The sequence below is a fragment of the Gracilinanus agilis genome, chromosome 3 (genome assembly GCF_016433145.1).
Source record: "Gracilinanus agilis isolate LMUSP501 chromosome 3, AgileGrace, whole genome shotgun sequence".
Taxonomy (NCBI): domain Eukaryota; kingdom Metazoa; phylum Chordata; class Mammalia; order Didelphimorphia; family Didelphidae; genus Gracilinanus; species Gracilinanus agilis.
This window is the reverse complement of record NC_058132.1, coordinates 74456956-74528289: the sequence shown is the minus strand read 5'-3', so window position 1 is coordinate 74528289 and position 71334 is coordinate 74456956. Positions and strand designations below refer to the sequence as shown.

Below are 71334 nucleotides of genomic sequence, written 5' to 3'. Positions count from 1 at the left end.
ATTTTTAAAGCTACACTGGGAAAAAAGAGAAAGACCCATGAAAGGTTAGGTCCACTGCTCTGGATGTTCAAGACAAAGTAGTCTGTTCCCTGGGTGTGTACTTAACCTGCCTCCATCCTTTCAATGTACTCCTTCCTCCTCTTCTTAGCCTTCCAGAAGCTCTAGTTTCTTCAAGGTTAGTTCAATCCTAGCTCCTATATGGGAGCCTTTCCTGACCCCATCCTTTCCCCCCCCCCAAATATCATGTGAATACATACCCCTTTACATATTTTATTCCCCTTCAGCCCCCACTCCTACCAGAATGAAGGCAGGGGTTCTCTCTCATGTGGTTTTCGTCTTGCCATGGCCCATCATAGCCTTGCAGACAGAATGTGCTTAGAATAAATGTTTGTTGGATTGAACTGGAGCAGAGAGGACAGGGAAGAACTAGTAGAATAGCTCTGCCTTTACTGTGCCAAGCAGAATGATCTTTGCTTTTAAAACGGCAGAACTAAAATGACTACTAAGGAATGGATACCCAAGATAAGCTGGGAGATAGTAAGAGAACACCTAATTGCTGTTGATGAGTTCAAGTCATTAGACCTGGATGAACTACATCCTTGGGTAAGGATCTGCAGATGTGATTGCTGAGCCAGTCAGTGATCTACTTTGAAAATCAAGGAGAACAACGGGAGAGAGACTGCAGGAGTGGAGAAACACAAATGTCCTGATTTTTCAAAAAAGGTAAGAGGATAGAATTCACTATTTATAAGCCAGAAAGTCTGACTTCAATTCCTGGCAAGATTCTAAGATGTATTATTAAAGGTTCAGTAAACATCTAGAAAGGGAAACAATGAACCAAAAGATCCAGGTCATGCAAGATTATCTTCATTTCCTTTTCTGATAGAGTTTCTGGACTGTTGAAGCATATGCTGTAGCTAAGCATTTAACAATTCCTGTTATCAAGATGAAGAGAAATAGGCTATAGAGATAATAGTTCAATTAGGTGATTCTGGGAAAAGTCCATAATGGCCAGACTCAAAGAATACTAGTTGTCAGAGCAGTTGATGTTGCCTTGTGAAGGAATCTCTGGCCTTGGTCCTGTGCTATTTTACAATGTTACAGATGCCTTTAAGGAAGAGCTGGCATGCTTATCGAGCTCACAGATGATACAATGCTAGGAGAGGCAACTAAACAATGAATGATTGGAGTCAGGATTCAAAAAAGTCTGAAAAGGCTGTAAAAAATGGGGAGAATTGAAAAAAGTTAAAATTTAAGAAATATTATAACTTAAACTTGTATTACAAATTATCTTCGCAAGTATAAGATGGGCTAAAGTTCATTTGAAAAAGATCTCATGGCATAGTTATGTAGCTGGAAAGGACTTTAAAAGGCATCCAATATATCATCAAGTGAGATAGTATTTGTAAAAGTGCTTAACAGAGGGCCTGGCACTTAGTAGATATTCTACATAAATGCTTATTCCCTTCCCCTTCATCAATTCCAATCCCCTGATTTTACCACTGAGGAAACTAAGGCTCAGTGGATGAAAATGATTTACTGAGGCCACACAGGTAATAAGTGGAAGAGAAAGGATCAGAACCCAGGATTTCCAACTTCAAATCCAGTACTCTTTCTACTGTGTCAAGGTTTGGGGTTTTTATTGACTGCCAAGTTCAAATGAGTCAACCCTGGGAAATGGCAGCTAGAATAGGCAAATACCATCTCATGCTGCATTGAGAGGCAGATAGGGGTGGCTCAGTGGATAGAGAGCCAAACCAGGAGATGGGATGTCCTGGGGTTAAATGTGGCCTCAGACACTTTCTAGCAGTGTAACCTTGGACAAGTCACTTAACCCCCATTGCCTAGCCCTTACCACTCTCCTGCCTTGGAATTGATACTCAGTATCAATTCTAAGAGAAAGAAAGGGTTAAAAAAAAAAAAAGGAGGGAGAGACAAAGATAGAGACAGAGAATAGCTTCTAGGATTAAGGAAGTAGTAGCCTTGTTACAGTCAGACCACATCTTGAGTATAATAAAATTCAGTGCCAGGGGCCACATTTGTTGATAAGCTAGAGGTTATCTGGGATATCGAAGGGTCTCTCGAGATCATTTTTCAAAGACATCATTTGAAGTGACTGGGAAGATTTGCTAGAAGGTAGGACTGGGATGAGTCGGGTTGGCTGACTGGAAGAGATTGGACTTGCTGTTTTTGGCCACTGGAGGGCAGATGTGGGGCCAGTGGCTAGACAGTGGCAAATTCAGCCTTGAAGGAAAAATTTGTAATAATTAAATCTAATACTCTAATATTCAATTCTAATAATTAGGTCTAATATTCAAAAGTAGGGTGTTCTGTTATGGGAGGAGATGGGTTTATCCATCTTCACTGGGGCCTGAATGACCACTGAGGAGCCTCCCAGCTTTGATATTTTCTGATTTCATTCCTCCATTCCAGATTTATTTCTTATTCTCCTTTATGTACTCTATTTTAGCCAAACATCAATCTTATTCTGTGCCTTTCCTCTGTGAATCCATATCCCCTCCCCTCCTTCTCCTGCCCGGCTCAGTCCTTACCTAAGATTATTCAGATGCCATCTCCTTGAAGTCTTCTCTTGTAACTCTCCCTTCCTTAAATTCCAGAGCACTGTTTGAAATTGTCCTTGGTCTCTATCATCATACCTTGTATTCTACTCTTTTGGGTATGTGAAGAGAGAATTAAACTCTCTTTGTTTATTTGTAATGTGCAATCAGCAACCTTTAATTTAACCAATCAAGAATTTAAAATACCCCTACTTAATGCTCAGTAAGTTACTCAGTAAGAGATTTCACAAGTCACACACAAAAAAAGTTCTCACCCCCAAAGACCACAAGAACTCCCCTGCCTGTCCCACCCCAGGAGTGCTAGGCAAATTGGGAGGCTGGGATTGGTTCCCTTCATGAAGTGGGAGGGGAGAGAGGGAGGGAGGGAGGAAGAGGGAGAGAGAGACAGAGACAGAGACAAGAGACACACAGGAAGTGATGTTGAAAGACCATAAAAGGCAAGATGGGGGAGAAGATTCATGGATTCCTTCCTAGGCTCTTCTGTGAGGACTATCTTTTGTGGTTGGCACTTCATTATCTTCTGATTTTGGCTTCCTGATTAGGACGTTGGATTCTTTGCTTTCAGGGTCTGGAGGCACTAGGATTAGGACTTAGGGTATTTGTAGCTAGGTGATTTCTTCTACCTCTTTTCTATATTTTCCACTTTAATATCTCTACCATGCTGTAAATAAAAGCTGCCAACAGTCATTTTTGCCTTAGAAGTTAATTATTTTTTTTTATAAATGGCGATCACAATAATTTTTAAAAAATTCTTATATTTGTCAAACCCATTTTTAATTATTACATTTGGCCACCCAATTTTAATTATTACAGGTACATGCAGAATCCTCTATCTTGTTCCCTCTCTCACCTTTACCTGCTGATTGAGAATCAACACTAAGCATCAGTTCCAAGGCAGAAGAGAAATAAAGGCAATGAATTGGGGTTAAGTGAGTTGCTCAAGGCCACATAACTAGGAAATATCTGAGGCTACATCTGAACCCAGATCCTCCTGACTCCAGGCCTGGCTCTCTATCCACTGTGCTAACCTAGATGCCTCAAAATGAGAAATCCTAAGAGCCCTAAGTTAGGAGGGAGTGCATCACAGGTAGGCAGGAGGCAGAGAAAATGTTTAGTTGTAATACTATGTGTAAGGAACAGTAAAGAAGGTCAATCTGGTCAAACCATAGAGTGAGGAAAGGTGAGGAATCAAGCTAGAAAGAAAGGTTGGGTACAAGTTCTAACAAACATTAAAGAATACCTCAAAAGACCAAGCTATGTTGATTGACAGTACATTTTTAAAAAAACCTTTACCTTCTGCTGTCTTAGAATCAATACTAAGTATCAGTTCCAAAGTAGAAGAGCAGTAAAGGTTAGGCAATTGGGATTAAGTGACATGCCCAGGGTCACATAGCAAGGAAGTATCTGAGGCCAGAATCTCCAACCACCTGGCTGCCTCGATAGTACATTTTTAAAATTCTTAAAGCAAACAGAGATAAGATGAAAATTTGTTTTTCCAAGTTAAATTATAAAGAAATTTGCTTTGCATGAGTAAGTGATCAAATAGTGTGAACAAAGGTGGGTAAGCACTGGCCACATCAGAGTAACTGAGCAGTAGTGGGAGAGAAAACTGCAAAGCTAGCCTGGGGCCAGAATCTAGAGGACTATGAAATCCTATTATGTGGTGTGGGCTTCATCTAGTAGGCAATGGTGAGTTACCAAGAAAGTAGTGTTTTATGAAAAGAACCTGGCCACAGTCTTTTTCTCTAAGTACCTGTAGTCCTGGGTAGAGTAGACCACTCAACAAAGGGTATTCCACCTGTTTTACAACTTCAGCTCCAGCTTTCTTTGCATCATGTTGGGTGACCATTGAGGAGAGTCTATAAACATCCAGAGTGTACTCTCTAAGAAAGAATAGAGAAGACATGATGATCAATGAAGATATAAGGTCCCAGCCTTGACCTCCCCCTTCAACCCACCACATATTGGCTTTAACTAGGTCTAGGAAACCCTACTAACGAATAATCTTTTTCTGAATCTTAGAATATGGTGATCATCACAATAGTCTAGGACCTTTAGGAGGAGTATAGACTCAAGGCCTGCCATATCATGAGCTGCTATGAGATCTACTACTCATTAAATCAGCTTTACAACATATGCCTTAACTATAGCCTGAAAAAATAAGACCAAATCTATAAAAACCAAGGTTCAGGCATAAAAGAGCTGTAAAAAACTTAAATACACAACTATAGTCATACTGGAACTATTGGGTGGGTGAATAAAGGGCTGATATCTCTTTCAACCCTATACTTAAAGAACACCTAGGCTCCACAGGCCCATAATTAGAGAAAGACATCATGGCAATGAAGAGGCAAGGTGGAGAAAAAGGGATAGGTGGGGTGAGATTTAAGGGTTGAGAAGGCACCAACACTCACTTGCTAAGTTGGTAATCAGTCCCTTTGACAAACTTTAGTTTCTCCAGGGAAACCCCAATGCTCTCCAACATGGACTTAATCACATTCTCATAGTAGGAGGTCCGTAGTTCCAGGAGCTCCCATGGAGCCTTCATATTGTCCAGGTATGCATGAAGATCAGCAAAGAGGATTGTTACCTGGAGAGAAGGAAACAAGAAGGAAGCATGGCCAAGATGTTCCCTCATACCAAATGTTCTTTAAGTTTACTGTCTATCACAACAATAGGGTTGCTGTCTCATCTCTGGGCCATTCCCTAAGCCCAAAGCCTTTATCAGGAGTGACTGCTCACCTCACATCCTGCTTTCAGGAAGTCAGCAATTTTTGACATTGGTACAAAGTAGGCTACATGTGGCTTGCCTGTGGTTGCAGTCCCCCAGTAAATTTTCAACTCCCGCTCCTTCAGAATCTCCTTCAATTTTTCTTCTCCAAGGACTTCCTGTTGTAGAACAAGACATTGGTGAGGATCAGTTCCTCACCATCATCAGTTCCTTCAAGAGGGATGAGGATGCCATTAAGTACTGCCAGTTTAGTCTGGATGTATGTATGTATGTGTGCATATGCAGGGAGGGAAGTAAGAGAATGCTGTTTGCTCAGTGTATGAGATGAGGAACAGGGCTAAAAGCTCAGTATGGAGGGGGTGATTAGGAAGGGTGGGTGACAGGAAGGTTGTGGAGTGGGGTACAAAAGAAATCTACTGAAGGTGAAAGGAGGACATCACAATGAGGAGGGACCTTTTAGGTAGGAAAACAGGCGGCTGATAGAGGTGAGTTTGCATCCAGCCTTTACTACCACCTGTGTGACTTTAGGCAAGTTCCTTTAACCTTTCTAGACCCTCGCTGTCCTCTTCTGTAAAATGAGATTAGACTTGGTGTCTTGCAGTTAGAAAGGATCCCTTCCCACCCTCCCTGGGGAGATGATTTAGGTCCGAGATGGGAAGCGACCCCACCTCCGTAGGGGAGGAAACCAGTAAAGTATCCAAAGAAGGAAGGGAAGGACAGACTATTATGGCAAAAGATGGGTAGTTTTCAGTGAGGAGGGGGTCAAACAGCGTCTCCTACGGGAGAGAAAAGAGGATTGTATATTGCCTTACAATATAACAGGCATTGTATAAAGGCCCTGCAGGGTCTTCAATAGGGGAGGAGATCAGGGAGGGAACAAGGAGGGTCTCCAATGGGGAGGGGGCCGGGCTAGGTCTCCGGTGGGGGTGGGCCTGCGTGTCCGGAAGTCGTGGGGGGCGCACGCTACCTGCAGATTACGGGTGATGAGATGTAGTTTCTCCTCCGGCGTCGGCACGTCCCCCATGGTGAAGTCCGCCTGGATCTGGGAGCACTAAAGAGAACCCCGTTAGCACGCCTTGCCTCTGGCTTTCTGTGCGTGCTTGCTTGCGCCCCTTCCCCAAACGAAGCCGGCGCCTCTACCGCGAACTCTCGTAACAGTCACGTGGAGTCCTCACCGGGTTGCATCATCTGGCCTCCCGGATCATCTCGCGGTGCTTCGGACCAATCTTCCAGCTTTGACCTGAGACAGGCCGGAGTAGTAGAAAACGGAGCGCGTCGATAATCCTTTTCGCGTCTTTCGTCACCCCCACGATTGAGAGGAGGTAGGGCAGGGGAGGAGCAGAAGAGTAGCGGTGCTGGGCGGGGGAGAAAGAGAGGTGGAGGGGAAGCAGCCCCTGCGCCTGCGCGCAGTCCGGGCACTCTGTCTGGGAGGCGGGGCGGTTTCCTGCCAATCATCTGGCGTTGGCCCCTCCCCCTGGCCGCTGCTTGTCTTCCCCGCCCTCAGCCCCTACATCCCCACCCCCACGCCGGCGTTGGCCCAGGGGTATCCTCGCGGGTGGGCGAGGTCGGGGCTGGGCGAGCAGTAAGATGGCGCCTTGGTCGGTGTGAACCCAGCTTGCCCGCCCCGGCTTCGTGAGGTGAAGAGCGGCGAGGGGGTACTCACCCCCGGGGCCGGGGGGAGGAAGCTACACTCCACGGTCCGGGGGCGTCCGTGGAGCTTGGCGGGGGTGGGAGCGGGAGGCCCAAACCACTGGGAGGAGGGGGATGGGGAGCCGTCGGCGACCGACCTGAGCTCCCCTCCGTGGGAGAGGGGACTGATGCTCCCGCCCATCCCCGCCCCCAGAACTGGGAGAGGGGCAGTTTGTGCCCCGGCCCTCCCGAGAGAGATGGCTGATGTCGTGGGCTTTTCTTCCTCACAGATATGGGGAGGAGGGCGCTGATGCTACTGCCCAGCCCCCAAAGGTGGGGGACTGATGTCCCTGCTTGCCCCCAGATTGGAGGACTGATGCCCCTTCTCTCCACCTTCAGAAGCGGGGGACTAATGCTCTTGTCCACCTTTGCTTCTATGTATGGGGATTTGATAACCCAAGTTCTTCCCTGCCTCCCAGAGGCGGAGGACTAATACTCCCTCGGACCCCCCCCCCCCCAGTTGGGGGTCGGATGGTTCTTCCCTCTCCCTTTCCCCATGGGGGGGACTTGATGTCCCAGACCCCAACCTGTCCTTAGATATGGAGGCTTGATGCCCCTTCCTGCCTTGGCTCTTAGAGCTGTGGGCTGATGTCTCCTGCCTCTGTCTATCCCTAGAGTTGAAGGGATTGATGTTCCCACTGCCCCCAGAATTGAGTGAGGGTTTTCTGTCTCAAGAAAGAGGAGCTGATTCTCTTTGCTCTAGCACAACTCTCAAAATGGAGAGATGGATTTTTGATGCCTTAACCCCATATTTCCCCTTTCTCTTCCAGCAACCATATGGGGAGGCTTTATAGATTAGTAAGGTACTGTGTGGAAAGACCATTGGCTCTGCAGTTTAGAGGATCTGAGTTCAAATTTTGTTTTAATATTTAGTTTCTGTGTGGCCTTGGACAAGTCAATTAACCTATGTGAGGGGTTGCAGGCATTAATTTCCTTATCTATAAAATGATGGGGATGGACTAAATGGCTTCTAAGGACCTTTCTAGATCCGACTTTATGATTATGCCACCTAGGAAGTTGTGTTAGAGCCCATCTTTGGGCTGTGCTGCTTTGGTCGAGTAATTCAAGGCCTCTGGCCATCCTTGATTAGATTAGTCTTGGTTTAGGGAGGGCCACCTTTAAGTGAATCTCCTCTCACCTCTTTAAGTTTATAACTCCAAGGTTAAGACTAGTTGTGTGCCCTTGAGTAAATCATTGTTTTTCTGGTATATTATCTATAAAATGGAGTACTGATACTTAGTAATGGTAGGATTTTAGGGCCAGAAGGGGCTTAGTCCAATCCTTTCATTTTACAGGTGTGGAAAGAGACCCAGCTATTTTAAATGAATTGCCCAATATCACACAGGTAGTAATTGTAAAACCTACCCTACAAGAAGTGTAAGCATTAAATAAGTTAATGTTTGTAAAGTGCTTTGTGATATAAAGCATTAATTAAAATCTTTATTTTTATTGATTGATTTTGTTTTGATATTGTACAGCTTCTTTATATCTTCTCCTACTCTCCATTGTTAAGCAAAACACCTCTGTGGTGATTGTGATTGATGGGATATAGATTATTTTTTACTTTTGTAGTTTATTGATGATATCGGAAAGGAGTGATTTGTGTCCTTTAATCTTAATAATTTGGTACCATTATTGTCTATCAAATTTACTCTGAATTTTGTTGCTTTTTAGCAATTACCTTACATTGTTATAGTTATTGTGCATTTTCTTATTGACTCTGAAAAGCATTAATTTCTTTAAAAAGTTTATTTATGCCTTCTGCTTTTTTATATGTCATTTCATTATGTAAAATTCAGCTATAAAATGAGAATCAACAAAAAGCTCCAATAGCCCTAAATCTACGATGGCTTCTCCCTCACTGAACCTTCCTTTGTAACAACAAAAAAGTTAGGCAAGGGGGCAGCTGGGTAGCTCAGTGGATTGAGAGCCAGGCCTAGAGACTGGAGGTCCTAGGTTCAAATATGGCCTCAGACACTTCCTAGCTGTGTGACCCTGGGCAAGTCACTTCACCCCCATTACCTAGCCGTTACCACTCTTCTGCCTTGGAACCAATACACAGTATTGGTAAGGGTTTAAAAAAAAAAAAAGCTAGGCAAAACTGACCAAAGTGACTATTTTGGAGCAGCCAGGTGGCTCAATGGATAGGGACCCAGCTCTATTTAGAAGAATGTTCTGGGTTCAGATTTGGCCTAGTTACTTCCTAGGCTTTATGACCCTGGACAAATCAGTGATGGGCAACCTTTTGAGCTTGGTGTGTCAAATTTTGCCAAAAAAAAAAGAGCATAACTCGGGTGGTGTGTCACTTCTAGAAAAAAAACCATAATTTTGCCATATTTATAGTTTAAATAACATACTTCTGTATGTGGCCACTTGCCATTGTCATTAGTTACACGATTCAGTACTGACTCGCTGTTGTAGGTTTGCCCTCTGGGACTTAAACCCAATTGTTTAGCCCTTATTGTTCTTCTGCTTTGGAACTGATGCTTATGTTGATTCTAAGGTTGAAGGGGAAAAAAGCATTACATTTTAAGCATGTACTTGTACACAGCATTTTTGTTTATTTGTTTTTGGTAAGGATGAGAGAGCAAATGTGTGAAAAATGAAACTGGATGAATGTATTAAGTGGAAGAGGTTTAAAAAAAAAATCAATGATTTAACCCTATAGGGGCCAATCTGGAAGTCATGAAATATGGGAGAATGATGTCCTCTTGCTTTTATTTCTGCTTTTTCCTTGGCCACCCTTGTTGAATGCAGTGCCTTTGCTTTTGCTAGCAGGCTGATGGCCTTCTAATAAGTGGGTTTTTGGTGTGTCAGGTGCTACATTGTTTTGGTGCCCTGGATAAAAATCATCTTGTGCTTTAAAGGAGTGGGTTTTCTGAAGTAGGATAAAAATAGAAAAGGAACCTGTTTCTGAGGTTCCATTTGGGAGGCTGTGGAACAGAGAGGGGGTGGTAAATTGAAGTGTTAAGATGGGGGTGGACAGGTGGCAAGTAAAGGGACAGAATAGGGTCACAGAAGTGTTTGGAAGCAGAGTAAACTGGAAGGATTCTGGGAATGAAAGGATTCCTCTCCCCTTATGATAAAGATTTACAAATGAGACAACCCATTTTCAGATGAAGGGTATCTAATTACTCTTTTTTTTTAAACCTTTACTTTCTGTCTCTGTAACAACTTTAAGACAGAAGGGCAAGAGCTAGGCAAATGGAGTTAAGTGACTTGCCCAGGGTCACACAGCTAGGAAGTATCTGATGACAGATTTGGACCTAGGTCCTCTTGACTCCAGGCTTGGCGCTCTATCTACTAAGCCACCTAGTAGCCTCCCTTTCTATTTACTCTTAAAAGCAATGCAATTGTTTTATATTTCACCTCTTTACTTTTCTTTATAGACCTTTCTCTTGAATCTGCTAGCTTGTATAGTGCATCACAGGTATAATACAAGGTATTTTTACAAATTTATTATTTTGTTTGATTCCAACAATAATTAGGTAAAGTTTGGAGGGGTGTTTTCCTATTTCAAAAATGATCTGGAAATTGAGGCTCTGGTTAAATGGCTTACTTAGGGTTGTGACTAGCAAAACAGGAATTGAAGGCTTCTACTGCACCACTCTGTCTTCAATTTAATGACTTTGCAGCTAGCAGAGTGGGGTTATTGATTATTATTAAACTAGGGTACAGATGTCCCACAGTTGTGAAGCTGGTGATTATCCATTGGCAAAACTTGTCCACTTTTCCCTCTTCCTTGGAAAGAGTCAAATCAATACTGCTGTTGCTATCGGAAAAGAAGAGTGTCATTTAGCTCCTGGGTTTCTTCCCTCATCATTCCTGTGACATACAAGGGCACACTTTTTTACTTGCCTTCCCGATGTCTAGCACACAGGAAGAACTTAATAAAAGTCATCCCCTAAACAGGTAAAGGCAGAGATAATCCATTTTCATTTCTGTAGTTTCCTAATCCTGTCGGAAGTACATGTCAAACTAAAAAAAACCACAGAACTATTAAATAATTAGAAAAACCACTCTTTGATTAAAGTGAAAGGATGAGTGCTTAATTAGCATCCTCACAGAGCTGTGTGCTGCAAATCCTCGAAGTCTCCAGACTCTGCTCTGGTCACTGACCCCTGGGAGTGCCACCATGCTAGATGGAAACTCCAAAGAAAGGACAAAAGAATTTGGATGACTTAAAAATCATTTGGGGAACCCAGGGACAAGGAAAGATGATTGACACTACCATGGCTACTAAGAAATGGGAACTACACTGACTGGCTTGGGAAAGAAACCATAGTCAGAGGCTAAGGTGTCAGGGAATGGGCTACCTACCTTGGATTCTAAAAGGATGGTCCCTGTTCTGGAGTGGGTAGGGAGAAGCTACTGGGATAAAAGGATATTTTAGCATTGATTAAAATCTGTTGTTCATTCTGAAACTGCTAGTCTGAGATTCCCTTCATGGTGGATTCTCATGGGAATTGGGATGAACTTGGGGTCTCCAGTTTACAAGCTAACCCTAAAACTTGGGGTTCTCTTAGATTCCACATCGATATAGGTTAAAGAGAGAAGGGATTTTAGAATTCAGAATGGAATCCTAGTTGTATGAAACCTTGAAAATTTCGGTAGGAAAACCTCTTAGGAAAATTCCACAGATACAGCAACTTCTCAGTAATTCTAACTGAAGCAGAAAGATAGTACATGTGCCATTCTCTCTTTTCAATATAGGAATTGAGTTGCAGTGGTAGTGAAAGGTATGATTCCTATTAATATCTCTCTGTTATGAAATTTGTCTACTGATAGATTTTAAATAATTTCTCCCAGTGGGGTTTTTCTGAGCTTTGGGGGGAACATTTCATACTATTTTACTCAACCTTGGTGCCAAGGGAAGAGTGCTAGGGAGAAATATAAGCTGATTCCTATTTTTGCCAAAGAGCAAGTATTTATTTTTCTAATAACTACATCTGATTGACTTTCTTTTCTTTCTTTTTCCTTTAAAAAAAACACCCTTGCTTTCTGCCCTAATAACTGTCGACGTGGAATCTAGAGACCCCAAACTTGTGGCTTAGTGAGATCTAATGAACCCCAAGTTTTAGAAATAGCTTGTAGGCTGGAGACCCCCAAATCTTGTGCTTCCCTGTTCCTGTGAGAATCCACACTGAAGGGAATCTCTGGCTAGTCCTAAAACTTGGGGTTGCAGACTGAATAATGGACCCCAGGGTAAATGCTAAATATCCTTTTTGTCTTGGATAGTCCTCCCCTTTGTATCAAAGACCCTTTCCCTGGAAGGCACACCTGGGCAAGGACCATCCTTTAGTATCCATTATAAGCAGCCCCTTCCCTTACACCCTAGCCTCTGGCTAGGATTCCTTTCCCAAGCCTGATTGTAAATCCCATCCTTACCAGTTTAATGTCAATCATCTTCCCCAGCCCCTGGATCTTCCCAAATGGTATATAAGTTCCCCAGTTTCCTTTGTTCCTTGGAGACATCATCTAGCGCGGTGTCACTTTCAGGGGGTCAGGGAGCAGAGCGAAGCAGAGTTCACTACATAAGGCGCAGCTCTGCATAAGAGGCCTAATCAGCCCTGTTCCCCCTTTCCCTTGATTAAAGAGTGGCTTTATGACTATTTAATAGTTCTGTGTTTTTTCTAAGTTAACATAACTCTTTAGCCAAGCAGGTACCCCGTCAGTCCTGAGTTCGAAAAGAGGGTGTGATACAGTGGGAGAGGCTTCTGGAGACCAGAAGAGTAACTTGGCTTGGGCCTGGCCCCGGCCCCACCTGTCGGGAATTGTCTTTACCTTAGGGTCCATTATTCAGTTTGAAACTGCTAGCCTGAGATTTTCTTCAGGGTGGATTCTCACGGGAACGGGGAACAAGTACAAGCTTTAGGGTCTTCAAGTTACAAGCTAGTCCTAAAACTTGGGGTTCATCAGATCTTACTAGGCTACAGGTTTGGGGTTTCTAAATTCCATGTCGACACAACTCTAAAATAGAAAGGCAAGGGCAAGGCAACAGGGGTTAAATGACTTGCCCAGGGTCACACTATAGAAAGTATCTGAGGCCAATTTGAACTGTAGATGTGGAATCTAGAAACCAGAAAACTGTTATTCTATTGAGATCCGATGACACCTCCCTTCCCCTCCCCCCCAAGTCTAGTTAGCTTGAAGGTGAAAACTTCTAGTTTGACCTTGTTATGCGAGAGTTTCTACCTAAGGAAAAACCTAATTTCTAGAGTCTCAGACTACCAATACTTAGTGGTTCTAAGACCGAAGGTAAGAGTTAAAAACAAAACAAAAGAATGAAATACAATCAGTGGGTCTGTTTTGCTTAACTACTTGGTTGGGTTGGGGAAGAGTTATGTTGGGGAGGGGAGGGATTTGTTGGGACTGTGATAAGAATTTTTTAAAGTATCAGTAAAATATTTTTGATATAGTAGTAATGAATAGACTAGAGGGTTAGTTATATAAGTCTTTTCCCTAGGCCTTTCTTGTTTTCTTGACCCCCAAATCCAACTTTTTCATGTTCTCCTTCAAGATCAAAATGAATAAAGTACAGCCTTGTTGCCTATTATAATTAACTGAGGTGAAAGTGATGAGAAGATCCTTTAATTTTCTTTGTGTCTACAGGAAGGTGGGAGTCAGTCATTTTGACACCTGAAAGGAACGAACACCCAGCAGGAGCTGAAACCTACTTCCAGTTGGTCTCGTGGCAGAGGCAGAGCGATTGCTTCAACAGTTCTACTCAGTATGGAAGGCAGTCCTTTATATTCTTCTGCTTCTGACTTAGTGCATGAACTTAAAGTTATATTTAATGATAAAGTCTCCAGGATAAAATGGCTTTAGATATGCCAGAGTTGATCCTGTTTCTGCATAAACACTATTTGAATTGGAGTAATAGAGTTCTGTTTATCTAAAATACTACCTCTTGTTGTTTCTCCAGATATGACCTGCTCTCTAGACTCCTCTGGTGGTTTTGATGCCTCTGGGCCTGAGCAGACTAAAATTACAGCTCTCCTACCTAAAGACAGTGATCCAGTCTCATCCTGGGGTAGATTTGGACAGGATGATGATGGACTAGATGACTCCTTACTGGAGCTTTCTGAGGGAGAGGAGGATGATGGTCACTTCAGTTACACAGAAGAAGAGATTCAAGAGCTATTGAAGGATGATGACTCACTAAATGAACAGTCTCTGGGAGGATTAAGAAAAGATGCAGGTGGTCAAACTGAGAAGTTGGGGAGCTGTAGTGGTATTTCATTTGACTCTCCTCAAGATATAAATGTACTTTGCAGCGTGGGACCCAGGGCTGGGCCAGCTAGCATCCATAATCTACCTCAGATAAACATACCAACTAGGCACGCACCCACTCCAACCAAATCACCTAGCAGACACTTTGTATCAGAAAAAAATCTCTTGAAAATAACTGTTGTCCCACCTTTTAATACAACAGTTTGTGATGCGTTTGGTCCAAAAGAGACTGAGTCTTCTTCAAAAGATGGTTCCAGTAATGCAGACTGTTTGGGAACTCCCTCCTCCCTGGGGAAAGATGGGAATAGAGAAGGTCATGGCCAGAATGATGGCAAAATTTGCACTAAAGAAATCAGCTCCTCTTGTTCTGTTTGGGAAGGGACTCCACCTCCTAAAGCTGGCCCTCCACAGGGGTCTCCTAGAGCAAATGCATCTAATTGTGAAGAGTCTGTACCTGTAGCTTCTCCAACCTTGGAACCAACTAGACCAGATGTGGCACTGCCTTCAGGCAATGATGGACACAAATTAGGTGACACAGCTAGGCCTCCAGCTGTACAGTCTTCATCTACCAAAGTAAGTACAGTCTCTTGGCTTTCACTGCTTATTGGGGAAATTGATCTATGTTTCTCTTCTTAGAGGTTTTAGCTTGTTTTGACCTTGATTCCTATATTAGGTCTGATTTGGGAATGAATTATGAATCTTCATGGACATAGATTAATAACAATGTCTCTGTAGCCTTTACCAGAATACAGGCTGTTATCATCAAAAGGGTTTCGTTTTCATTGCTGTCATTTGCTTTTGCTTTTACTAAGCTCTAATTTGACATTTTCCTCCTTTTTTGTGTTCTTATTTGAATGAAAGCCGGTCAAACTAGACAAGGATTCTAAAAAGAAGGAAGGGTATGAGAGAAGATTAGGGAAAGTCATTCCACTTCAACTGGCCAAAGCAAGGTAATGTAACAAAATCTAATACGTTGTCTGATACCTAGGGGCCCCAGTTCTCTTCCTGGACTTGCTGCCCTACCCTAATTTCTGCTGATTTTTCTCTTTATATACTTTAAGGGGAAATCTAGTCCTCGTAGAAGGTTTGCATAGGAACAAAGAGAATATACAAAAATAATAACTAGGTTGGGCAGTGGGATGTACAAAATGTGGCCACTTTCTTCATGTAGAAATGTGCAGAGTCAACTTAATTCTTTTATCGCTGGATGAGGCTTTGGGGCAAATGTCCTGGTAGGGAAATGAACAGAATCAGATTCTGCCTTTGTGCTTTAAAGTTGGGAAGACACTTTACCTATGTTACCTTATTACATCTTCACAACTCTGTGAGGTAAGTACTCCAAGTGTTATCATCCTTATTTTATAGATGAGAAAATTGAGTCTCAGAAACAGGAAAGTGATTTTTACCTGTCACCCAGCTGGTAATTGCCAGATGCTGAAATTTTTTTTTTTTTTTTTTTTTTTTTAAATTTTAAACCCTTACCTTCTGTTTTAGAGTCAGTACTGTGTATTGGCTCCAAGGCAGAAGAGTGGTAAAGGCTAAGCAATGGGGCTTAAGTGACTTGCCCAGGGTCACCCAGCTAGGAAATGTCTAAGAACAGATTTGAACCTAGGACCTCCCATCTCTAGGCCTGGCTCTCAATCCATTGAGCCACCCAGCTGCCCCCTAAATGCTGAATTTGAACCTAGGTCTCTCTTGTCTAAGTTATACATTCCTTCTCCCATACCATGCCTCTTCTACTATAAAATAGTTTGGTTGGATAATCTTTAAGGTACCTATATATATACCCTCACAAATTTAGGAGTCTTCCATTCTATATCTGTTTTTTCCAGGAGAGGGCAGTATCAGTATAAGTAATTTCAGTACAGAAGGGAGGTATTGGGATAAATTGTCAGCTTGACTTCTAACAATAAAAGCTTAAAGCAATTTATTTGTATGTTAACCTTTTCAGTGTTGATGTAAGTTTGTGATTTGGTTATGTTTATATAGCAAGATCATATGTCAAGTGATCACTTTGGGGGGTTGAGCTTTTTTTAGGAAAGAGGTAGGAAATTTTTGGGTTTGTTAATTTGTTTTTTTTGAACAGGGAAAAAGAGATTAGCAACAATTACATTGTTCTGCCTTACCTGGTTTAAAAGTCATTTGATAACCTATTATTTTATATGCATGAGGAGATATTTTTCTTACAACTCAAAAAATTCAGATTCCCAAGGAACTTAGGTTCTTTTCCAATTTAAAATCCCATTTTGATGGGGTCCCTTGAGGTTTTGAGACTATCAAAGAATCACTCAGTGAATGTGAAACTTTTTCTAGAATCTGAATGTTCTTTCACTCTTTTGTTAGCCATATTGAAAGGAAATCAAATTTTTTATTTTAGACTCCAGCCTCAAGACATACATAGCACATAGCTAAAATCAATATTGTCTTCTCTCACTGGGTCCTAAAGAGAATATTGCTTTTGGGTGTTAGTCGGTTACTTGTTTGCCTGGCTTCTTCTGTTTTGTTGAGATGAAACTCATGAACTATTTCCCCCCCTGGTATGCTTTGTTTTAAGGAGTAAGATTCAGACATTCTCGAAGACTGAGCTGGAACAGAAGAAGCAAATTTATCTTAAGAATGTCATTGCTCACTTAAAAAACCCTCTGGAATCTAACCAAGGTAAACAGGAATGGGGTGGGAAAGGTGCTGGGTTCTTTTTATTAAGTCCCATGTGGCTCAGGTTGGTGGAGTTGATTAGTTTTAATTTGCTGAAGCTGGTCAGTGTATATTAACTGTCTCCTTACCCAAAGGCTAGAACTTGAAAAGAATACTTCACCTTAGATTGTCTTAAAATAAGTTTTGTTGTCTATTATTAGAATGAGGACATAATGCTTTCAGTGCCAGTAAATGGAGACTTATCATTTGATAAAGTTGATGTGAACAGTTAATTATTATGTAATAATTGTATAACATTTTATAGTTTTCCAAATTAACTTTTGCTTATATTATCTCATTTGATCCTAACAGTATAATTCTGTGAGATAAACAGGGTATGTGATGTTAACCATATTTTATAGATGAGGAAACAAGCTTAGAGAGGAAAATGGATTTAATTAAGATCAGATGCTTAGTAAATGTCAGCATTAAGATTAGAGCCTGGAGGCAATCTGGAGTTATGCCCAGAGAGTTATAAAACTGTACATACCCTTAGACCCTGCAGTATCATTGTTGGGTCTGTCTAAAGTGATCAGAGAAAAAGGAAGAGAACCTATATGTTTTAAAGTATTTATAGCAGCTCTCTTTATAGTGGCAAAAAAATATAAATTGAGGGGATGCCCATTAATTGAGGAATATCTGGACAAGTTGTGGTATATGATTATGATGGAATACTATTGTACCATAAGAAATAATGAGCAGATTAATTAAAAAACATGGAATGAATGACATTAAATTATGAAAAGTGAAATAAGTAGACTCAAGAAAACATATATAGTTAGCTATATAATTAATGTTTGAAAAATAACTTATGAAAGCCCATCTCCAGAGAAAGAACTGATAAATAACTTCTAATATTTATTTATTTTTATTTTGAATGTTTCCCCTTAGTTACATAAGAACTGATAAACAGAAACACAAATAATACATTTTATGTATATTTTTTGTGTGTGTGCGAACTGATGAATTCTTTAGTTCGGGGAGAAAGAGAATGGGAATATTGATATAACAAACAACAAGTTTAAAAAAATGATTAGAACCAAGGTCATGTAGTACTTTCTCCACTGCCTTTAAGTAATGTGATATAGTCTGTTTTGGGGATAAAATAGATGAGGAGGTGCTGTTCAGCATGGTCTTCATGGTTCTTAATGATCTTGTTTCTTTTTCTGATTTGCCTGCATTGCAAATGCCATCTACCTTGTGGGCACCAAAATTAAATAAAACTCTCGGTGGAACCAGGAGCAGTAGGGAAGGACTAGGACATTGATTCAATGCAAGGACAAACTCTAACATTTATAACAGAAAAGAGCTGCCATGGAAGGAAAGGGCTTTCTGTTACAAAGCTCATCAAACAGACTAGGGGGGAGTGTTTGTCAGGGGGGTTGTAGAACAGAATTCTTTTGGCTCCAGTTTGGACCAAATATCCTTTTAAGATGCTCTCTACTGCAGTCTGTAATTACATGAAAAGCTTTGAATAATTTTCCATGTTCTTTAAGATGAGCTCTTCTATTCTTGTTCATTAGAAGATGTTGCAAGCTGATTCAGTCTTCAGTCCAAAAGAGGATTGCTCTCATTGCTATTCATTCTTAAGTATTGGCTAACGGGAATTCCTAAGGGTGATGGGGATGAGTTGGGATAGTAGGGATAAGATACCCTTTTTTTTTTTTTTTTTTAAATTTTAAACCCTTAACTTCTGTGTATTGACTTATAGGTGGAAGAGTGGTAAGGGTAGGCAATGGGGGTCAAGTGACTTGCCCAGGGTCACACAGCTGGGAAGTGTCTGAGGCCGGATTTGAACCTAGGACCTCCCGTCTCTAGGCCTGGCTCTCAATCCACTGAGCTACCCAGCTGCCCCCTCCAATAAGATACCCTTTTGAGACCAAACTGAAGAACCATATCCTGAAGCTGCTATATCAGTCATAACATAGAGATGAAACTGTATTTTTTTAAACCCTTACCTTCTGCCTTAGATAAAGATAAAGACATTGACTTAGATTTTCACCATTTGTTACAGAAGTTTAACAGTAAAATATGTATAATAAATCAATACAAAGTAGACAGTACAGTAGCCACGATGGAGAGATCAAAATGGCCCAGGAATAACCTTAGTCAGCATATACTTGCTCTTTGTGCCAGATGAAGAGTTACAGCAGCCTAGGATAATCTCTATTTAGAATATAGATTGACTTGTAAACTATGTCACTGAAGAACAGTGGAAGTTGATGAGTGATAGAACATTCCTCAAATAGCGAAGTGGTATGGGGAAAACAAGTATTTACTTGGCATGAAATCCAAGTAAATTATATACTCCCAAGAACAGTTATGAATGAAAGGACAACAAATAGATTTATATTGAAATGTCTTTATTGTTGATTGTGGAGGCCCTCCCACCCCTCATAACACCTGATGTGAGGAATTGGAAAGGAGAAGAGTGGCAGACCAGATCAAACACAAATAGAAAATAACCATGCAGGAGGTGATATGATTATAGAAGCAAGGTACCTAAAAAGAGGGAGCTATTAAATGTTGGAATACAGCTAGTGTTTTACTGTGAAAAGCTAACCAAAAGGACATTAGCAACCAACCCTGTGCATACTTATCTCTTTAAAATCTTTATGAGAATGAGCTACATGTTTCAAGGTTATCCTGGGTGAAAATGAGAAGATAATAATCAGGCTTTTATGACTCATGTCAGTCAATTGTATGAACATGTAGATGTCAGCTCTATAGAAAAGTATAGAAAATACAGTATTCTGCTGTGATGATTTAAAAAAACCCTATTAGATTTAGAGCCAAAAACAACCTTAAAATAAGTTGTATAAACAATTTCTAGATCAGTAAGAGATTTTCTGATAGATATAAACCAGAAAAAACTTTATTCAATATCTCTGATTATTAATATCAAGTGAGGCATAAAACAAGGCTGTTCTCAAGACTGTTTAATGGAAGATAACCTGTGCAAAGTCCATGTTGAAGAGAAATTCCCAAAAGTATAAAATCTCAGACATACTTTAGAGGTCATCCGCTCATAAGTAGGCAGTATCGGGGCAGGTAGGTGGTTGAGTGGATTGAGAGCCAGGCCTAGAGACAGGAGGTCCTGGGCTCAAATTTGGCCTCAGACACTTCCTAGCGGTTTGACCCTGGGCAAGTCCCTTGACCCCCATTGTGTAGCCCTTACCACTCTTCTGCCTTGGAGCCAAAACACAGTATTGACTCCAAGATGGAAGGTAAGGGTTTAAAAAAAAAAAAAAAAAAAAGTAGGCAGTATCTATCTAGGGAGCGTGCTCTTTATAATGCCCTCAATTTGTCAATAACATTTTCCTGGAGGATTTCCAGGAAGGGGTAACCCATTTTTCTCTAGAGGAAGTTAGGAAATCTTCTTTGCTTTATATTGAGCCTAAATCATGATGTCTATCAAGAACAAGGCTAATCTCTCTTCTACCCCATTGCCCTTCAGATATTCAAAGATAACTGCCATGTCATGTCATCTCATATATCTTCTCAAGGCTAACATCTTGACCTCTTTCAGTGGATCTTTTTTTAAACCCTTATTTTTTGTCTCAGAATTGATACAAGTATTCGTTTAAAGGCAGAAGAGTGGTAAGGGCTAGGCAACGGGTTTAGTGACTTGCCAGAATCACATAGCTAGGTCAGATTTGAACCCAGGACTTCCTGTCTCCAGACCTAGCTCTCAATCCAATGAACTATCTAGCTGCCCCCAGTGGACTTTCATATGACATGGCCTTGAAGTTTCTCACCATCCAAATCACTTTACTCTGCATATATTCCAGCCTGGCAGCATTCTTATAGTATTTGAGATGTGACTTGACCAGAATAGAGCATACTAATTACCATCACATCATTCTGGACCCCATGTTTCTCTTAATAGAATATAAGACCTTTTTTTAGCTATTACCTTGCATTGTTGACTCAGTGAATTTACTTTTAATTATAACCTATTTATGATCCTACAATATCTTAATATGCACTGCTCCTTTTTCCAAGTGAGGCAGTGTGTTTTTTTGTGTTTTCAGAAATTGAAAAGGGCTGTTGATCAGACTCTCCTATTTGTGTTACTTACCCAATTGCCACACCCAGGGAAGAAAGAAACAGACCACACAAGCAATCCTAAAAAGATTTATTGGGTGATATTCTAATTCATAGGAATGATGGAGGCGAGATGGAATGTTCTTCATGTTTGCATCTCTAGTAAGGTTTTCATCAACTCTCTGAGAAACATATCAGATATGTTCATGGGGTGAAGGAAGGGTGGGAGGAGGTGACAACTCCTCAAAAAGCTAATGAGGATCAGGTAGTAACTGAAGGTTCTTTACTTTCTGGGTAGTGTAGAAACCTGTAGTTTTAAATTGGGATTGGGGAGAAGGCACCAGCACCCATGTTATCTTCAGATGTTGTCACCTCCAAACTAGGAAGGGGGGAAGGAAGGTAGTAGATACTCTCAACATGGCTAACAAAGTTCTCTTTTTATACCAAAAAAAAAAAAAAAAAAAAAAAAAGGCCTCATCTCTGACACATTCTAGAAATGTTTCCATTTCTACTTCTCAGAAATTTTAGGGCATCGAACTCAGGATAAGGATCATCTTGCTTATCTCTGCTAAGGATGCAAAACTTAGGTACCATAAAAAACTTTTATGTAGGTGGAACTTAGCATTATTACACATAGCTTCCCAGGAATTTAAGGTTGCAGGGAAGAACAAAATTGTAAATAAATTGCTTATGAATGCAGATAACTATGTCTAAGGAGTTTTTCTGACAAATTTTTATTGCTAAGGGGACTGGCCTTCAATTTTGTTCATTTTTGAAGAATAATAAACCCTTTACTTACCTTTTTTGCTTGATGTATTTCTAGCAAACAATGCCAGTTTTGCTTGCTAGGATAACATTTGCAATTTAAAAATTCTCAAATAATAAGCATATGCTTTTTTGGTATGTTTTAGAAAAGGATATAGAATTGTAGAGGCTGTACATTATGGAATTCCTTGCAGTAGTTACTGTTTTATTGGTCCTGCCATAATCCTAGATTGGCACTGAAATGCTTCATTTTTTTCCCACATCAACTTGTCAAACCTTGTCTCTTCCATCTTGCACTGGTGAAGTTGATTTTTTTTTTAAACAAATGTTCTTATTAATGGTTTTTCTTCCTTATGTCAATGTTCCTTAGCAGTGATCCTCCTTTAGTCCTCCTCTTGTTCTAAAGAAATACATTTAAGTGCAAGCAGCACATAGACAATGCCTAACAGTGCCTGCTTCATTATGCAGCTATAGTCTTCCACCTCTTCCCTGAGAAGAGGGAGGCATGCTCACTTTCAGTCAGTGCCCTGAAGGGTCAGACCCAGCCATAGCTTAGAGTAGAGTTCTGATAGGTTGTTTTTTGTGATCACTACCTGGATTATTCTGATTCTGCTCATTTTCTTCTGCTTCAGTTCATATAAATTGAAAATGATTCTTTTGAACCCAAGCTTAAGACTTTACATTTATTTATGTGAAATTGTATCTTATATCCATCCTAACTTGTCAAGATCTTTTTGGATGCTTAGCTTATCATCCATTGTGTTAGCAATCCCTGTCAATTTTTTTCATCTACATATTTGATAAATTATCATTTATATATTTACCCAGGTTATTGATAAAAATATTAAACAACATAAGGCCAAAGACAGATCCTTGACTGTTCCATTAAGAGATTAATTTTCACTTGACATTGATTTTTTTTTTAAACCCTTGTACTTCAGTGTATTGTCTCATAGGTGGAAGATTGGTAAGGGTGGGCAATGGGGGTCAAGTGACTTGCCCAGGGTCACACAGCTGGGAAGTGGCTGAGGCTGGATTTGAACCTAGGACCTCCTGTCTCTAGGCCTGACTCTCACTCCACTGAGCTACCCAGCTGCCCCTTGGCATTGATTTTTTTTTTTTTTTAATTTTAAACCCTTAACTTCTGTGTATTGACTTATAGGTGGAAGAGTGGTAAGGGTAGGCAATGGGGGTCAAGTGACTTGCCCAGGGTCACACAGCTGGGAAGTGTCTGAGGCCGGATTTGAACCTAGGACCTCCCGTCTCTAGGCCTGGCTCTCAATCCACTGAGCTACCCAGCTGCCCTTGGCATTGATTTTTTTTTTTTTAACCCTTGTTCTTCGGTGTATTGTCTCATAGGTGGAAGATTGGCAAGGGTGGGCAATGGGGGTCAAGTGACTTGCCCAGGGTCACACAGCTGGGAAGTGGCTGAGGCCGGGTTTGAACCTAGGACCTCTTGTCTCTAGGCCCGACTCTCACTCTACTGAGCTACCCAGCTGCCCAGCATTGATTTTTAATAATTATTTTTTTGATCTGACCATTTATTCAGATGGTGAGGTTGACCAGGTATATTTTCAGTAATGTTGTATGGCTGGGAATCATGGAATATCACAGACTTTGAAGACTCAAAATTGTGGTTACCCCAGAAATATATGGTAGGAATAGGAAGGCTATTACCAGTGGTAACTTAGCTTAAGAACTGGTATGAGAGATGTAATCCATTAAAAGGGTTGACTGTGCTTACATAACAAGAGCAGGAGGAAAACAGATGGACAACCTGTGTGTGGCACTGATGGCATGGAATACTAGTAGTGCTAGAGGGAAGATTTTGAGCATGGTTGTCTTCTCTGAAAGACATGGACAAGAATTGCATTGAATGAAGAGATTATCATACCTATATTCTAGATAGGGAGGTAAACATGCAAAGTCATAAGGATGGAAATTCATTTGGCATAATGGAGAGATGAACTTACTTGGAACAGAGGGTTCTGTAAGAGGATAGTGAGAGGTAAGGATAGAAAAATCCTTTGGACACGTATTTTGGAGGACCTTGAGTGCCAGGAAAAAGAGCTTAGACTTTTGTTACTTAAGCAATAGGGAATGAGGGAAGGATTTAAAGATAATATAGTTCTTATTGTTTTTGCATTGCCTTCCTTTCAGAATATACAGTCTTCCTTAACTCCTTTACCTACTAATACTTAACTCCTTTATCTACTAATAGATTTTGAACCAGATGATTTTTTGAAAAACAACCTTCTGCCTTATTATCAGTTCTAAGAAAGAAGAGTGGCAAGGCCTAGGCAATTGAGGTTAAGTGACTTGTCCAGGGTCACATAGCTAGGAATTGTCTGAAACCAGATTTGCCCAAGTCCTCCTGACTCTAGGCCTGGTGCTCTGGCCTAAAATGATTGATATTTTATTGCTGTTAGTTTATAGTATAGGAGAGCATTCTCATTTTCAATTTTCAGAGTACTGTGGATGCTTTTTTAAGAAATACATTTTGTTTTTATGTCATACTTTAAAAAAACAACAATAAAAATCCCTTACCTTCTGTCTCAGAATCAATACTAAGAGCAGTAAGGGCTAGGCAATTGAGGTTAAGTAACTTGCTCACGAACCTCCTGTTTCCAGATCACATTTATTTCTAAATATCTCTTGCCTTTCTTTATAATAAAATTTGTTAAGGAGAGGGAAGAAGCATTTTGGCAAAACCTACCAGTATATTGACTACAGGTGGCTGTTTATTCCACATGCATAATACCTAGTGAAGGAAGAGAGGTTCATCTTTTAAACTCTTCTTTGGGATTAAGCTTGGTCATTATGATTACATAGCTTCAGTTTCATTTGTTTTAGTCATTGTAGTTTTGTTTTACTTTACACTACTTCAGTTGATATGGTTTCCCATGTTTCTTTGAATTTTTCATATTCATAATAATATTCTGTTGCATTCATGTATTATAATTTGTTTATCTACTTCCTAATCACTGGGCACCAACTTGCCAGTTTTTTACTACCACAAAAAAGTGCTGCTATGAATATTTTTGATACATATAAGACCTTTCTGGGGTCAGAACCTTAAGATCTTTTTCATCATCTTTGGCTTAGGATCAAAAAAATTCCTTTCTGATGATCTGTTTAATTTTAACCTACTTGATTTTAGTTCTGATCAATACTTAAACAAAACCTGTGTTTAAAAGTGGCTGTTGTCATATTTCTCCTTCATTATGTAACATCTGAAAGGAATAATTGCTTCTCTCCTGACTAATTCTAAAGTCCCTTGCTTACTGGCTTTGGTTCCCACCACTGCCAGAACTGTTCTCTCTCCGAAATTTTTTTTAATGACCTTTCTCAGTTTTTGTGCTAGTTGACCTTTCTGTGCATTTGTTGTTATTGTCCATTCCATCCTTGTTACTTTTTCTTTCCCTGGCTTTCTTGACACTGTACTCTCATAATTTTCCTACCCTTCTGACAATTCCATCTGTCTCCTTCAGAGGCTCTTCCCACATCCTAAATGTGAACCTCCCCCAAAAGATTTCTTCTTGGCACTTAAATTTCTGTAGTCTCTCTCGGCAATCTTAACTAATTTCATGCCTTCAATCATTTATTCCATTTGTTTGACTTTAAGATCACTAAAACTAGTCCCAATCTTTTTTCTATACTTTAATCCTGTATCTTCAACTCCCTGCTGGACATTGCTACCTCTATCCTGCTAGCATCTCAAACTCAACATTGGCCATCCCTTTTCCTCTTCCTTGTAACTGTTAAATTTAATGGTTTGGCTAAATATATGAAAATTATAAATCTTTTATTTACAAAAGATCTGGAAAGAGTGAAAGCAGAGGGATACAAAAGGGTAGAGAAGACATTAGCCTAACCTAACTAAATACTGTTCCAGTGCTTGGCTCAGCCAGGACTTGTTAACCTTCAACTGGAATTAAACTCTCTCCAGAAGACAGAAAGGGAAAGCCAGCTATCCACTCACCCAAGATCCCTCCAAGAAGCAGGTCAAGACAATGACTTGAGCTCAAGGTGACTCCTGAGGCCTGAGCCAACCTTCTTCTTGAAACTGACTTCTTTCTTGGAGTCTACTCTCTTCTTGGAGTCCATTCCCCAGCCTCAGAAATTCAGGGCCTTTTATAGTGGCTTCTTGTCTCCTCCCCTCTTCACAGGGGCCAATCACAGCTTCCAAATAGTCTAGCACTGCCCAGGGGGCAGTGTTTGTGTGAACCAGTTAGTTCCCCACCTTCTGGAGGGGTGAATACTTATTGAAAGAGTTTACAGTTTCTGAGAGTGTGATCCCTTAAAAGAATTCACAAGTTGCTGACTGTTTGAGTTAGAAAAAAGGGTGGAGCTCTCCAAGTATCTTGCTGGCTTCTCACCTAGCACTAAGTAGGGTGTGAATTCACTAAGAGGTTTGCTAGCTCCTCCACATTAGTTCAAGCTTATACTTAAGTTGGTGTTAACCAAAGTGTTAGCTCCAACTAGGCAAAGAGAATAAAGGATTCCCTTTCATAAGTGTGAACTCAAAGAGAACCAAAAATTCCCTTTTACACCCTGCAGAAAGAAGCCAACTTTTTTTTTCTTTCTTTTTTTAACTTTTACCTTTGGTCTTTTTTTTTTTAACTTTTACCTTTGGTCTTAGAATTGATACTAAGAAAGGGCTAGGCTGCAGATGGCAAACCTATGACACGTGTGTCAGCACTGACACGCGTAGCCATTTTTGATGACATGCAGCTACATATAGAGAAGTCTGGGGTCGCATGCTGAGGATGAAACATTTGCTGTAGTGTAGACACTCTGCACTATGTATTGATTCTAAGGCAGAAGAGTGGTAAGAGCTAGGTAATGGGGGTTAAGTGACTTGCCCAGGGTCACACAGCTAGTCACACATGACTATTCTACCTATGTTAATTTACCTATTTTGGTTTATTAAATAGTTATATATTATAATTATACATTTTTGTTATTTAAACTATAAATATCACAAAATTATGGGTTTTTTTTTTTTCTCAAAATGACACACCACCTGAGTTATGCTCGGTTTTTTGGTGAATTTTGACACACCAAGCTCAAAAGGTTGCCCATCACTGGGCTAGGCAGTTGGGGTTGTGACTTGCCTAGGGTCACCCAGGCAAGAGATGTATGAGGCCAGATTTCAATCTACCAACTTTATTATAATTGATATATATTACTATCATCTTAGTTATCAGGTTCTAAATCTGGGTCATTACTTCCCCCCTACTCCCTTCCTTTTATTCTTGACCTGTATCATCAGTTGACAAATCCTAATAATTCTTTAAAATCTCTTGGAATTCATTCCTGCTTTCATTTCCATTTCTGTTGTCCTGGTTCATACTATCCATACCTCTTCCCTGGAATATTATAATAGCTTTTGTAAGAATTTAAATTTAGGTCTTATGATAAATATGAGAATTCTAAAGTAATATTGCGGTTGCAGATTTAAAAATATTACAGCTTAAGTGAAAATGACTTAGTTTTATTTACAAAGAGGTGGAAGGAGTGAAAGTGAAAAAAATGTAGATAGACAGAAAGTACTGCCTAGCTACAAAATACCCTAAGTTTAATCCTAATGTCTCCAGACTGCATATGTGAATCTGAAAGTGAATCTCGCCAGAATCCAAAGTCCTAACTAGGAAGCCAAAATCTGAAGATGCTGAAGAATCCTCTGAGAACCTGCAGTGTACTCAAGGCTAAGACCACCAAAAATATTACCAGAACTCATGCTGAAGGGAGTGTCCCACCAAACGCCAACAAGCAGAGAGGGCCTCCTCACTGAAGAACCAAGGAAGGAATCACTCCACTCACCACCACAAGCCAACACAGGATCCAGGGAAAGAGTCTCCTCTTCCAACCTGGCTCACCAACACAAGAGAGCGAGAATGACTGAATCCTCAAGCTGGCCTTTTTTAAAGCAGTTTTCTCAATATCACTTTACAGGAACCAAGCAGTCTTTCAATTTGCCTAGCACTGCCCGAGGGGCGGGGCAGTAGCCTCTGGAGTTGTCATGTACTCTAGCAAGTGACTTGTGAACTTTCATACTTAGTGACTGGTAAAGTACTAAGTAGGGCTACTTAAGTTTTTGATTGACTAACTTAAAAGTTGTTGATTGATAGACAAGGAAAGTTTGATTTACTCTTCACTCTTTTTAATTAATCTTTCAGTTTTTATCTTTATAATCTCATTCCCTCAACACCCCTGATAAATAACTTTCCTAATGCACAGTTCTGATCACTTCACTCTCTTACTTAAAAACCATAAGGAACCATAAGGACATGTCCAGTGTCTACCAGAAGAAGGCCTGACTCTGTATCTTGACCTTTAGGGATCTCCATAACCTTTTCAAGCTTTATCTCATGTTTCTCTCTTCTAAAAGATAAATAGGATAAAATTTCTCTTATCCTGATCTCATCCTGCCCTTTGCTTACATTGTTCTCTGTACTTGGCATGCACTGTTCTTTACCCTTCACAGTTCTCTGCCAGTTTTAATTTTGGGGGGGCAACTTTGTTATGGGTTCATCCATGAAGCTTTCCCACAGCTCCTGGTCATAAAGGAATCACTCAACACCCCACTCCCACCCTCCCGCCCCTAATCTCTTGTGGAATTTTGATCTTCTCCTTTTCACTTTTCTTACTCAGATTTTTATTGCTACTTTTCACAGACATTTCATCTTAATTACTACATTATAAAGTCTTTGAGGGCAGGGACTATATCTAATTTATCTTTATATCCTTGTGACCTACCACCATTCTTGACATGTAGATGTTTAGTACGTATCTGAGTTGTATTTGAGTATTTGAGGTAGAATAAAGGGAATCCAGAAGTTTTTTGGCCATTCTCAAGCCTAGAGTGAAAGTTTTCATTATAATAAATCAAATCTGTTTAAAATTACAGAATTTCAAGGCAGACAAAGTCCTCAGGTGTCATCTAGTTTACCTGTTACGGAATAAGAATCTCCTTAGACATCTATGATAAGTGGTTATCCAACTGTTACTTGTAAACCTCAAGTGAGAGGGAACATCTTTACCTCCTGAGAGAACTCATTCCATTTATAGAATTCTGTTAGAAAGAAGCCTAAATCAACTTTTCTGTCACCTTTCCCCAGCTAGTTGTGCCCCCTGGAGCTAAGCAAAACAAACCTAATTCTTCTCCAGAATGACAGCTCTTCCTAAGAGAGTGGTCAGAGCCATCTCAGAACTTTCCCTTTCTCCGTGCTAAATTCAAATAGCAACAAAAAGCATTTATTAAGGCCCTTGTCTGTTCTAGGCACTGAGGTTTTCAAGACAAAAATGTCCCTTCCCTCAAGGTGCTTACATTCTGTTGGACTAAAAGAAACACAAAATAATACAAGGTCATTTGAAGAGGAAAGGAACACTTAATACCTTGGGGTAGAAGTGGAAGAGGAATCAAGTCAGGTTTCTGACACCAAGCACTAAGATGGCTTTGTATGTGCTGTGTGTTCATTTGTGCATAGATAAGTTGGGACTTTACCTTTAGGGCTTGTTTATGCCTTTGTATCCCCCTGTGTCGAAGCACTTAAACTCTTGAATTGAATTGAGTTAAATTCTTGGAGATGATGACATCTGAACTAAGTGATAAAGACAAGGATTCAGAAAGGCAGAGATAAAGGAGGTGGGTGTTCTAATCATGCAACCTTGTACAAAGGTATGGAAGCTAGAGATGATGTGTTGAGTTTAGAGAAGAATTTAGTCTAGTTGGACTGGGAGATAGAATCTGTGAAAGGGAATGATACAAAATCAAGGCAGAAGGTAGTTAAATTGTGGAGGGCCTTAAATGACAGTCTGTGGCAGTGATGGCAAACCTTTTAGACACTGTGTGCCATGCCCTGACCCCCCAGACTGGTTGGCATGCGAGTCCCTCTGCCTTTCTAGTAACTAACTCTAGTGAGTGACTATATGGTGCACATGTTCACAGAGAAATCTTTGTGTGCCATCTTTGGCACGTGTGCTATAGGTTCACCATCACCGGTCTATGCCACTTATATTTCAGGCATTGGGAAACCTTTGTGATTCTGTGGACCACTGAAGCCTTCTGAGTAGTGAGGCAACATGTTAGATGTGTTCCTTAGTAATATTATTTTGGTAGCTTTGTGGAAGGCAAATTAGCATTGTAATAGTCCAAATGAAAGGTAATAAAAGCCTGAATAAGAGGAGCAGCCACATAAGCAAAGAGGGAGAGAGATGCAAAAGATTTGTGGAGGCTCAAAACATGATTATCTCTAACTAAGCCTAGCATTGTACGTCTCACATAGTAGACTTTAATAAAGTATTTCTGGATTGGATTAGTATTCAGAAGGGAGAAAGGACTAACTGAGGTTAGGCTAGTAGGAGGAGTGAATTTGTTAGTTAGGACTGAGAAATCAAGGGTGCCATCTTCCAGGATATTGTGATGGATGGCATCAGTTTTCAGGGTTTGTTTTCTGAATACAGAAGAACAATGGGAGGGGTAGAATTTATATAGAGGACATCCCATGGAATGGATTGCCTCAGGATGTGATAGGTTCTTTTTCATTAGATATTTTCAGATATATGTTGAATGACCACTTGTTGGGTGTCAGAATGGGGATTCCTTTCATTTAGGGATTGGACTAGATTAGGCTGCTCATGGCCCTTCAGACTCTCAGATTTTGTAAATCAATTAATTATTCAGTGAACCGCAGTATGCTAAGCACGGAAGATATAAATGAGTAAAAAAAAGTTTCTGCCCTTAGTGAGCTTACAGCTTACAGGGAAAGACAATACACAAAAGATATAAATGAGTAAAAAAAAGTTTCTGCCCTTAGTGAGCTTACAGCTTACAGGGAAAGACAATACACAAAAGGAAGCTGAAAAGGAGGGGAGGAGAAGGTACCAGAGTTGGGGTCTGATGGAGAAAGTCGGTCAGAAAAATCCCAAAAGTAGAGTAGTCAGGAGAGAAATTTTTGTTGTTTGAGCCAAGTTCCCCTTAAATCAAACTTTGGAATTTTTGGCCCTACTCTCTAATCAGAGAGGCAGAGGGGTGATGAGGTAGAGTGTCAAGAATGATAAGATCTTAAGGACTGATGAAGATATCCCAATACTGAGCTTCTTGGGGCCTGGTAGAGAAATCAATCAAAGAAGTCTTGTGATCCTGTAATAGATAGAGAGATAGTTCTGTTACCAACGATAATGGGTAGATTAGAAAAGCATTTTTGTGGTGAGTGAATAAGTTCAGTTTTTGCCAGAGTCAACACTAGATTTTGTACAAGCAGTTAAAACCCCACAACATGGGTTGTGTCTGTTTCTCCCATTATTTAAGGGTTTTTATCTCCTGCAAAGCCTGGGTCTTAGTAGAATTTTCAGGTAGAGTCAGCTAGAGAATGGTCAGATATAGTCCTACTAGATAGAGGACAAATTTTTTGATTTGTAGATTATATCGTTTGACTATAAACTTAACAGTTTAGTTGTAAAGACTCCAACTACCAAACTTCCATCTCACCTTAAAAACAAAAACAAAAAACCTTACTTGCTGTCTTACCATTTCTAAGTCAGAAGAATGGCAATGGCTAGGCTATCAGGAATAAGTGGTTTGCCCAGGCTTTACATAGCTTTCACTTGAACTCAGGTCTTCCTTCTAGGCTTGGTGCTCTATCATGTTCTTTAGGAGGTAAGGTCAAAGAGATGTTAGGGTCTGACCCAGTGAGAAAAGAGCCATGAATAAATGTTGGGGTCTGACCCAGGGAGAAAGAAGCCACAAATAAATTTCATAGAGATGCCTCTGTATTCTGCTGAAGGCCATAGTAAAGCTATTTACGCAAGCAGCAGGTAGGATATCTGGGAATGAACTATGGCCCCTGGGATTGTTTGGGTTTGTAGAGGAGCCCTACAGATGTTTTGGATAATGTTTTTACATAAATAATATTATGTGGGAAAGAAACGTCTCCTAAATATGATGTAATGCTTAGCACTCTACTCTATAAAAATCTTTCTCATATCTATAATAAACTGCGCTTATGCAAGACCCCCGTCTGGCCCTTACTTTTCCTTTCAGTATTGAAATCCTAGCATCAACACCTAGCTGCCCCTTCTCACTTTAATATGAAGGAAGGGTTTTAGAGAACCCCAAGTTAGGTAGAATATGCTAAATGAACCCCTCTAGCTTCTGGATGGCTCAGGTATCTTAGAATCCAGGGTGTTGTCTGCCATTCTTTCTTGTCTATTTTTAAATGAATAAACTTCATCATGAGAGGTTTTCAGAGTCTTACTCTCTGCTGCTGGGGTAATAAGGCTGAAGTACCAGGTGGTGAGAGATGAGTGGGCTAAGGGACATGCACTGCAGAGACAATCTTGGAGCTGTTAATGGTTCCATTTTGAGACCTGGACACCAGGATGTGTGTACTTTGCCAAACCTCCCTTGGTGAAGTTTTGGCAGGATCACTGCAATGTGAAACCTTTGAAGAGCTGATATTTTACTGAAAGGGCTATTTCTGCACAATTGGGAAGGCACAATTTGTAACCACATGCTATATTCATTACAGAATCTTAATTGGAATGGACTTCAGAGTCCCATCTAGTTCAACATGTACTTGAGCAAAAGCCCTCCCTTCTTCAACATACCCAACAAATCATTCACCTTGTTCTCAGAGACCTCCAGTGAGGGAATGTATATAAAAATCCAAGGCAAACTTTTAGTAGCTCTAATTTTTAGAAAGTTTTCCCCTATATTTGATCTAAATTTGCCTCTTCAACTTCTCATTGCTCCTAGTTCTGCATTCTGGGGTCACACAGAACAAATCAAATCTCTTTCATGGGGGCAATCCTTTCAATATATGAAATGAAATGAAGGTGGTTTGTGTGTGTTCCCTGAGTCTTTTCTTTAGGCTAACTATCTCCACTTTTCTCAACCAACCTTTACCCACTGAGACCCTTCACCATCCTGGTTGTTCTCTTCTTTACGCTCTCTGTGACTGGCCTTCCCAAAAGTTGACCCCTAGAACTGAATACAACATTCCAGATATGTCTTAGCTTAGAAGACTGAACTGTTATCTCTTTAGTTCCCTGAATGAAACCCAAGATAGTATTGACTTTCTTGATGGCTTTGACATGCCATATATTCATATTGAGCTTGTGTATTAACTGATTCTTTCATTTAAGTTTTTTTTCCTGAAAAGTGATAAGTGATGTGTTTGAAAGAATTCTTAGACATTCTCATAGGCTTCAAATAAATAGCTAATGCATTAATGCCAGGATATGGTAATGCTGTGAACTAAATTTAAGACATTTCTTTTATTGGGTTGTTGTTCTAATAATGTTTTATAAAGGTTTCATAGTTCTGGGAAACTATTGCCCATCCCTGAAAACTCCCTTCTCTTGGCCTGTAGTTTTCTTGGTTGCCTGTGTCCATTGCAAGTCTTGTGATAATCCTTGTAAGATGACTGTCCTTGAATGCAATGCCTGGTTCCTATATACTTGCCTTCTGGATACCAAGTCCGATGATGTGCTTAGGCTCCAGCCTAAATAAGGGCCCCTGAATGCCGACTTTTGTGTATTGTAGGTGCCTTAGGTGAGTTATGTGCCTTGATGGATCAAGTTGCTAATGGGGAATATCAAAAGCAGAACCAGCGGTGGCAACACCCATCAGACCTCACCATGAGGTAAGTAAGTGATTTGAGGGAAGAGAAGGACAGGGCTTAGCTCCAGGAAGAGACTGATATATCTTTGCAGGGTTATTAATTTATCTTCTCCAAAGTATTGAAAGGGAGAACTAAGACTATAGATAGACCTGGTGGTCAAAGAATAGGCTCTGTTTGATTCAGTCATTTTGGTGCCTGCCTATAGCTGGGACAGCTTACACCATATATCTGGATGTCCTCAAAATAGATAAATGATTTAGAGGTAGCGGATAATATAAGTAAATTACAGGAACATGGCAAAAAAATTACCTGTTAGATCTCTAGCCAAGAGAAGAATTCATGACTAAACAAGGTAAAGAGGAACATGGGAGGTAAGATGGATAATTTAACAAAATTAAAATGGATAATTTAAATTAAAAAGGGTTTGCACAAATAAAACCAGTTCAGCTGAAATTAGAAGGAAAACAGGGAACTGGAAAAAATTTTATAGCAAATTTTTCTGATAAAGGTCTCATTTCTCAAATGTATAGGGAACTGAGCCAAATTTATAAAAGTTAGAGCCATTCTTCGTTTGACAAATGATCAAAGAAATATGAACAGGCATTTTCCAGAAGAAATCAAAGCTCCCAATAGTCATATGCTTTAAATCACTATTAATTAGAGAAATACCAATTAAAACAATTCTGAGGTATAGCCTCACACCCATCAGAAAACATTTTTTAAAATAAAACAGGGTAGATATTGGTAAAAATAGCATCTTTAGTCAGGAGATGTGAATGATCTGGCCCCTGGATAACATTGTGGCAAATCACTTAAGTGTCCTCTCTTCAGTTTCCTCATCTGAAAATAAAGCTCTATATGTATGTGTGTATCTGTTGACAGCGTGCTGGGTAGAAAGGGCACCACACTGGGGTATCAGGAGATCCTGGCTTCTTGTTCCCTCTTTATTCCTTATTTTCTGGCTCACTTAACCTCTGGCCTCACAATTCTTATCTATAAAATGAGTTTGAACTTGACCCTTTGTAGCTATAAAATTCTGTAATTCTAAGAGTTGTAACAATAGTCTAGCAAGATAACTCTGACTGGAACCTAAGGAGATCCAAGGTTTACTTTAACATTCATTAGGTGCCATTTATGTGCTTAACATGGGGAGAAAGACAAAAGTTAAATAGAATGTGGTCCCTGTCCTCAGGTGGATCAATATTGTCTTCTTGAACCAGTTCCTTCTCTGGTACTCAACTGCAATTTTTTTAAACCCTTACCTTCTGTCTTAGTGTCAATTCTAAGAAAGAAGAACAGAATGGAGTAGACAATCACAGTTAAGTGACTTGCCCAGGGTCACCCAGCTAGGAAGTGCCAGAGGCTATAGAACTCCAGGAACTCCTGACTCCAGGTCTGACTCTGTCTATTGAGCCACCTAGCTACCCCTACTCAGCTGCATTCTATAAGATTCTCTGTTTCTTCATGGAGTCAGGGGGTACTTGGTTATAAAAATGTTGGAAGAATCATATTGTCATTTCATTGTAGTATAATCTTAGAGGGATCCTTGTATTTGGGAAGGACCCCAGAGTGTCTAGCTCACTTCTCCCTGAATCTCTTCTGCACCATCCCAACATGCATTCATCCAGCTTATTCTTGAAGATCTTTAAGAATCAGAAATCTGTCATAACCTATTTTAATTTTGGTCAGATCTAATTTGTTAGAAAATTCAGTAATAATAGCATTTATTTGAATATTTTATGATTGACAAAGCAATTACATAGCAATGATATTATGAAAAAGGTAATGTAAAGATTAATTATCTCCATTGTCTAGATGAGGTAAGTGAGGCACAAAGATGTAGAGAGACTTTCCTAGGGCTATAACATTTGGTTTTTCTGTCATTCCCCCTAGGTCTTAGTTTTTCCCCTCTAGGGCTAAGCAAACAAGCATAATTCCTTTTCCAAATGACACCCCTTCATTAAATTTTTTTTTAAACCCTTAACTTCTGTGTATTGGCTCCTAGGTGGAAGAGTGGTAAGGGTGGGCAATGGGGGTCAAGTGACTTGCCCAGGGTCACATAGCTGGGAAGTGTCTGAGGCTGGATTTGAACCTAGGACTTCCCATCTCTAGGCATGACTCTTAATCCACTGAGCTACCCAGCTGCCCACCCCCCCTTCATTAAATTTGAACAGAATTATCATTCCCTTTTCCCTTCTGTGCAAATCTTTTCCTCCAAGTTAAATGTCAGCAGTTCCTGTGTCTGATTCTGGTGGTGGACTGGCATAGTTCCCAGTCCCCTAACTATCATGGTTGCTCCATTTTAGACAGAGTCCAGACTGTCAGTGTGCCCCCTCCTTAAATTTGGTCCTCAGAATGAGAGTCTAGCTGTGTTCTAATCCTGGCAGGTGAAGCTGGGTCATTTCTCTCCCTCTGGACACTAAATTGACTCTTGAGCTTATAGTGCACGAAAACCCAGAGTCCTTATTATGTAAACTGTTGTCTGGCCATGTTTACTCATTATAGTCTAAAGGTTGATTTTTTTAAAAAAATCCAACTTAATATTTAGCCTTATTAAATTTCATCTTTTTTAAAATAAAAAATATTTTATTCCAAATTATATGTAATAACAATTTTCAGTATATGCTTTCCGAAATTATAAGATCCACATTGTCTCCCTCTCTCTTCCCCCTGTCTTGGAGATGGTAAGCAATTTGGTCTGAGACCATACTTTTATATTGGTCATTGTTGTAAGAAGAATAATCATAAAACCAAAACCCCAAAATAAAACTCTAAATAAACAGGTGAAAGATAGTATGCTTTGATCTGCATCTGATTTCCAATAGTTTTTTCTCTGACGGTATATACATTGCACAATATTGCTGTTACTGTGTACAGTATTCCTCTGGTTCTGCTTATTTCATTCTGCATCAGTTCACGTAGATCTTCCCAGCTTTTTCTGAAATCTTTTTCTCCTGCTCATTGTTCCTTATAGCACAAGAGTATTCCAACACTAACATATACCACTGTTTGTTCAGCCATTTCTCAGTTAATGAACATTCCCTCAATTTCCAATTTTTTACCACCACTAAAAGAGCTGCTACAAATATTTTTGTACCAGTAGGTCCTTTCCTCCTTTATTTTTTTAATTTCTTTGGGATACAGACCCAGTGATGTTATTACAGGATCAAAGGGTATGCACATTTTTATAGCCCTTTGAACATAGTTCCAAATTGCCCTCCCGAATGTTTGGATCAGTTCACAACTCCACCAACAATGCATTAGTGTTTCAATTTTGCCACATCCCCTCCAACATCATTTTCCTTTATTGTCATATTGACCAATCTGATAGGTATGAGATAGCACCTAAGCATTGCTTTAATTGGTATTTCTCTAATCAAGAGGGATTTAAAACATTTTTTTAAAGTTCATTTAATCAATTAATTTGTAATATTTTCCCGTGGTTACATGAATCATGTTCTTTCCCTCCTCTCCTCCTAACCCCCTCTCATAGCCAATGAGCAATTCCACTGGGTTTTTACATGTGTCATTGATCAAGACCTATTTCCATATTATTAATATTTGCACTAGGGTGATCATTTAGAGTCTACATCCCCAAACATATCCCCATCGACCCATTTGATCAAGCAGTTGTTTTTCTTCTGTGTTTCTACTCCCATAGTTCTTTCTCTAGATGTGGATATGTTTCTTTCTCACAAGTCCCTCAGAATTGTCCTGAGTCATTGCATTGCTTCTAGTATAGAAGTCCATTACATTTGATTGTTCCACCCTGTATCAGCCTCTGTGTACAATGTTCTCCTGGTTCTGCTCCTTTCACTCTGCATCAATTCCTGGAGGTTGTTCTAGTTCACATGGAATTCTTCCAGTTCATTATTCCTTTTAGCACAATAGTATTCCATCACCAATAGATACCACAATTTGTTAAGCCATTCCCCAAATGAAGAACACTCCCTCATTTTCCAATTTTTTGCCACCACAAAGAGCTCAGCTATAAATATTTTTGCACAAGTCTTTTTCCTTATTATCTCTTTGGACTATAAACCCAGCAGTGGTATAGCTGGATCAAAGGACAGGCAGTCTTTTAATGCCCTTTGGGCATAGTTCCAAATTGCCCTCCAGAATGTTTGGATCAGTTCACAACTCCACCAACAATGCATTAGTGTCCCAATTTTGCTACATCCCTTCCAACATTTATCATTTTCTATTATTGTCATATTGACCAATTTGGTAGATGTGAGATAGTACCTAAACATTGTTTTAATAGGCATTTCTCTAATCAAGAGGGATTTAGAACATTTTTTGGTATAAAGACCCTTAACTTCTGTGTATTGGCTCCTAGGTGGAAGAGTGGTAAGAGTGGGCAATGGGGGTCAAGTGACTTGCCCAGGGTCACACAGCTGGGAAGTGTCTGAGGCCAGATTTGAACCTAGGACCTCCTGTCTCTAGGCCTGACACTCAATCCACTGAGCTACCCAGCTGCCCCATAAATTTCATATTTAGAGGCAGTATGACATAGTAAATAAAAGGCTAGCCTCAGAGTGAGGGAAATTCTTGTTCATCCTAGCTTTATGACCCTGGACAAGTTCCTTCACATCATAGGGTCCCAATTAACTCTAACTTGAGGAACACTCACTAATGGGCATTAGTTGAGGTGACTTCTCTATCAGGAGGTCCTTATATGTCTGGGATCACAGACCCAATCCCCCAAAAGGTAATAATTTCATTTTATTAAATGAGGCCTAGTGTTCCAATCTGTTGAGGGATGGACATTGGAGTTCATGAGAGGCTATGTACCAGGGGATCCAATCAGCTAATGGCTGAGCTGAGAATAGAGCCTAGATCTCTTGATCACCATTCCTTGTCTTTTGATGATAACATGTTTTGTCCGACATGAGAAGATGCTCATAAATAGCAGAAGTAGCAATATCTGGCTGGAGAAAAGGACCTCAGAGAACTATAAGCTGGTCAGGTACACTTGATATAGAACATTTCGAATTGAGAAGTTAAGGCAATCCCCTAATTTAGCCTTCTGTCTTAGAATGGGCCTAGTCTGGGCTATATGGTCATTCTTTTCTTTTTTTCCTTATTCATTAATTGTGTAGACTTGGGTTGTTGGGGTTTTTTTATGTCCCGTCCCCGTTTCCCCTCCCTCCCCCCCTCCCCCCCAGTCCTCTGGCTTCTGGCTGCCCCTTTTGCCTAAAGAGGTCCCCATTCAGCTCACCAACTATGGTTGCTTCCTGCTGCTCATTAAATTGTAAAAGCATTCCCCCAACATACTTTATGCTGATTTCTGGGCTTTTGGAGCATGAATGTAGCCATTCCCCTAATATCATTATGGCTGAGTTTGATTATTCTGAATGGAACTTAATTTTAAAGACCTTGACCCAAGTCATTTCCTAATTCATATTTTTGCTTAACATCTTCTGCCCCAGAGCTTTTGGAAATAAGAAAAACTGCCCCAAGGCTATTTCAATGCTGGTGTTGGTAGCTTTCTTTTTGATGAGCTGAATGTCATTGTGAATCTGGTATTGGTATGTATATAAAATAGATCAGAGGAGGAGAGACTAAGATTAAAGAGAAATGTTTGGAAACTTGCAGTACTCCTGACCTGACTGATAGGTTGTAGAAAGGAATAAATGAGAGAGTTAGGAAGAGGCTGTAGAAATCTCATTGATTTGGAATGAGATGACCTGGGTTTGAATGCCAGCTGTGAGATCATGGGCAAACTGTTTCATCTCTAGGTGTTAGTTCCCTTGAACGTAAAGTGAAAGTGTTTGGAGTAGATTGCTAAAGAATCTTTCAGCTTTAAAATCTATAAGCCCAGGATAAAGATTTTGGATGCTATTTATTTGTCATAAATAGTAATACATTGAGGTTAGAATTTTACTTTTAGATAATAATTGTCCACCTTCCTTTAATGCTATATCAGGTACAAAGCACCTTGCTTCCAGTGACACTACAAAGTAGTGGTGTAAATATGGATTATTACCACATTTTATGTTGCAGAGAGAATCTTAGATAAACCATTTGCCCATTGTCACAGGTTAGCAAGTGTTAGAATTGTAATTCAAACCCATGACTTTGGACTCCACAACCAATTTGTTTTACCTTGATGTTACATATAATGGCTCACATTTTTAAGGTTTTCTGAAACTTTTTCCATATGACATCTCTAGTTCAAGTACTATCATTGCTTTACAGGTGAAGAAGATAAGGCCTAGCTTGTCTAAGGCCACATATCTAGTGGGTGGTAGATCAGGGATTAGATCATCTACTTCTAAATCAGAAATATTCTTTCTTCTCCTATCACAGAAGGGCAGTATGGGACTTCTTTGCTTCAATCCAGTGGAATTGGCCAATCCTTAAACCTGTATCATAATGCTCACATGATGAGTTACTTTTTCTGGGAATTTCTAATTTTAACTCTTGTGTCCTAAGCATCCTTCAGCTATGTTAGACGGGGTCCTTTTGGAGGTATAGGGCCAAAATGAAGAATGAAATAGATACTGCTATAAATGTCCCGATGGTGATTTCTGTGCCTTTGTATTACTTTTCAACTATACATAGTAAGAGCATCTGTATGTTTCTGTAGCACATATCACCATAATGTCTAGGTGCTAATTAAGTGGTTCTGAGGGGGAGAGAAAGGAACTATACTATTTACTATACAAATATCAAAAATAATCACAAAAAATGGTGTTGGAGAAGGAAGTATTGTCTAATGGTAACAATTGAAATGTCATTTTCAGAGATTCTTGTAAACTAATGAGGTCACTAAAATGATTCTGCTGGCCTTTTCTACATGCAAACTTCCATACCAACACTGATTTTCACAAAAATTTATCTTTTTTCCTCTCTTCCTGGCAGAAACTACCCCCGATTCAGACAGAAGCCCTTACAGAGGTACAGCCTGACTCAGTGGGTGGACAGGAACCTTCGCAGCCATCGTCGGTTCCAAGGCCTTGCTGATCAGTTCCAACACACTCCAGTTGTTTCATCCCCCCACCTATGAAGGAGCTGCTCTAAGACACCCCATCAGTATTCAGAACAATTTTTGTTCCTTTCCGTTTGCTTTATAGACTTCTGAATGATTTTATTTTAATAAGACTTTTTAATGACCATGTCACCTTTGAAAGTGCCCGTTCGTAGACATCATCTGTTTTGTACAAGGTCCTTTTTGTTTTCTGTAGTCATAGCAAGGTGATGTGTGTGTGTGTGTGTGTGTGTGTGTGTGTGTGTGTGTGTGTGTTTTGTGTGTTTGTATTTCTAAAAATTCATTTTGATCAAAGCCAGCTGTCTCTCAAGAGCCAGTACCTGGCCGAAACACCTAGCCTTAAGCAGAGTGACCCTCTACCATACAGAGTAGAAACTCACTTCTGATGTCTAGAAAAGGCCCTGTTAGATCTTTTTAAAGGCAGTAATACCAGCCCACAAAGTATAGTATTTATTAGCTTTAGTTACTCTGCAACCAAGACTGGATTAGTTTTTTATTTTTGAACTCAGTACCTCTCAGTATTTTGTAGATTGCTAAACTGTGGGCATTTGAATTGAATTTAGTAAGGCAGCAGTATTATGGAAAGGACATAATAGAGCAAATTTATTAGCTCCCTTCTCCCCTTTCTTTACCTTCAAGACACCATTGTCTTGTGGCTTTTTATTCCTCATTAAACAATTTCATTTTGCATGTCAGTGTTTGCAGACATCCTGCACCTGCGTATTGTGACTAACTGGAATAATGCCTGATCAGTATCTTTGGACCCTGGTTGAATCTCCCTTCTTAAAGAAGTTCTCCCTGTTTTCTTTATATAGTAGCTGCCACTTGAGGTTTCTGCTTTGAAGCATTCCTACAACTTCTCTGCTGTCTTATGGAAGGACTGCCTTGAAACCTTAATTGTATATAACAGACCAGAAATGTAGATTAAAGGAGAGTTGTCAGTAGGTTTTTACCCTTCTCAGCTTTAAATACAAGCTATTGTGTTGTTTATCTTGATTTCCTATCAAGTGTCAGTAGTGGCCACTAATGTCTTTGTGACTAACCAAGACATATGCTCAGGGCCTGCAATGTCTGTCTACCTTCAAAGGGAACTGGATAGAAGTCCCCCACAGCATATACAGTACTTCCCTGGCCCACGGAGACTCACATTCGTGTTGAAAAAGAAGTTTGAGTCTTCCCTTGTCTATCCATTTATTAAGCATCTACTGTGTGTAAGACATTCAAAGACAAAATAAAAAGTTCCTTCCCTGTATATTTTGTGCATTGATTTACTTCCCAAGCTTGCTCTGGAAATAGACTATTAAGTGAGTAAGACATTGAAGATGGCTGCTTTGGGGACCAGAAAGAAGTTAAAATAAATGCAGTTGAAAGAGCAGAACTGGCAGCTGTTTCAGGAGTCTGTTTTCTGAACTGAATGCACCCTGCCTCCGGAAAGGTGAAGAGGGGCAGTGCTTGGCTTAAGTTTAAAAGCATCCCATTCCAAGCTTAGCTGTGGGGTTTTTTTATGGCAGGCTGGCCGTAATGGGAGATCAGATGAATGAGGGGATAGCCAGAGAATGTGACTGTCACATGGCTTTTCTATTTAAATAATCTTGTTTTTCTGGAGCTCTGGCACTTAACTAACTTGGATCTGGGGCCCTAACAATTAACATGATATTTCCTGAAGCAAAAACAATAATACCAAGGAAAACTTTAGCATGGCATGTTCTCTGAAGTTGGTGGTGGAACATGAAATGGTTTGATATAAACATCCATATTCTTTTTAAAGTTTGATATTTGTGTGCATCTGGTGTTGAATTTTTTGAGTGAAGTTAAAGAGTCATAAACTAGAGCTTTGGAACACCTAGTGATCTAGTCCAGTTTTATCTTATGTGGGAAAAAGCTCAGATTGTGGCTTCACCAGGGTCTCATGGTCTATGACGTTAATAACAATGATGAAAATTTTCATTTATATTAGTACTTTAAGGAATGCAAAGCACTTTATGAATATCTTATTTGACCCTTATAGCCACCCTGGAGGTAGATGCTTTTATTATCTCTGTTTTACAGATGAGGAAACTGAGGCAGAGTTAAGTTACTTGCTTTGAGTCATAGCTAATAAATGTTTGAGGTAGGATTTGAACTCAGGACTTTCTGAATCCAGGCCCATCCTGCTATATACTATGCCCTCAGCTCTAACTGCCTCATTTATTCAGAATACAGCACACCTGGGTCTCCTCTGCCTTGTCACAGAGCATTGATTATCACATGACACTACTTCAGCAGAAAGATTTATTAGTTTCCTTTTGCGGCTTTTATTTCTATAACAGGTAGGGAATGACTTGTATATGAGAAATCATCTAGGACATGTATGACCAGAAAAGGTAGGTGTCTTGAGAATAAAGAATTACAGAGGCTCCCTAAGCTACTTATGGTATATACAGAGTCTCAGAGGAAGGCCGCCAGCATATTGGGTGTTCATTAATGGTAGAGAAGGAGGGCTCAGTATATAGAATCACTGAACTAAAAGAGCTTATAGTGACCTAATACTCAGTCTCCTGCCTCAGACTTTATCCAAATTCAGATTCTGTTTGAAGACTCCTAGAGAGGAGGAGTTCCTTACTTTCTGAAGCAGTAATTGTCCTATCTAATTTATTCCTAATTTATTAGGGAGTCTTAGCTTACATTCTGCCTAAATTTGTTTGTGCAAGTATGTCCCATTACTCCTGTTTCTGGCCTTTGGGGCCAAGTAGAGCAGTTCCTTTTCCATGGAAAGGCCCTTTATATATTTTGAAGACACTTCCCCCAAATTTTTCAGGCCAAACTTCTCTACTTCCTTTGAACCTCACTATCCTGGTTGCCTCCTCACCTTCAGATATTCCCAGTGTTCCTAAAATGTGGCCTCTCTATATGAATGTTACATTCCAGGTGTGCTCAAACTGCCACTTCCCTAGGCCTCCGTACAGGCTAGGATTGCATTCGTTTTTAACAGCTGCTATATCATGTTGACCCATTGAACCTGTGATCCATTAAGGGAAGAGAAAGGGAACAATCATTTATAAGTGCTGCCTATATCTGAAGCACTGTGCTACACCCTTTACAAATAACTTGCTTACTCTTCACAACATCCCTGGGAGAGAGGTGCTACAAAACAGATGTTATCTCTATTTTACAGTTAAGGAAATTTGAGGCAGACAGGCTAAGCGACTTGGTTGCAGTCAGCATTTGAGCTTGAATCTTCCTATCTCCAGGCCCAGCTCTTTATTCAGTCCCCTACCTTACTGTTCAGTCATATTAGGCTCCTTGTGACCCCTTGGACCATAGATAGCATGCCAGTGCTATCCATGGGGTTTTCTTGGCAAAGATGCTGGAATGGTTTGCCAGTTTCTTCACCAGTGGATTAAGGCAGACAGAGATTAAGTGACAATTCAAACAGGTAGGACGTGTCTTTGGATTTGAACTTGGGTCTTCCTGACTCCAGGTACAGCACTCTATCCACTGAGCCACCTAGTTGCCTCACCTTCTCTGCTCTACCTAGATGCTAATAAAACTTAGATATTTTTCCAGATGAAATGTCAACTATCCATTGCTCCCCTCTGGACAATAACAAGAGGACATGGAGGGATTATATCCTGGAGCTCTTGCACCAATGAAAAGTAAGGCATAGAGATCACTAATCTTCGCTATGAAGAAGTTCTCACTATTGGTCTTGACAAAGCAAAAAAAAAAAGTGTGTTTACTAAGTTTTCAGTTTAGAACCTGATGCAAATTTCAGCTCTCCATCCATTATAAATTCCAAAGAACTCTATGACCAAAATACTGAAATGACTTTGGAAGCTTCTATTTAGGCATTGGATGGTGTGGCTAGTTATGGAAACAGGACCTGCCATGCTAGCACACAGCACGGGGAGTCAGCTAGTGGGGTTGTTGCTGAGGAGGGGGTGGCAGCTTTCTTCTAGTACATAGATCTAGAGTGATGTTGCCATGGATGTAGGAGTGGCTGCTCCTGATTCTTTTGAGGGTAAATTATAGTGTTGAGAACGGCATTGCTGTAGTTGGAAAAATGTTTAAATTTGATGAAGATGTGAACCTTGGTATGGGACACATTAAGAACTTGACAAGGGAAGATGGATCACGTTCCTGCCACTGCTGCTACTGCTGCCGTGGTTAGTTGAGATGGGAGGAAAGTTCAGATTTCTGTCCATATTAGAGCCTTGTCCCTGCCTGAAATGGGGTGGTGGTAGGGTCATGAAGGGGGAACTCGCCATGCAGCAGGACCATCAAGGTTGCCTGTGTCTTGATGCATTGCTACTGCTTAAAAAACACACATACACACACGTACACATACCCAACAAAACACTCTTATTTTCTGTTTTAATAACTCTTTAAGACAGAAGGGTAAGAGCTAGTCAAATGAGATTAAATGACTTGCCAGGTCACAGCTAGGAAGTATTTGAGGCCATATTTGAACCCAGATTCTCCTGACTCCAGATCTAGTACTCAATCCACTGTGACCTAGCTGCCCCACTGCATTGCTTCTTTATTTTTTTTTAAATCCTTAACCTTTTCTCTTAGAGTTGATACTGTGTACCTGTTCCAAGGCAGAAGAATGGTAAGGGCTAGGCAAGCTGGGGTAAGTGATTTGCCCAAGATCAAACAGTTAGGAATTGTCTGAGGCAAGATTTGAATCCAGGACCTCCCATCATTAGTCCTAGATCTCTATCTGCTGAGAGCCCCTCAGAGAATAAGGGTCTCCATCAAGGTCCATCAAGTCAATGCAGAAGGCAGAGCCCTATGTTTGATCCCTATTTTCTGAAAATCAGGCCACAGGATGGATAGATACCCAATCAGACCCCTCTGTGTGACTCTCTTCTGATCAACACTTTTATTGGAATTATTATAATCTTATATATATATTTTAGGATAGCTTCAAGTTTTATGAAATCGATATAAAATCCATTTATAGAACTCCCCTTATTACTCTATAATAAACCAGCATTTAATGAGTTAATAGTTTATACCCTCAGTGAAATAGCAGAAGCTGCTTCAATCTGTCTCAAGAGTTGAAGGACACAGTATGAATAAACCACAATATTCTCACACTTCCCCACTTTCCCACGTTAGATTTGTCCCCCCTAATTTTAGAGTTCTCACATTTAACTCTACCTTTTGAAATTTGAAGGTTCTTTTTATTAAAATAAAACTTAGATAAAGTAGGGTCAGGGAGGACTCTGCCTTCTACATTGACTTGATGGACCCTGATGGAGACCCTTATTTCTCTGAGGGGCTCTTGGCATCTTTCTGGCACACTCCTCGATACTGAGTCTTTTGGTGCTCCGGAAAGATGACCCTGAAGCTAAAACTTAGTAGGTCTTTACTGAAGCTGGAAAAGCTTCAAGTAAAGAGACAGAGATGAATTCTTTTTGTCTGAGGCTCACCACCAGATAGTTGCCAACCTTGGAAGACTTTTCAGCCATGCAACTCAAGTCTGGAAAGGAACTGCAGCTTAACTTGGTGAAGGGAGCATTGGCATTGATGAAACTGCAAAAACTCAAAGAGGTAGAAACACACAGTCTGTAGCCAGCAGAGGAAAGGGGGGAAAATGCAGGGAACAGCTTAATCTAATTTGTGTGGAGAGAAACAATATGAGATAAAGCTAGCATCAATATGGCAGGTGGATTGCTGCCAGATTATGGATGAAGATGAATGTGAGTCGATGGATTCTAAAATTTACTAGCAAGGGAGTAGGGGACCATTGAATATTTTTGAGCCTAGTGACATAGCAATATCTGTGTGTAAAGGTTAGAATGCCATCTGTGCTGGACTTTTTAGGAAACTTAAGTCTTCTAGGGGGGTGGTAATGAGGATCAAGTAGGTTTCAGGAGTGAGAGTATAAAGACTTACTAGCTGATCTGATGGGGAGAATCTGAGAATCAAAAGAAATCCCTAAATATTTGAACCTGGTAGACAAGATGATTGGTGCTGTTGCTGATAGAAATAGAGATGGAGAAACAGGTTAAAGTGGGCAACACTAAGGGTATCCTGGGCACCCTTGAGATTATGGAACATTTGATTGTTTTTAAATTTTATTTTTATTGATATTTTTAGTTTTGATAACACATTAATTTCTAAGTAAATCCTTTCATCCTTCCCCATACCCATCTAGCCATTGTAACAAAGATTTAAAAGCAAGAGAAAAAAAGCAGTTCAGCAAAACGAATAAATCAGTATCAGTAGTGTATGCAATATTCCATATCCTTAGCCTTCTACTAATGCTGTTTTGGGAGGGAAGTACATTTTCTCTCTTTGTCCTGGGGCCTAGTTTGATGAGCAATTTTGATGCAAAAGCCATTTATTAAGTGATTTCTTAGTGTGAAGCCCTTTCTCTTGGGTAGCTTATCCCTAGTGGCTGGGGGTGGATGGAGGAGAGACCCAGTGTTCCTTATCTAATGCCTATTGTATTGTGTGCCCAGACTCCTTCCAGGTGTCCCTGGGGTAAGGGTTTCAGAAAGCAACAATAGCTGTCATTCCTTAGCTGGTATTTAAGAGCTCTGCTTCACGCAGAGAAAATAAAATAGCAACAAGTGGGAGCAGCCTTTCCTCTCATACCATATGTTTCCACGGGTATGGATTTTACCATTCCTGGGAATTTGCTAAGTGTTCTGCTCTTTGGGGGAAGTCAGTGTCTGGGCTCTTGTTATCATGAGGATTATATATATTGCAGTCTCCTCTTTTGGGGGGGAGAGATGATGAGTAATGAGACACGGAGGAAAGAGATTTTGGAGTCAAAAGACCAGAGTTGACTGGCCATTTTGCCATTTATTCCCTGGGTGATATATCATCTCTCTTCCTGGGCTTCCATTCCTTTACTGGCTAAGTAAAGGCATTGGACTAGCTCATCCCTAAAGTCTTTTCCTGCTCTAAATCCTATCATATTGGCCAAAACCCATCTTTTTACACTAGATTTTTTTCCTTGTAATGCTGTATGACTGCCCTTCATAGGACCCCAAGATCTCAGGGAATCAAAATGAGGGGAGCAAACATTTCTATAGTAGCTATGCTGTACCAGGCACTGCGTTAAGCTCTTTACAAATATCTCATTTGATCCTCACAACAACCCTGGAGTATAGATACTTTATTATCTTTGGCATGGGCATTGTACCCCCAAAACTATAGAAGTGTTTCAGGCAAACTGTAAGAAGGGAAATCCTTTGCTCCCTTACATTCTTGTGACTCCTAACCCCAAACATCTGATAACTCCTATAAGACCCTGAAAGGATTATTCTCCTTGGATCATCCTTTAGATGGACAGAGAGATACACCACCTTGATATCAAGTTGTATCTCAGACATCCATTCTGTCCTCTAAACTATGAGGTTCATCCCTTATGTCTTCCGGCAGGCCTCCCCCCCCTGCCCATGCCTCTGTGCTTACCACTCTAGAGTCACGTCTTCACTGTTGTATAGACTATAAAGACCCCAGAATTGATGTCATCAGGGAACAGCTTTCCATCTATACTGTTCCCCCTAGGGGGCAGTCTTCCACCTATGCTGTCCTCCTGGCCAGATTGAACATTACCTTCTAAATTAACAAATTTCTCTTTATTTTTAAGCTAAGTTTCGGAGTCTTGCATCCTTTTTTTTTTTATAAGCCCTTACCTTCCATCTTGGAGTCAATACTGTGTATTGGTCCCAAGGCAGAAGAGTGGTAAGGGTAGGCAATGGGAGTTAAGTGACTTGCTCAAGGTCACATAGCTAGGAAGTGTCTGAGGCCAGATCTGGGAGTCTTGCAACTTTGCAAAAGGTACCCTTCCCAAACCCCGGGGGTTCACCTCAAGCCCCCCACAATATCTTAATTTTGTAGTCGAAGAAACTGAAGTAAATGGGTTAAATGACTCAGCCCAGGATCATACAGCTAGTTAATTTCTGGGGCTCCATTGGAACGCAAGTCTTCCCGACTCCAGCCCCATGTTCTCTCTCCTGCACCATTTGGTGGCCTAAAGGGTAATGGAAAGAATCAGCATTGGTATGAGCATGCTGCCAACAGTGACTTGCTTCAGAGGAGATATTATCAGAGATATGTGGGACTAGAAAAGAAGGTCCAAGGCCATTCACAGTGAAAGACGGCAGATATGTGTGCCAAGTGCTGTGTTGATATCACGGAACCCCAGCACACTCAGAAAGATGCTTGGGGCCAGAGCTACACCAAAGAAGAGAAGGAGGAGATGGGGAATAGATTGTGTGACCCGCATATCTACCTTGATGAGCTCCTGATCCACCATAGCATGGAAGTCAGTCTAACTTTTGGGGTCTTGGAGAGATCCTGCCCTTCACTGCCCCTCTCTCTGATGCTAAGAGCTTTGTGCAAGAATAGGGAATCTCCATGTCAGTAGCAATGGAGGTGGGGTTGGGGGTGGGGGGGTTACCCTCTCCCAGAAGAATGAACTAATCCTTCATAACGGGGGCGTAATTACCCAGCACAGCATCTTCATCCAAGGAAGAGCCGCCCCCCCAATCCTAGCAGGGGGGCAATTTTTTTTCCCACTTTTGAGACAAAAGGGGAATGATTACTAAGCCAGCTTTAGAACAAGCCTACTGCCTTTGTAGGCCAGAGCACCTGTTAGGAGAGAGATTTCCTCTTGTCACAGGAGATATCAGCTGGTCACCAGTGGAATTTCTTAACAAACTGCTGGCTTATCATTTCATTGCCTACTTTTTCCCCACCCACCCTCAAGTGACAATTGGAACTTGATTCCAGGAGGATCTAACTCTTCAATTTTTTCCCTCTGGCACCTGCTGAAGGGTATTTCCTTTGCTTAAGTCTCCATAATTCAAGAATCTGTAACTTCATCTTTATGCACATTGCCCTTCTTTCCACTCGACATAGATCATGAATTTTCCATACGTTTAGAACAAGTGTTCTTATGTGATTTAGATATCTTGTCAGCTAGGCACAAAATGTACCCCAATTCCCCCCAAGAGTGGAAATCAGGCCAACGTAGAATGGATTTTCTTAACCTGGGGTCCACCAAGGGATCGATAGATATGATTTTAGAGAAATGAACTTGAAAAGGAAAAAAAAAACAACTTTGCATCTTTATCTTAATTAACACTTGATTTTGTTAGTAATCCTATGTATTTTGTGCAATGTGGACATTGGACGGAAGCTAACATTCTTAGAGGGATGCCCGTCGACTGGGGAATGGCTGAACCAGTTATAGTATACGAATGTGATGGAATACTATTGTGCTATAAGAAATGATGAGCAGGATGGTTTCAGAAAACCTGAAAGTTCTTATATGAACTGATACAAAGTGAAGTTAGCAGAAGCAGAAGCAGGAGACCATAGTACCAGCAATGTTGTAAAGATAAACCAACTGTGAAAAACTTAGGAATGCTGGTCAACAATGATTCCAAAGGACTCACGATATCAAATGATATCTACTGCCAGATAGAGAATTGATGGGACTCAGAGCACAAATTGAAGCCATTTTCCCCCTTTTCCTGCCTATCTCCCATGGCTAAAGTGGAAATGTTTGGCATGCTTTCATATATATAATGGGTATAGTATTTTTCCATGGATGGGGGAGAGGAGGAGAATTTGGAATTGAAAATTAATAGAAAAAAATTCTGATAAGGCATTTAGACTTCACCAGACTGTCAGAGGGATCTATGACCCAGAAAAGGCCAAGAATTCCCACTTTAGTGAGTCTCCGGCGTTGCTGCTCCTCCTAAGCCTCCCCATTAAATTTAACCCTGGGAAATTTTAGCACCCTCCTATTGCTAAATCTCTCTGAACTTGTCCAGGGTGGTCCTCAGACAAAAGATACAAAGATCAGGTCTATTCTTGAAGCTTTTCCAGGCGGCAAACTCAGTAATAACCCAACTCACATTCCTATAACATATTAGGGTTGACACAGTACTTACCTCACAGAGCTCCATTTTGAGGTGAGTAATGTAAGCCTTGTCATCCCCATTTTAGAAGATGAGACTCTGAAGAGGTTAAGCGACTTGCCCAAGGACACAGTTCAGTTTAATTCACTAAGCTTTTAAGTTCCTGTTATTTGCCTGGTGCTGCGATAAATGATGGGGATACCAGAACAAAAACAAAGCTATCTTGGACACAGGCTTGACTGAAGCTTAGAGAGGTTGTGACTTGTTCTGGGGAATCCAGCTGGTAAATGTCACTGCCCAGCTTAGAACCTAGATTTCCTGACCTCCACTTTATGGCTCTTTCTACTATACTGTACTGCATTGCCTTTTCATAGGTACTCAGAGCTCAGAGTCACCTAGTAAAGCCTTTGAGAGCCCAGTGTCACCTCTATGATGAGAAAGCATCAGAGAAGTTCTTGTTTGGGGAAAATGAGAACAGACAAAATGATCCTACTTGAATGGGGATGGCTGGGGGAGCAGTATTTTTTTATCAGGAAGTGGCTGATATGTCCAAATAAATTGTATCAATGAATTTTTTTTTTTTTGAGAAAAAAAAATGTTCTCCAAGCTTGGAAGGGGTGAATTTAGTGGACTGAGCCCTAAGGTTCCAAGAATCTGAATCTAGTGGAGCCTTACAGTAACCCAAATTTAAAGTGGGGTTGGACTGTCCTACCCCTCCTTAGTGCTTGAACAGCTGGCAAACAGATCAGTTCTGCCAGCCGCCTTCCAAAGCAGGGTTAGCTCAGGGCTGCTAATCTCATGTCACCATCCAGTTGTCAGACCTCAACAGACATAGTGTCATTTGTTAGCTCCAACAGTGATGGAACTCTGAAAGGGGCTGGATTTTGTTCCTTCTCTCTTTAGTTTTCTGAATAAACTTCAGACCTCAGCCTGATCATCTCATACTAGACACGAGGAATAAAAAGGGGGCAGCAGATTGTTCAGATGCCTTTAATTGTGTCCAATTCTTCATGACCCCAAGTGAAGTTTTCTTGACAAAGATACTGGAATGGCTTGCCATTTCCTTCTCCAGTACATTTGACAGATGAGAAAACTGAGGCAAACAGGGTTAAGAGACTTTCCCAGAGTCACACAGCTAGTAAGTGTCTGAGGCCAGATTTGAACTGATTCTTCCTGACAGGAAGCCCAGAACTCTAAACACTACACTACCTACATGCTTCTGTTTTCTAACCTCTAGAATAACTCTTGCTTCCTCCTTAGGGCACCTGGGTGGCGTAGTGGACAAAGCTTCAGAAACTTACTAGCTGGATGAACTTGGGCAAGTCCCTTAACTGTTGTCTGCCTCCATTTCCTCAACTGTAAAGTAGAGATAACAGCAGCTACTTCTCAGGGTTGTTGCAAGGACTAAATCAGATAGTAATTGTAAAGTGCTTGGTATGGTGCCTGGCATATAGTAAGTGCTAAATAAATATAGGCTATTATGATAATTATTTATCATTATTATTATTAGGGTTGAACCTGTCCTCCTTATCCCTTCATCCCACAAATCATCAGATTACGCTTGGCATGCTGCGTTCGGTTCTGGGCCGCATAGTCTAAAGGACATTGCTGAGGGGGAGGGTAGTCAGAGAAGGGTGGCTAGGATGCTAAAGGGTCATGAGTCCATACCTTGTGAGTTTGGACTACAGGCAGTGGGAATGTTTAGATTGGAGAAGAATTGACTCAGGTTGCCTTGAGAGGCAATGGATTCCTCCTTCTTAGATGGCTTGTATATTAAATATATTATTAAGATATTATACTCGTATTAAATAATGAATCTTGAGGTATCACAAGATAGACTATAAATCATTCTTCTCTAATGAGATAATAATAAGATAAGTAATTGCTTAAATATTCTTTGAACACAGAACAGAAAACCGTTTCTGATTTAACCTCACTAAATAGTGGAATTATAACCTGGTTTTATGGATGACCATATCATTGAATAATTATCCCCATTCTTTTCTGAGATAAAATGCTTCCTTTATACACAAACATATAATTGATAGGCAGATAGCAAGCCCAAAGACTCATCTGCTTAGTTGTGTCTAGGGTATGGAAAGTAGAGACTGGACAATCACTTGTTGAGTATGTCATCGTGGAGGTTCTTTAGGTTTGACTAATGGCTATTGAGATCTTTTCCAGTTCTCAGATTCTGTGATTCTGGTTTCTAGTTCCCTCTTTATTCCATTTGTCCTCCTCTGGTCCTGTTCCACTTTATCATTACCCTTCCTAAAAGGCAGTCCTAGAACTCAACACAGCAGAATAGATGTATTCTGGCCAGGGTAGAAGAGAATGGGACTATTGGCTTTCCTTGTTCTGGACGTGACTTACATTGTTCTCTGGAGAGCCTTTCCATTGAGGACTAGTCTTGGGTACCATTTCCTCTATGAAACCTTCCCTGAACCCTTAGTAATGTTGTCATGTTTTTCATATTTTGTTCTATTTACTCTTTGTAGAATATGGACTCCTTCAAAGTAGGGAATGCTCATCTTTGTAGCCTCAAAAAAATTTTAGAGGCTTAATAAATGTTTATTGAAGGGATGACTTATTAGATAAGGGATGAGGGAGGGAAAGAAGTAGTCAGGAAGGAAAATAAAGATGATGTAAAAACAAGTTATCAACACATTTGTTGCAAAAATTAATGAATCATACTTCCCGAGATCACAACACGCTTTATTCTTTTCTTTTTTATATTTTTCTTTTTTGGTTGCCAAAAAATTATACTGTTGTCTCATTGAGCTTGCAGTCCAATAGGAACTCCAGATCTTTTTCTTTTCTTCTCCCTCCCACCCCCCAGATCTTTTCCCAAACAAACTGTTGTCTAGCTCTGCCTCTTAGACCCTGGATTCATGTGTTTGATTTCTTTGCACTCACATGTCGGACTTTGCATAAAGACTAGAGTGCTAGGTTTAGAGTGAGGCAGAGGGCTCAGATCTTGCTTCTGACAATAGCTCTGAGGTCTAAGATAAGTCACTCAATCTCTTTGCTTCAGTTTCTTCATCTATAAAATGGAGTTGATAATTCCCGAAATCCTTACTGCACTGATTGGGTTGTTGTGAAGCTTATGCCAGTCTAATCCAGTCCAATCCAATCCAACAAGCATGAAATAAATACCTAAGTACCAGGGACTGGGGGATACAGAGATGAAGTGAAAGAGAATCTCCACCCCCAAGCTACCTACATTTTATTGTGAAGACAATATTTATCTGGGAATACAACATCTCAAATAAGATAATACATGTAATGCACTTTGCAAACCTTCAATTACTATACAAGCATGAGGGATGGGAAGCTAAGTGGCACCAAAGTGCATAGAGCACCAAGTCAGGAAGACTCCTCTTTCTGAGTTCAAATCTGGCCTCAAACACTACTGTTGAGTAACCCTGGGCAAATCACTTCACCCTGTTTGCCTCAGTTTCCTCATCTGTAAAATGAGCTCAAGAAGGAAATGGCCAACCACTCCAGTATCTCTGCCAAGAAAAACCCCACACAGGGTCACAAAGAGTCAAATGTGACTTAGCTATTCTTAATTCTCATCATCTCTAAAGAATGTTTTTTTAAGATTTGTTGAGCAGAATGGAGACAACAGTTCCCAAGAACCAGCCCTATGACTCACCTGTGCTATTAGAGACAACTAAGTTTGAGCTGTTGCTCTTCTTTACTTTTCTTCCCGGCAGTCCTGGGTGGTCTTCTGAAGGCTTTTGAAAGCACCATTCCCTGCTCCCGTTCAGCTTCCCAATGGACTGCCCCTTCCACACCTTGAGCCATCTCAAGAAAGATCCTGTCCTCTTCTCTTACCTCAGTATCTCCCAGAAGGGGCGATCCCACAGGACAGACCGATGTGGTTTTTCAGTTCTATCCTGGCTATATTTTAGGGAGGGCCATGAGAACCCCAGGATTTTCCTCACCTAATAAGAGTTATTATCCAACCTTTCAACCTTCTGTCAGGGGACATCACAATGTTCTTTTTATAGCCTAGAACACCCACTGGGAAGTCTGAACCAGAGAAAGCAGCTGCCCAGGAGAGCTGGGAGGATTGCTTTCACCCAGGCCAGGGAAGTATTGACCTACATCCAAAAAAAGGAAGCACTTTGCATTTCCACATTCAGCTCCGATGTTTTATCTAAAGGCACCAGAAGCACATCATCCGGCAGCTCTAAGCTGGATGTTTTTGCAGCCAGGATACTGGGCTTGGAATTGGGTGGGGGTGGGGGGAGCCTCCAGAAGATGATAACAGAGCAGCTCTTTTCTCTTCCTGCGTGGCACCCCCATCTGTTCAAAATTTCACTTCCAACACGGGCTAGGCTAGCAGGCATCTGTCTCTCAAGAAGCTGCAGGCCAAGAGGGAGAGAGGAAACCCATTCCTTCCCAGTTTCACTCCCAGCAGCTCCCCCACAACCTCCTTGACATACTGTGGCTTACCACCAGCCACTGACAGTCAAGGGCGGCACCAGGGCATTGACCAGATGACAACAATCTGCCTTTTCATTTCCCTTTTTATTTTACATTAAAAATTGGTTATTGCTCTAACAGTACTGGAGGTAAAGACCTCTTCCCTAAGGAGCCTTGGCTGGAAGCCCCATTCAGCAAGGATGGAAGTCATGAGGTGATGGAGAGGCTCCTCTTGGAGTGGCGGGGAAGCCCTTGATGTTGCAGGGCTCAGCCTTTTACTCCATTCCCACCTCCCCTGGCCACCCATTTGAAAGTGAATGGGAAAATGAGGAGGTGGCTGACCTTATCTAGTGGGAGCCTAGGGGTAGGGGTAGGGTGGCAGCATGGAACTGTCACTGTGTGCAGTAGTTATAGGTGCTCTGGCCTTGGTGCTGGTGTTCTTTCCTGGATCTCTGGATCCCATATTCTTTCTCTGGTAGAAAGCATGGGGACCAGTATATCTTTGTGTCATGGCCCCTCATGCGTTGGGAAGAACAAGCTCTTCACACCACCTTCCAATCCTTCTGTCTCTCTTGCCAGTCTTTTCTAAAGCATCACTATTACTAGAAAAAAGCAATTTCTTCTTTCCTAGTCCAACTCCTCTAAGAACCCAGAGCAGCATACAGGGTCTGAGTCCTGGATGAGATGATGGTCTGAAGAAACACCCAGAGGAGAGACCTGCCCTACCCTACCTATCTTGGTGCTCAAGCAGCTGGTGAATTGATCAGTTCTGCCAACCCTCTTCCAGCAGGATCAGCACAACGCCAGCAATCTCCCATAACCACCCGAATGGAAGATATTGAACAGCTAATGGTAACACTTGTTAGAACCGTCATTGATCAAACTCTATCAGAGATAGGGTCAGGTTCCCCTTAGTCCCTTTCCCCTTCACTGCTGAAGGTCTTCTGGAAATGATTCTGACCTCATTCTCATCATCACACACTAGATACGAGGAGGCAAGGTGATGCAGGGCACAGGAAGACAGAAAGGAGAACTAGTGATGAGAGATGGGTCAGATCCCAGGATGGGGATCCCCAGACTCATTGGGACGGAGCCTAAGGGTGTCATACACACCATCTCCATCTCGGAAGCTGTGTATCACACCCAAACCAACCAGAGTTGCTAATGGCTGGATGAGAAGAAGCAGGGGGGCAGCCGTATCACTGCCAGCTTCTTGTAAACCCTACTCCTTCCCTGTCAAGTTATTTGAAAAACATGGCTTGGCGGGGTTATAGGTGCTTTCAGTCTACTGGGCATGGATGCAGAAAGACTGAAAACATTGTGCATTTTCCAAAAGGGGAAAGTGGTCTGAGAGAGAGGAGAAGGCAAAAACAAGACTGGCTTTTATGGGTGCTGTGCTAGAGGTGCTGTGGTTCAATATAGGAGATGCTAAGAGCTGGTGATCAGGCTGGGTTTGGGGCTTTTTTTTTTTTTTATCAAGATTTGGGAATTTTTTTTTAAAGTTCAGTTGTTGTCTTTCCCAGTATGGGACGAGGAGGTAGAAGGCAGGAATGAAACATGAAGCCAGTTGAGTGCTTTCCCAAACCATGGAACAGCCCTCCCTCTCTCTGCTCCCAGGGCTTTGAAGGGTGATGTACAGGGAGGTAGAAGGAAAAGAAAATGGGAAAGAAATGTTGGTTGTTTCCTGCAGAGAACCAGCCACACTTCACTGATATTCACAAACAACTTAGATTTGGGAGGTGGGGAGAAGAAATGGGGGGAATTGTCAAGGCCTAGTCAGTAGGCTTGGAGCTGGTGAGAGATCAGAGGTGGAGTACCTTTGCGGGGTGGTGGGAACAGGCTGCCCCTGCTGAAGCCTTGGCCTCAGAGGCTGGAAAGCTGGGAACCAGCCAGGCCTTCCAGAGAGTGAACACGCTGGAGTCTCCTGACTGTTTCTCTGCTTCTTTTTTGGCCTGTAGCCTCATCCAACTCCTTGGGTAGCCGGGGACAGCACGAACATCTCCCCTCCCTACGATCCTTGATGTCTGCAGCACAGGGACCCCTTCCTCCCAGCATACCCATGACAGCTGCATCCACCAAGAGTGGTTTCTAGAGCTGGTTGGGAGGTATGAAGAGTGTGTGTGTGCATGTGTGTGGGTGCTGCTCCTCAGGGAAAGCACACTGGAAAACTGGGGGTAGGGAGGTGTGAAAGCTGATAGTGTAGAGGAGGAGATGGAGAGGACCAGGAGCTGAATGACCATCGTCAGAACAACAATCCTCTAGTTCTGTTCTTCCCAGGTGCTCAAAGCCCTTTGAGTTGGTAAGAGGCTTTCATATCTGTTTTATAAAAGAGGGAATAAAAGCCCAAAGATGGTCAGTGACTTGCCCAAGGTCATGAAGTCAGGCAGAGGCAAAATTGGGACCAGTGCCCAGTACTCTTGTTTTCCCAAATTGGCACCTCATCCAACTATGAGTTCCCTTCTCCTTCCTTCCTTCTTCTCTCCTCCTCCTCCTCCTCCTCCCCCTTCATTTAATGGCACTGGGCTTTGGCACCCCAAGAAAGGAGAGGATCCAGAATTAATTTGGAGATTCCCCTGGGACGTGGGCTGTAGCCAACTGGTCTCTGTTCAGATGTAGCAGTGCCAGGCCCTAAGCTGACCCTGGGGACATTCCCAGGGAGGTGAACTGGACCAGCTAGGGCCCATCCTTTATCCCACCTTCAGGGCTGCTGGGACTGACAGCCAGGCCCTCACTTCTGAACCCTCACCTTGCTTCGAAGGAGGCCCCCACTCTGGTGTTCTGGGGTGCTGTTCTCCGATGCGCTCTTGGCTTTCTCCTTGTTGTTTGGCTCATTGTCCTTAATGATGTCATACTGGCGACAGAAGAGGGCAATGACCCCTAGGGAGGCAAGGGATGAGGTTAGAACAGTGGGAGGCCAGAGTAAGGGTCCTAGCCCTCTCCTATCAGCCCAGGTGGGGTAGAATGATCTCTGGTTACCATGGGACCATCAAGGCACAGTAGGTATGGGTGAGTGTGGAGGAGGGATGGTGTTCTTATTGCTGCTGCTCCTCTTCTTCCCTCTAGCATTATCCTCTCCCTCCATTAGGAGATTATCTGCTTGAGCAGAGTCCTGAGCCACTTGCACTATGGCTTCTGGAGATAATGGTCTCATTTTGGGGGTCAGGGGAGGAGATGGACCAAAAGGGAGAGAAAGTTCAAGGCAAAAGGGCCCAAACTTGGGGACAGCTGGGTGGCTCAGTGGATTGAGAGCCAGGCCTAGAGTTGGGAGGTCCTAGGTTCAAATCTGGCCTCAGCCACTTCCCAGCTGTGTGACCCTGGACAAGTCACTTGACCCCCATTGCCTAACCCTTGCCATTCTTCTGCTTGGAGCCAATACACAGTATTGACTCCAAGCCAGAAGGTAAGAGTTTAAAAAAAAAAAAAAGGGCCCAAACTCCTACAAATACATATCTCCTAGCTCAAATGTGGGAGCAGCCAAAGGTCCATGGCCCTTGCTTCAGAGGAAAGACTAGACAAAGGCTCAGAGCCCCAGTGCCCTCAGGGGCATCCTGGCAAGAATTCCCTGGAGCCTTCTGGGGCCTTCTCTTAGAGATCTTCCCGAGCAGCAGCCTTCTGGCATAACTCTATGAATATAAACTTGCTGGATTAGAGACTCTTTTTTTGACCCCTATCCCTAGCACCTACCACATAAAATGCTCACTGAATTGAGTGGAATGGAATGGAACCGGTAACTCCATGAGGTGGGTAATACAAGTGCCCTTATCTTTACAGAAGAAACAGGCAGAGAAAGTCAAGTGACTTGCCTAAGGTCATCTAACTAGTAAGTGTAACAGCTGAGTTTGAATTCTGGTCTCCTGACTCAGATCAGGGCTCTTTCCACTACAACACACTCCCCACCACACTAATATCAGAGGGGTTCCAGGGGAGGAAGGAAGGGAAACTCTTTCCTTCCCAAAGTAGTTGCGCCTTATAGTGAGAAGTTTAGAGGGAAGACAGGAGAGTGATCCTGAAGGACTGATATAACCAAAGGGAAAGTCCAGCTTTCCAGGTTCCTTTTGTCCCCTCCCTGGGACCAGGAGGCTCACCAGCCCACATGAACAGGACCACCACGATGATGAGCACCTCGCCTGTCCGGAGCTGCTGGCTCTTCATTCCCATCTCCTTCATGGTCACCTCATCTGTAAGGGAGAGGAAGGGACACTGAGCCCCACTTGCCACCCCACATGGCAATGCATCTTCCTGTCTGTAGGGCAAATCCCCGCCAAAAGGCCCCACTCTCTGCTGTGTCCCAGGGAAGACAACAAAGACAACTTGAGAGGTTTGTTTCCTAAAGCCCCGGGGGAGAAGGGTATCCCTGTTTTACAGATGGGGAGAAAATGAGACTCAGAGGAGAGATGATATGGCTTGTCCAAAGTCAAACAGGAAATGGCAGAATCTGAATTCAAACTCAGCCCTTTCCTGTATCTAAGGTCAGTAATCTCTCCAGATAACTCAGCTTTGGAACTCAGTGGCCTTCATATTCTTCACAAGAGTCTAAATGACTGGCCTCCAGAGTCTGTTTTCCTAGAGATATTTGCTAATGCAGCGGACAGAGCCCTGGGCCTGGAGTTAAGAAGATGAATTCAAATCTAACCTTAGAAATTTGCCAACATATCTTGTAGCCTCAGTTTCCTTAACTATAAAGTGGGGATAACAGCACCTACCTCCCAGGGTTGCTGTGAGGATCAAAGGAGATGTTTGTAAAACACTCATAGTAGGTGCTATATAAATACTTACTCTTTTCCCTCCCCCAAATTCTAACAGGACTGGAGCCCTGCCCTCAAGTTTCTCCAGCCTTGGTCTCCTTTAATTAGAAGGCCTTCCGAAGGACCCTTAAGAGATTTCAAGGCTGAAGAACAAAAGGCTGTGAGCTGAGCAAATGATTCCTCCAGCCCTCTCCCTCAGTTTCTCTTTTCCTAATTCTGGCCCTCAAGCTCCTGCCTTTGTTTTTGGAGGCCAACTTTTCAGCCTCTCGAGGGGTCTTGAAGGTGACAGGCTCGCTGGCAGGGCTCTGGCCCTGGATGGAGATGGCCTGCACGTGAATGATGTATTCTGTGTCCTCCTCCAGGTCCCACAGGGCACAAGAGCGGGTAGAGGTGTTCACCTCCTGGATAAATCGCAGCATTCGCACATCCTTTTTCTGCAATAATAAAGGCCATACTCCTTGTACTTGACGACACTGTTTCCTTTCGCCTCTCTCTCCACTCTGGCTCCTCACTGCTCTGGATCCTGCCCATGATGCCCTACACTGCCACCCACCTGCCCAGATTCTGTCCATCTCACTATATCCAGCCTCTCTGCATGCAATCCCATTGCATTTTCTTTATCTCCAACCCCCTGTCTCTAGCACAATAGTCCCCCCAGCACACACACATGTACCCAGTTACTTTCTTTCAGTAACTGCCCAATGCCTACCCTGGTGTCCTTCCCTCCCCACAATATACCACCTGCAGGCTCAGTCTCCATGACTGAAGGAAGCCCCATGCATCTACTTCCCCTTCCTCCTTCACCCCTCCCTCACCCCACCTTACCCCAGGTTCCATATTACCTGCTGGGAAATTGCAAACCCAATGACCACCTCGTCGTCCAGCACATCCCAGCTCACCATAGCTGAGTTGGCCGTCAGCTGTTTGATAGTGACATTGACTGGGGCAGAGGGGCTGTCTGTGGAGGGGAGGCAGCACTTGAGCCCAGAATGTACTCTGAGGCCCAAGTTGCCCAATGAGTATGTATGGGCAGAAGAAGAAACTGAGACTCCCAGCTCCTATCCCTCCCTGATCCCTTCCCCTGCTTGACCGGGGCTAGCTGAATTAGGTCTGAAATCAGGGCTAATGAAAGCCAAGTTCCTGAGCAAATCTGACTCTCCCTAACTTCCTTCAGGTCCTCTCTCTGGGGAGTTTATTGACTTGTTCTCTATCTTCACCTTTCCTTTCTCACCCAATGGTAGACCAAGACTAATGTACATATACAGAGAAAGAAACTGAGGAAGTGAGTTGGTCAACAATAGATTCAGGGCTGAGAAGACCCGGGTCCCCAGCTGACAGATACTGGTGGCCATTGACCTGGGTTGGGGAAGGTAAAACACTTTGTCAGTAAGGGTGGTCTCAGTTTAGTTATGATGAAAATCACAACCCCCTCAACCCATCTGAAAGGCCATCCCCCACCCTGGATCTAACTCTAGCAAAAAGAGGAGAAGGAGGAGTTCCGTGCTTTCCTGGCTTCCTGCTCTGGTTGAGTCAGGGGTGAGAACCAGAGTCTACTAGTGGGGAAAAATAGATTTGGACCCAGTTCCTAACTGGTGTCTTTTCTTTAAGGTTGGATGGAGGGTAAGTTCTCTGACCTTGATCCAGCCATGGAGTAGGAAGATGGTAGGACCCAAGCAGAACCAAGCCCTACCCTTCACCCTCTGTGACTTCTGGATGGACAATAAGGCAGATGTTTCTGGGCAAGAGCGGGGCCAAGTGTACATTAGGGCTGAGGAGAACTTTCCCCGAAACAATAATCTTTAGCAAGAGGCAGGTGCACAGTCCCACCACCCCATAGTGGTGTTCTCAGGGTAGGGGTCCAGAAGAATGGGGAGAGAAAAGCCTATCAATTCTAGGGGAACACAAACACTGGAAGAACCTTTAGGCCTGCCATCAATAGATTCCTCCTTCCCAAATTTGACATATCGGGAGCTAAGGTAGACATGGGGAGCAATAGCAGGAATAAAGCCGAGGGACTGGATATTGGCAGCTCCCTGATTGGGGCATATCCATAAGACTTGATCCTGAATAGGGCATAGAATAAGTGAAGGAGTGGATGGGTTTTTATTAAAGTCTAGACAGAGAGTAGGAAAGTATTGGGGAGGGGTCAAGAAGGTCCTGAGAGGAGAGAGGCAGGAAATAAAGAATAAAGGAGAAAGACTCAGGGAAGATTAAGAAAAGGGGGGAGAGAAGGGAGAGGTAAAAGTTAAGAGAGGGAAAGAATGGAATGTAAAGATGAGGGAGAAGGTAAATATAGGGATTGGAGATTGGTGAGGGATGAATAAAGGAGAGGAGATATAGCACCTATACTCTTTTGTTCTCCCTTTCTCTCCCAGAAATACTCTTTAACAATTCATGATTTATTGTGGGATAAGTGTCAGAGGGTGAAGGTAATGGGAGAGTGGTTTGGTGGCACAGTGATTAGAGGAATTCAAGGCTGGGGAGTTCTCACCTTGCCTCAACCACCTTCTAGATAGAAAGAAAGTAGACATCAGGGATGGAGAAATCAAAAGATAGACTAAGAAATGTGAAGACAAAGAACCAGAAACAGAAAAACAAATACTGAGAAATATGAATAGATAAATGGAGGCAAAGAGCTGGGGAGACAGGTACAGATTTGGAAAGACTGAAAAACAAGCAAAATCAGAAGAAATAAAGAGGGAGTGATAGAGGCAGAGAGAGAAAGAGACAGAAGGGACGGAAGGGAGAGATTCATCAAAGCAAGGGAACAGTCTTTCATGTGTGTGACATCTTCCTGGGTGAAATATTTCTTCTTTCCAACTCACCTCAAGCATCTCTGCCTAACACACACCCCCTCAACCCCTTTGCCCTGTTCCAGTATCTCAGTACTGAAGAATTCACTTGAAGGCGTGTTTCTGTGTTGTGCTGGGTTCTGTATGTGTGTTTGAATACTTTACAAATGGGGGGGAAGGGAGGAATTGTAGATTGAGTTTATACCCTAGGTCTGGGGGGGTGGGGGGAATGGGTCAACAGTCCAGGACTAGTCCAGGGCTCTCTGCTACCTCCTCAGCTGCTTCCTCTTGGGCTAGGGGAGGGCCTTGGGCAGCCTGGGAAAAGACAACAGGGTCCAGACAAGGGGGGCTCAACGGGAATGTGGGATGAAGATTTATGAACTGAGAGACTTGGTGAAACATCAACAGATCTGGAGTTCGGGATAAAAGGTAGGGAAGGAGAGTGACAGGGCCTGGGGAGTGAGGGGTTAGAGAGGTGAGGGGCAACGGTTAAGTATACTGAGGGACAGACTGGGAAGGGGAAGACTGGGGCCTGGGGAGCAGAGACCTGGAAGTGAGGTTATGGAAAAATGGAGAGTTAGGGGGTGGGAGAACAGCAGAATGAGAAAGGGACCAGGTTGGGGGACTGAGGGGCAGTCTGCAGAGAGGACCCCCTACCCATTTGCTCTCACTCTCTGATTCCCGGGCTCCTCGCCCCCAAGGGCAAAGCCTGGCTCTTTCTCGGGTAGAATCCTCCCCGGAGTTAACCCTTTCGCTGCCGCAGCCCTCCCGCCCCCGGTCCCGACCCTGAGGGCCCCTTACCCGCCTCTACCAAGCACAGACTGGCGGAGCTGAGGCAGAGCAGAAGCGTGGCGGGGATGTAGAGCAGGGAGGCGTCCGCCGGCCGGGCCGCCCGCATGGCGACTCCTCCCTCCGTCCTCCCCGCCGCCTGCTCTGGGACTCAGGGCCGATGGCGCGCCGCCGCCTTCATTTCAGAACCACGGACAGCGGCTGCGGCCCCAGCTGGCCCCCACTGGGCTGGCGCTGCTCGTTCCGCTGCGCTCACGGCTCCGGCTCGGGCTCTAGCTTCAGCTTCGGGGACGGGAGGGGAGGGCGCCCCCGCTGGAAAGAGGGAGACACAGGGTAGGGGTCAGGCTGGGCCGGGACGGCGAGGGTCTCCAACTGCTCCGTCCGGCACCCCCCTCGGGGGCCAGACTCCGCGGTTCCTGCGCTCTAAGCTTGGACGGGCTCAGTAAGGAGCTGGCAGAGGAAGCCAAAGGTTCGGTGGCTGTCCCGCCGGGGCCGGGGCCGGGAGGGGGTGGAAGAGGACTGTGCACCCCGCCCCCAGCCCCGCCCGTCGCCTCCCTCCTCCCCCGCAGCCCCCGCTTTCCTCCCCAGCCCGTTCAGCCAGGTCACTCTTTCGGTGATGGAGGGAAGAGCCTTCAGCTCTCTGACCTCTCTTTGAGACCCTCAGGTGCTCGGTCAGCCCCCTGAGTAACAGCTTTAGGTCTTCGGTGCGCCTCAGTCCCCTCAGTCCCCAGCCCCTTAAGCCCGCAGGATCTCCAGTCTTTCAGTCCTTCAAGGCCCTTGATCTTTTCAGGACTTAAGCCCTTCTAGTCCCTTCAGGCCCTTCCACCTCATTCATCATCTCCACCCCTTTAGTCTCACTATTCACTTAGATTACTTGAACCTGTCATTCCCCTCCTTGGCTCAGTCCCCTTAATCCTTTTGTCCTCTTGCCCTTCCTGGGCTTCCTCCAAACCTTCAGCCTCTCTGTTCCCCTCTCCTTCCTCCTCTTAGCTCCTTGCGGGCAAAGTTCAGTGCCCTTGGAGCAATGACATTGCCCTCTCCCCTTCCCTTTTATGTCTTTTCAGAATAAAGGAGAGAGAATAGTGCCAAGGAGGCAAAAATAATGACGTCTGGGCTTAGGAGACCCCAGAGCTCCCTTGGCTCCTTTCAACCTGTAGCCTGTAGCCTGTGCACTCAAAACTGCCTATTCTTGAGAAAGGCAAAATCCAGAGCCCACCAGCAACCATGAACTCCCTGTTCCACTCCACATCTGAGGCTTGGTGGCTAAGTGTGGTCAGAGAGAGGCAAATAGAGGTGGTGCTGAGAGGAGAGGCAGTATGTGTGTGTGTGTGTGTGTGTGTGTGTGTGTGTGTGTGTGTGTGTGTGTGTGTGTGTGTGTGTGTCTTGGATGCTGAGGGGCTACTTCTCTAGAGAGGTACAGTGATACGGTGGAAAAAGAAGGAGATTTGGAGTTAAATTCTAGTCCTGCTATTTAACTACCAATGACTTTGGGTACATTATTTCCCTGCTCTAGATCTGTTTTCTCTTTTGTGAAATAGATAATGTCTAGTCCAACTAAAAGACTAAAGCCTTTTCTCACTCTAAATCCTTTGAACCAAGAATGATTTCATGTGAAAGATAGCTAGGTAGCATAGCTTGGAGTCAAGAAGACTTGAGTTCAAATCTCTCTCAGTTTCCTCAACTGTAAAACAGAGATAATAATACTATCTGCTTCCCAGAGTTGTTGTGAGGATCAAATGAAATATCTATAAAAGTGCTTATGCTTAATAAATGTTTGCTCTTTCCTCTTCTCCTTCTGGAAGTTGGAGCTAAGTAGCTCCTGGCTTACCCTACACAGATATTCCACACTGGAGCAACTTCAGAAAGCCAAAACAGGGGATGAGAGTTCCCCAAATCCCCCAAGGGCCTCTGCTCTTTAGGGCCACCCCCCTTCTCTCAGGAATGTTTTTCTTTACATATGTTGAAAACAGCAGGAAATGTCCCCACTTATTTTCACCTGTCCCTTTGATTCTGTTTGAACCTCCTGGTTATGGAGACCCCTGAAGGTTAAGGGTGCCTATGTTTTCCTCTGGATAAGTGGGCAGCTCTCCCCTAATCCCTAGAGGAGAAAAAAGTTCATGAGTGAAGATGAGCATGCTATTAATCTAGCATGGTTTGATTTAAAAGGAATGATTGCTCCTTACTCCCTCCTCCATATCACAGCGCCTGGTATTTCACCATTAGCTACACATTTCTTTGGGTTATGAAAGCTTTCTGGTTTTCTTGCATCTGAATACCTTAGATTTCTAGGCTGTCCTAGAAATAATCTTGTCAAACTCCTTCGTTTGATAGAGTCTGATAAAGAGCCTGAGACAAGAAGGGGTAAGAATCTTTATACTTCTGACCTCAGTGGGTGTTTGAGAGGCAAGTCTGTGGAAAGCTTCAGAGTGCCTCGGAAATGGGAGTTTTTAATAGGGATGTTAGTTCTAGTACTATCATTATAGCCCAAGGCCACATCCCAAATCCTGGAGAGAGCCAGGAATGGAACCCAGTTTAGAGTCCAGAATTCCTTCTTTCAGTGGAAGGGGGCTATGCAATGATCAGAAAGCCAAGGGGGATGGGCCAGGAAGCAGGCCGAATGTTTAGGAAGGAGCAGGGCCCAGGGGGCTGAGAAGAGCTCACTGAGAGACAGGGGCTGGCTTTGTTTAGGGTCAGGGTCGGCGGAGCAGGGGGACAGAGGAAGAGAGCAATAGTGGATGGTGAGGGACTACAGTGAGAGTATTACCTGGGCCCACCCCCATCTCCCTGGCACACACCTTTTTTCCTGCTGAGATGTCTGGTCTGTTCCCCAAGTCTGGAGCAGGGCTCTGGGTTCCACGCACTAAACACCAGGATCTGAGCTCAGTCTGACCAGCTTCCTCCTCAGTCTCTCTAGTCCTGCAGCTGTTGCCTCATCCTCCCTCTGATCCCCCCCTCCACTTCTCAGCCCCACCTGCTGTACCCCCTGCCAGCAGGCGCCCTGAAGAGGGGCTCCCAAGAAGGGGAAGTCTGGAAGGGGGTGGGCAGGGAACTGGGACAGCTGAACCAGGCTGGGCCTCAACCTGAAGAACTGGGCAAATAGGGTCAGCAAGAGGTCAATGCATTTGCCTCTCAGCCTCCTGTTCCAGCGTGGGGCAGGGATCTGGGTGGAAGCAGATAGCCAGTCCTGCTCTGGGGAGGCATGGAGCTCAGCTGCCACCTACTGGCCTCTCACAACCATTGTCATACAGACCGCTCCAGACTTTTTGGGGGGGAGCCCTTAGAGATCATCCAGCCCAGGCTCCTCCTCTTATCATCAACAGGAATATGACCATTAATAATGTTGATTGCACTAGTGTTCAGGAAGAGCTTCAAGTCTGCAAAGAACTACCTGTATCATTTATTTTGGTCCTCACTACAATCTTGTAAGATAGCGAACCATTATTATTAGGCCCATTTTACAGATGAGGAAACTAAGGCTTAAAGTGGTTACATGACTTGCTCAGTGTCATACAGCTGGGAAGTGTCTCAGGTCTTCCTGACTTGAAGTCCAACACTTAACGCCGCTCCACCTAGCTGCCTAATAGACCAGGAACATTCCTATTTCTATATAACACGGGAAGATCTACAAAGCTTTTTCTTTATAAAAAAAACATGAGTTAGGCAATGCTGGCATTATCATGCCCATTTTATTGAGAAAGATACTGAGGCTCAGGGAAATGAAGCAACTTGTCTATGGTCAGTCACAGAGTCAAGTCAGTGGCAAAGCTGAAATACAAAATGTAGTTTCCTGGCCTAAATCTGGCTGCTTTTCTATTATATCATTTTACCAGTGCTCTAGAAGTCAGGTCTTCTAACTCTAGTCCAGTGTTCATTTCTCTGTAATGTGTGGATGCCTCTCAGATTGAAGTGAAGTGAAGATGGACTTCATCTACTCCCCTACCTAATCCACTCACCAGATTTGATTTCCATTTTAGGCTTCTTCCTTCCTTCCCTCCTTCCCTCCTTCCTTCCTTCTCTCCCTTCCTTTGTTCCTTCATTTGTTATTCATTTATTCCCTTCTTCTTTCCCTCTCTCCTCCCCTTCTTTTCCCAGAGTAGAAGTACAAAAACCAAAGCATGGAAATGCAACCTGCTTTGTTTTTCTGGCCTGGGCCAGTTCACTCACTTCACAATAGTCAGCCAGAAGATGACTATTTTTGGTTCAAAGTACTCTGTAGAGCTGAACTCCTAAACATCATAAGCCATGAGCCCCCACAAATGGGTTTACTTTTAATAGTCATCCAGAGGGCATCATTAGCTCAAGGCAAAGCATTAGCTGAAATGGAATGGTATGAATAAGAGCAATATAATATCTCCTCCTCTCTACACCCCACTCCTTATAAACCTTGTGTATAGTCTCCCATGGATACACACAATATAAGCAGGGAAAGCATTCATAGTTTATGAGTACCTAGGCATGTGTGGCCAAAATATATTAAAAAAGAGAAAATGTATGCCTCTGATGCTGTAGGGCTGCTCATGCACTTACAATGACCTTGCTGCTTTTGGTTTCAGTCTCTGCACAGCTGTGGACCTCCATCTTCAGCAATGGCTCCTCTGAAACACTGGCTTATGTTACTGTTGTTCACCCTTGGAAAGAACTGGAAACTGCCCCATAGGATAGCTTTATTTTTTTTAAAACCCTTACCTTCTGCATAAGATTTGATACTAAGTGTTGATTCCAAGGCAGAAGAGCAGGAAGATCAAGGCCAGTGATGGTGAACCTTTTAGAGACCAAGTGCCCAAACTGCAATCTTCACACCAGAGGAACCCTCATGAAGGGAGGAAGCACCCCCATTGGGCTGCTGGGCAGAGCTGCGGATGATGACAGAAATATTCTCAGGAGTGTGTGGGGAGGGGAAGGGGAGCAGCCCCCTCTGGCATGTGTACCATAGGTTCCCCACCACGGGTCTGGGTAATTGGGGTTAATTGACTCACCAATGGTCTCAAACCTAGTGGTACTTGAATCTTGAAGGAGATCAAAGTGAGAGGGATTTTATTCTAGGCATAGAGGATAGGGAATGCAAAGTCATGGAGAGAGGAGATAGAGTATCTCATGTGACAAAGAGCAAAAAGGCCAATTTGGCCGGAGGGTTGTAATGTGTAATAAAGAAGGAAAAGCAGGATGGGGCCAAGTTTTGAAGGACTTAAATATCAAACAGAAGAGTTTACATTTGATCCTTGTAGGTGATTAAGGAACACCTAGATCAGTGATGGCAAACCTATGATACATGTAACCATTTTTGATGACACACGAAGTATGGGGTCGCATACCAAGGATGAAACATTTGCTGTAGTGTAGTGTAGACACTCTGTGCACTAGGTGACAATTTTACCTATAGTCATTTACCTATTTTGGTTTATTAAATACAGTTATATATTATAATTATACATTTTTGTTATTTAAACTATAAATATCACAAAATTATGTTTTTTTTTTCTCGAAGTGACACACCACCTGAGTTATGCTCAGTTTTTTGGTGAATTTTGACACACCAAGCTCAAAAGGTTGCCCATCACTGCCCTAGATTTAATTGAGAAGGGTGATACAACTTGGCCAGACCTGTACTTTAGGAAAATTTTTTTGGCATCTGTGAAGAGGATGGATTGGAAGAGGGAAAGACTTGCAATAGGGAGATAAATTAGAAGGCTACTGTAATAGACCAGGTGAAAGGTGATGAACACTAAACAATGTAAATAGAAGGAAGAGTATGTATGCTATAGATGTGGAAATACAAGCATCAAGATTTATCTTGCTTGGTGTAGTCCATGATAAAAACAGGAATTCAGAAGAGGGCTAGATTTGAGCATAAAGATAACAAGTTCTGGTTTTGACGTGTTGCCTGTAGGACATCCTTGAGATGCCTATAGGACACAATTTGAAGTGGCCATTGAGCATTTGGTGATGAAAGCTGAGAAGAGACTAGGAAGAGGTATATAGATTGGGGAGTCATCTGCATAGAAATGACGATTGAACCCATTGGAGTTGATAAGGTCAAGGAGTGAGAGAGTATAGAGAGAAAGAGATGGGTTTACCAAACAGAGTCTTACCAAACAAAGGATTATGCCCGTTTCCCAGAATTAGGTGATGTGACTTTACTGGATGGTGATCCAGTAAAGCAGACTAAGGAGTGGTCAAGGCATTTTAGGAGAACCAAGAGAGAGCAGTGGCACAAAAACCCAGAGAGGAGAGAGAGTCTAGGAGGACAGGGTTGTCAATCATGAAAAATACAGAGAGGTTCAAGGATGATGAGAATATAGATAAGAACAAGTCTCTGCTTATTAGGAGTTCACAATATAATGGAGGAAGACAACACATGAAAGTAAGCTGAAGGCAATGTGGTATGGAGAGGAATACTTGGATCAGGAGGATGATGTTCTGTGGAGTACAAACCAAGAAGAGCTGCTGATGGAAAGTGGGGAATTACCTGATCCCAGCCCCCATAATGGAAAGCTTTGGGAGTGGTTTAACACTCATCTGCCAGCCCTCCCACCTCCATCCTCCACTCCTCCAAAAAGACAGGAAAGATGCTGTATTCAAGGACAACTGGGTGAAGATTCTATGACAAGAGAAAGGACTTACAGATCCTGCAGTATCATGAATTATGAATTTTTGTCATACATGTATCGCACACATGTGTTTCACTTCCATTATTTTCCAAGTTTGTGTTCATTTTTTTCCATATTAGTGAGGTTTATTTGAAGAATGCTTAATTACTACTATTATGTTGTTAAAATTTTAAAATATATCATTTAAAAAAAATTTAAAACCCTTACCTTCTGTCTTAGTAAAAACTCTAAGACAGAAGAGCAAGGGCAAACAGAGTGAAGTGACTTGCCCAGGATCATATAGCTAGTAAATATCTGAGGCCACATCTGAATCCAGATTCTCCTGATTCCAGACTTGGTGCTCTAAGCACCATGCCAGCTAGCTTCCCCAGTTGAAAAAAAAAATATGTTTAATACCTCCTATTTTTACGACATCACTTTAGTAAATGGCTTTGATAAAAGCTTATTGCATCTACTGGCTAATTGTTAATGGGAAGCACAGCGGTGGGGGCTCAGAAGTTAGAGTAGGAGGAGTAGCCACCTGTGGGATTACACTTAAAACCAGAGGTGACTGCCCAACCTTTGAGTGAGTGCGAGTTAGGTTAGAATATTAAAGCAGGTGCCATGCTCATATTGAACTTTCAGTCTATTAAAAAACGCTAGGGCTCTAACTAACATTTTATTAGCCAAAGGCGAGAAACATACTGTCCATCTATTCAGGGTAGATCAAAGCAGAGGACCTGAGACAGCATGACGCTGTTACTGGGTCGGCTGCCATGGGTAAAGGGGCAGTAAGGCAGGACTGGCCAGGGAGGGGGGCTGCCACAGGCAGAGGGTAGAAGAAAGGGAGCAGAGGAAGCTACCATCTGGTAGCTTCCCATTTTACTAATTATTCTTGCTAAGTAGTCACTAAGCTCAATTGTTTTCATTCTGTTGAAGAACTAAAAATGCTGTCAATATCCCTCTAATTTTCATCACCCTGGGGCAAAGGCCCGCCCTAGTTACAGCTGTTAAATCCCCCAGATCTTTTTCAAAAGAATCATTGTCTAACTGATGATGAAACATGCTTTCCACCTCTTGGCAGAGAGGAGATAGGGTAGAGATGCACCAGGCGGTATACATTTTTAGACTTGGCTAATGAGTTGATTTGTCTTGCTTGGCTATACTTTTTGTTAAAAAGGAAGGTTTATATTGGGGGGGGGGAGGGGAGTTGATGGAGAATAATAGTGGTGCAGGAAAAGAAGAAAGAAAATAACATCAGTGAAACATTTAAAAATATACAGAAGAGGGGGCAGCTGGGTAGCTCAGTGGATTGAGAGCCAAGCCTAGAGACAGGAGGTCCTGGGTTCAAATCCAGCCTCAGACGCTTCCCAGCTGTGTGACCCTGGGCAAGTCACTTGATCCCCATTGCCTAGCCCTTACCTCTGCCTTATAGCCAATACATAGTATTGATTCTAAGGTGGAAGGTAAGGGTTAAAAAAAAAAATATATATATATATACATACATATATATACACATATGTACACACACACACGCACGCACATATATCTATATCTATCTAATCTAATCTCTCTCTCTCTCTCTCTCTCTCTCTCTCTCTCTCTCTCTCTCTCTCTATCTATCTATCTATCCAGAAGAGAGCAGAAGGAATTTCAGCAGACATAAACAAGCAGGACAGTTTTGTTATGACCATGTTAAATTATGTGTGTATTTGTGTATGTGATATATATGTATATATACATACATAGTAAA

General features: G+C 42.2%; 3 protein-coding genes across 4 annotated transcripts in view; 1 reads left to right on the top strand and 2 right to left on the bottom strand.

Moving 5' to 3' along the window:
* Window positions 1–6390, bottom strand: part of YARS1 (tyrosyl-tRNA synthetase 1) — a 25620-nt gene extending 19230 nt beyond the window's left edge. For both annotated transcript variants that reach the window (XM_044667992.1, XM_044667993.1), the window contains exons 1-4: window positions 6278–6390; window positions 5322–5468; window positions 4994–5169; window positions 4333–4462 (exon numbers count right to left, since the gene is read on the bottom strand). In XM_044667992.1, coding sequence (XP_044523927.1) covers window positions 4333–4462; window positions 4994–5169; window positions 5322–5468; window positions 6278–6334 — 510 coding nt within the window. In that variant the 5' untranslated portion in view covers window positions 6335–6390. The remainder of the gene's footprint in view (window positions 1–4332; window positions 4463–4993; window positions 5170–5321; window positions 5469–6277) is intronic.
* A 7536-nt stretch (window positions 6391–13926) lies between these two features.
* On the top strand, window positions 13927–40501 carry LOC123243226 (S100P binding protein). Its single transcript, XM_044671437.1, has 5 exons — window positions 13927–14805; window positions 15094–15182; window positions 16787–16890; window positions 33290–33389; window positions 40236–40501. The coding sequence occupies exons 1-5, from the start codon at window positions 13927–13929 to the stop codon at window positions 40378–40380; spliced, it is 1317 nt and encodes a 438-aa protein (XP_044527372.1). The 3' UTR covers window positions 40381–40501.
* A 16895-nt stretch (window positions 40502–57396) lies between these two features.
* FNDC5 (fibronectin type III domain containing 5) lies at window positions 57397–63103 on the bottom strand. The gene is made up of 5 exons (XM_044668769.1): window positions 63007–63103; window positions 60256–60371; window positions 59649–59847; window positions 58754–58846; window positions 57397–57545 (listed from the first exon to the last, which is right to left on the bottom strand). The coding sequence occupies exons 1-5, from the start codon at window positions 63101–63103 to the stop codon at window positions 57397–57399; spliced, it is 654 nt and encodes a 217-aa protein (XP_044524704.1).
* Window positions 63104–71334: the final 8231 nt, after the last annotated feature.

Coding starts and splice junctions, on each gene's coding strand:
- LOC123243226 (XM_044671437.1), top strand. CDS start 13,927: ATGACCTGCTCTCTAGACTCCTCTGGTGGTTTTGATGCCTCTGGGCCT. Junction 16,891..33,289: donor CCCTCTGGAATCTAACCAAG/GTAAACAGGAAT, acceptor TGTGTATTGTAG/GTGCCTTAGGTGAGTTATGT. Junction 33,390..40,235: donor CCATCAGACCTCACCATGAG/GTAAGTAAGTGA, acceptor TCTTCCTGGCAG/AAACTACCCCCGATTCAGAC.
- FNDC5 (XM_044668769.1), bottom strand. CDS start 63,103: ATGCGGGCGGCCCGGCCGGCGGACGCCTCCCTGCTCTACATCCCCGCC. Junction 60,372..63,006: donor TCTGTGCTTGGTAGAGGCGG/GTAAGGGGCCCT, acceptor TCCCCTCCACAG/ACAGCCCCTCTGCCCCAGTC. Junction 57,546..58,753: donor GGTCCTGTTCATGTGGGCTG/GTGAGCCTCCTG, acceptor TTGCCTCCCTAG/GGGTCATTGCCCTCTTCTGT.